The following is a 72,089-nucleotide window of genomic DNA, read 5'->3' as shown; positions in this document are numbered from 1 at the left end:
GCAAATGAGAAAGAAAAAAATCTGGATTTATTTCTATTTATCTGATCATTCATTTGGTCTAGTACATTTCCCAGCCCTGGTGAGTTAAGAAAAAACCTGCCCTTTTGTAGATTTTCTACAGTATTAGACTTATACCTCTAATAGGGGAATTTAAAACTACTTTGTAATTATTAAGCACAAATCTTAAATTCTTATTTTAAAATAAAGTTAATGTCATGCACAAAGCCTTGGAGAAATTTAGAAGTAGTGTTTAAAATAGAAATTTAGACTACTGACTTGAAATCCCATTCTCTGACCACCAGACCACAATCCTGACCAAGGATACTTATATTTTTTACTGAATTATTCTTCTTTGTAATTAGATGCAGTGATTAGAGTGTCTATTGCATTACTCTGCATTTTTCTTTTAAGTCAGGGTTGTAAGCCACATAGGGCACTGTCCCTTACAAAACTAAACAAGGGATTTTCAGTCTTGCAATACAATCCTTGATATTTGTTTATAGGTTTCACACATCAAAAAAACAATGAAATCTGTAATTTTTCAAATTACAATCTTCTCATTCTCTAAGTTATATGCCTATGAGAATTTGAAAATCTTTTGAAGAGAATGTAATCTTTATGCTTACAAAATGTAGGCTTTCATATTTGGGTACAATTACAAATCAAGGCCCTTTTCCACATAATAATCAGTGTGTCAGAGTTGTGGGTTTTCCTCATTTGAAAATAAATTAATGGGGATTTAAAAATATAATTCATCCAGTTATTAAATCTTTCAATCTTTAAAATTAGAAACCATTTCTATTTGCTGTCCCCAAAGAAGCAATGACAGAAAGTGCCTTGTAACATGTTATAGTTCAATTATTTTGATTGGAAAAATAAAATTAAACAGCTAAAACCAGTTTAATTTAAAGCTACAGACAGAGAAATATTTTATCTAATTGCTTATTATTTTGCTTTGTCGTCAAGTAAATATCATGTGTTAAAAACATGAGGTTAATTTTTTTCAAGTCCCTGGAAAGAGAAAGTGAATTTTGGAACAGCAAAATCTAATATTTCAGATGGCCTTCTGAAGGATTTTAAATTAGACAGTATTTACTGTTTCAAAGAGTTCAGATATTTATATAACTCTAGTCATCACTTTTTAAAATTAGAGATTGATTTATAAGGGAACTGATCTTGCATTGCCATTGAAGAAAAAAAACCATCATTACTAAATTATAGAGTACTTTTAGCAAGAGACATAGCTTCTGAATAATACCACACAATTATTTATAAATTATATTCTCATAACTATTAGATTTGGACATAGTTTTTTTCCCCATTAACACCTTATTTTACATGAAAATTTGGTTATTCCTATTTTTAGAGACCTTCTTGCAGTGATCTTCAGCACAGGAAGTGGAAGTTGGAGATGGATAGTAGCAATAAACACATAAAACTTGTTCACTTTATATAAGAGTCATAAGTTTTGTGAGGGTGTAAAGAGTATATGAGAGAGAAAATAGGGTGTAATCAGGAACATTAATGTCCATATAAAGAAGCGGTCTTTCAAGTAGTAGTAGTTTTTAACAAAATCTGAAGAGATAAGCCCTGAGAGCAGCTTCTCTGACTAATTTGCTTAATATGTATTTGTTAAATTAATGAATGAATGAAAGGACAAATAGTGAGTAGATACACTGATTGTCATGAATAATAGCACTGCTCAGTGAGTAGTGCGAAAAGCACACACATTGAACAGGTTTAAGAGAACAATACTGCATTCAGGGATTCTAGAGGGCAAATAGCTCTTTAACAATGATTACTTGAGTAACCTGAATGCTTCTAAAGCAAGTATAAGTCATAGAAAGGCTGATATGCAGATAGGAAACTTGCTTTTAAGTTTATGAAAGTACTATGATAGCTGTTCTATCACGTTTCCTTTAAAGTTATCCTTTGAGGATTACATGGAAAGAAGAGAAGAAAAAAGGAGTATAAAGAAAATAAAATTTTTTGCTTGTTGATCATTGTTAAAGCTAGATGCATGAATACTCTTCTTTATTTTTGTATTTGAAATTTTCTATGGAAAGGAGTCAAAATATATACAATCAACATCATTATAATAAACATTGATGATGCTTTAATGTAAGTAATCTAATTTTAGAAAGTCCTTATAACCTGTAAATTAAGGGAAAAGCTTTTTAAAGATTTATTTTTGTGATCCCAAATTACCTTAATCTCTAGATATAGCATATATATATGTGTGTGTGTAAATATATATGTATATATATGGCCGTCACCAATGTCCCCTTCCCTCCACCAGTGTCCCCAGATGTCAATGATATAACATCAATTTTCATTACAATGTGGTATATTGTAGGGCATCATAAATGCCGCATATTGTAATGGAAATTGTTGCTATACACTGATATCAGGTTCTTAATATCCAGGGGAACATTAAGGAAGTATGTATACATTATTTACAAAGTAATCCTCAGCACATTTTTATAGTCATCAGGACAAGGACTAAAGAATAAGAATATTAGAAAGGAAGACAAATAGCCAAGGTAACTATGATAACCTACCTACTGCTACAGAAAAGATTTGGGTGTGGCCCTCCTATTGAGTCTTGAGGTTTATTAATTTAGAGTTTTAATGTGATTCTTACTACTTGATTATGAGTCATATTTATTTACCAAATAAAATTAATCTTAGATTCTGCCTTAACAACCTGCCACAGTTGATTTTAGCCATATTAAGAAAATACCATAGATCTGGTGGCCTACAAATAACACAATTGTATTTCTCATGCTTCTGGAGCCTGCATGTTGAGATCAAGGTGCTAGAATTATTGGGTTCTGGTGAAGACCCTCTTTTGAGGTGAAACAACAGACTTCTCCCTGCATTCTTTATTTTTTATTTATTTATTTATTTTTAAATAAGGGGACCTGGAGTTTCCTTTATAAACAAACTAATCTTATTCATGAGGGCTCAATTCTCATGATCTAATAACCTCTTTAAGTCCCCATCTTACCAAACTATCATGTGGGAGTTGGGACAGTAGTCCAGAGGGAGGTTGCTTGCCTTGCACGTGAGTGTCCTGGGTTGAATTTGGAGATCCCATATTGCCTCCTGTGTGCTGCCAGGAGTAATTCCTGAGTGCAGAGCCAGGAGTAACTTCGAGCACTCCCAAGTATGGCACAAAAGGAAAGAAAATAAAATCAGCATCTTGAACATTTAATTTTGAATATTTGAATTTTGGGAGAATGAAGGCATTTTGGTAATAATCCTTATAATACTTTTCTATTTCTCTTAAAGTAATTTCTTAACAAGTTCACATATATTTTCTTGATTCTTTAGAAAACTTTTCTGGATCTTTTTTTAGCTTAATGATTTGTGACTTCATAAATAGAATACATATATGTATATATATGCACATCTATATAGTAAGGTAAAATAAATTTTAATTTATCTTTAGGCACCATCATAAATTATGTGATACGTTCAAATAAGAGTTAGTGGGAGGGAACAAGGTCATGTTTCTAGCTCAACTCCTGTATTTTCCCACTAAAAAGATAGTTTCGGTAAAAGTGATTTGTGATATTTGGCAGGAAATCTTAAAAAAAAGAAAATAAAATTTCGTACCATGGGGTTTTAGTGGATAGGAATTATCTTTTCACAAGTACTCTATTTGTTTTCTTAATTCTTAGTTCTGTTGCCTAGCAGACCCCAACACTTTTTCTTTGCAACTACTACCAACACTATCATCACATAACCTGATATGAAAACTAAATTATTCCGGCCTGTAATAGTGTTAATCTAAAAATTTAAAAGCCAAATGGTGTTACTGAATTAACAAAACATATAATAGCATCAGTATTAAGACTAAAAAAATATTTACTGTAACAAACCCAGGTCATAATTCAGCGAGTTCATTTCAAATAATTTTTTATCAGTAGTATTCATACAGTATACTGTAGTTTCCAGCTGACCCCCAAATTTACTTAAAAAAGAGACATTTATAATTTGAGTATCATAGGAAGAGGAAATCTAATTTTGACCTTCAGTCAAATTGATGCCAAAGAGAGTTTATGGTTTGCTTTACTTTATAAGCTGTAATTGCAAATATAGTTTCCTTCTTCTAAAATACTATTCCACCCTGAAATTTTCAAACAAAAATAGTTTGCAGAAACATTGGCAAAAGGCATCTTCAAAGGAAACTAGCTAGTTTGAATTAGAAGGAGAGAAGAGAAATGGATATTTTTAAAGAGATTATGTTTTCAATATTTTGGGCTCATGAAGTCTAATTTCTATTTTTTTAAAAAGCATTTCTCATTTAAAATTTTAAAGTGGAGTATATTGGTAATTTAAATATGCTTAATTGCAAATAAGATAAAAATAATATGATGTATATAAGATAACTTTAAGATAAAAATAGTAACATAAAAAGCTTCAAATATTAAATATAAACAGGAAAAGCTATCAGTTAAGGCCACAAAATGCTAATATATACAAGATACATAAATTTAGGCATAAAATTTATTTGCAAAACACATTGTGATTATTTTTATCAGAATATTTGATAATATAATTTTTGTTTAATTACAGTAAATTATGCTGATTGCTTCAATGTTTTTATTATGATATTTTTAGATTTAAAATCATACCTAATTTAAAGAATAATGAACTTACCACCTTTATTACAACTGTTACCTAATGTTTTACATAAGACACATCAGGATTCTGATTTTACATACTTAGTACACTCTTTCAGTAAGTGAGTGGTTAGTATATAGCAGGAGGTTAGTAAACTCAGTAAGTGAGTGGTTAGTATATAGCAGGAGGTTAGAAATAGAAATCCACAGGAATAAAGGTGTTTGCCTTACTTGTGGCAGACATAAACTAATGTTTAAAGGATTAAACTAAATCCTCGGCACTGCATATGGTCCTCTGCGCACCTCTAGGAGTGATCCCTGAGCACTGCAGAGTGTGGCCAAACCTCCTGTCCAAAATAAATGGGTATATCTCCTCTTATTGGACCAGGTTCCTAGTTCTTACACTGATCTTAGTTCTTTGAATATAATTTAATACTCGAACTATGAGCAAAGTGGACAAAGGAACCCACCAAATCAGTCTCAAGTATTTTTTATGTATTTATTTTTTGTATTCTTAAAATCTGAATTGAATCCAACAAATGCTAAAATGAAAGTTACAGGAATGTAAATTAGAGAAGTCTGAATTATCAAGTGTAGTCAGTAGTGGACTAGAGCGATAGCACAGTGGGTAGAGTGTTTGCCTTGCACGAGGCCAACCTGTGTTCGATTCCTCCGTCCCTCTCGGGGAGCCCGGCAAGCTACCGAGAGTATCCTGCTTGCACGGCAGAGCCTGGCAAGCTAACCATGGCATATTCAATATGCCAAAAACAGTAACAACAAATCTCACAATGGAGACGTTTCTGGTGCCCGCTCCAGCAAATCGATGAACAATGGGACAGCAGTGCTACAGTGCTACAGTTAAGTAGTACACTAAGTTCATTTAACTGTCAAGTGGCCATCCTCGAGTTAAAGAACATTCAGGACTGAAGAGATAGTACAGTAGGTAAGGCAACTCCCTGTTCCTGCCCCGCCCCCCAAAAAAAGAACACAAAACGTTAAAGAAAGTTTGAAACTCTTATTTGTGTCTGTAAATAAATAATTAACTAGAAAAACTAAATAACAACAAACTAAAGAAGCTGGGGATCTAGATACATCACATCTTCCCAGGAATGGTTTGTGTCAAGAGTGGTAGAAATGGTAAGTATATCTAGAAAGATAAAGCCATTTCTCAGAGTAATAGCCAAAACAAACAGAATTCTGTCAAAAATAAACAAATTAACCAAGCCAAAACTAATTCAGAAAAATAAAGATGGATTTCATGATCACTAAAATGATACTGATTATTGTAAGAAAACATTGCAAGAATGCAATGTGGTAAGACCCAGGCTTTTTTTGAGTTTGGAGAACACCACAAGGAATAACTATTCCTCAGATTTTCTGTAGATAAAGACTAGATTGCTTTATTTTGTTTGGAAGTTTTGAGGGCCACGTCCAGCAATGTTCAGGGGCTACTCCTGGCTCTACACTTACTGATCACTCCTGACAGTGTTTGGGGCATGCTTTGTGGTGCCAGGGACCAGTTTCACATAAGGCAATTGTTTTAGCCGCTGTACTATTTCTCGGCTCCAATAGGAAAAGAATGTTTAAAAGATATTTTATAGCATTCTATAAAATATGACACTTATTGTTACTGTTTTTGGCGTATCAAATATGCCACGGGTAGCTTGCCAGGCTCTGCTGTGTGGGCAGGATACTCTCGGTAGCTTGCCGGGTTCTGAGAAGGACGAACGAAGGAATCAAACCCAGGTCGGCCAGCGTGCACGGCAAACGCCCTACCCGCTGTGCTATTGCTCCAGCCTAACTAACAAGTCTCACAATGGAGATATTACTGGTGCCTGCTCAAGCAAATCGATGAACAACAGGATGACAGTGCTAAGTGCTATAAAATATGAAAGGTCAGAGAATTGGAACCTAAAATTTTAAATAGTAGAATTAGGAACTCTCCTATGAAAGTTGGAGGACTATTCTTTTTTTTTTTTGCTTTTTGGGTCACACCTGGCAATGCACAGGGGTTACTCCTGGCTCATACACTCAGGAATTACTCCTGGCAGTGCTCGGGGGACCATATGGGATGCTGGGAATCGAACCCGGGTCGGCCACGTGCAAGGCAAACGCCCTACCCGCTGTGCTATTGCTCCAGCCCCTGGAGGACTATTTGGAAGTAGAGTAAAATATTTCTGGAGAGCTGTGAAATATATAGAAGACAAATTTTATCAACAGAAGTAAAAAAAAATTAAAATAAAGACAGTACTACATTAATACCAGATGGAAAAATTAGAGATGGTTTTGTTAGATTTGCAAACTGGCAGGATAACTCTGTTCAAACCATCCCTGTACCACTCCGCCTCCCCCCCCAAAAAAAAAAAAACCATTTTAAAAAAAGAACATGAAAGTTTGGCAATGTCCCTACCTCATTATGACAATAAAATCTTAATCTGTTAATCTGTAAAGAAGTTAATGGAATACTGCATCTAATTTTCTCATTTTACCAATATGGGAACTAAGATGCAGAAAGCCTGAATCATTTCTTCAATGCCATACATTTGTTTACAGACTAGAGGACAAGTAGAACTTTTTTATTTCTGGTTCAAAGTTTTTCCCACCATGCACTACTGACTAATCAGAGGCATCTCTATATTCACTCAAAGCCAAAATGTGTTATTCATGGCATTGATTACCTTCTTACAGAGGTAAAGTGAGTTTAATAGAGCTAAATGCCATTACAATTATTGTCATGGTTGTTAGGTCTCCCTGCCCTGATCCACCTGCTGGGGCTCTATTTTAAGTCACATAAACAGGTAAAGTAATCCACTGTTCTGTAACAAATAGTTATTTGGGGGTCAAAACAATTTTATGGAAGTTCCTGTAGGAAAAGTTCTTCTCTTTTTAACACTCCTGTCTTCTCCCTTTTCTCAAATAATATGTTATCTTAGGTCAGAAAAGAGTTTGAATATCCAATTGCCCCAGTCTGAACCCAGTGGCAATTCTTGGTGTTTCCATTTGAAGATGAACAAAAGAAATGATCAAGAAATAAAATATTTCAGTATATGGATATGCTAGATATATCACATAGGAAAGGAAAGGCAATTATGTGTTGGGATGAAAAACCAAATAAGAATAATTAAATTTTTTTTTGAGGCTCTTTGTGTTCCTGGAGTGAGCAGATACCATTGGGCTACACTAGCATGTGACAGGGACGAACTGAGACATTACTGGTGCCCGCTCGAGCAAACTGAAGATCAACGGGATGACAAGTGATACAAGTGAAATGTTTTGTTTATAAAATTAGATTTAATTGCATCTGTTGGTAGAACTGCTTTTCCATATGAATAATCCATGAGAGCTTCCTTTTCTGCTTTTAGCATTTGATATTCCTAATAGTTGTGATAAATATTTTTTACAGTCAGAAAAGAAAACTTACATTTCTAAAAGAGGAAGAAACTTCAAAGCTAATATGTTTTACATAATCTGCTTTATATTTTACTATCCTTTTATATTTAGAAATGTATAAATACATATTTATGCTAAATGCCAAATGGCTTAGTATTATATCAATAAATTTCAGAGACTGAAGCTAGACACCATCATAGAATGAGTTTCTTCTATATACAAATGTAAAATTATACTCAGGACCATAAAAGCTCAGTAATAAAAATTTCAAATTGTGACAATTTGGTAAAAAATATTTATATTATTGTCATTTATCTGTTTCCCAATTTAATAACATAAAATTTCTCTCCATTTTTTAACCCAATATTACTAGCCTTCACAATGTGAACTGATTTTACAGCACTTTGCTCTTCAAATACTTCCAACACATAAAGAAATATTATTCATTTTATTTATTTGTTTATCTTTGCTTTTTTTGGGTCACACCTGGCGATGCACAAAGGTTACTTCTGGCTCATACACTCAGGAATTACTCTTGGCAGTGCTCAAGGGACCATATGGGATGCTGGAAATCAAACCCGGGTTGGCCTCATGCAAGGCAAACAACCTACCCACTGTGCTAATGCTCTAGCCCCATAAAGAAACTTTAACTGCAAAATATTTGCATATTCAAAGTGAATATTCATATATTAACCATTACATTAGAATAGCCTTCTCTGTTTGCATGATGCCCTTTATTTGCTGACTGTCCATTCGGTAGACATAATAAGGATGAGAGAGGTGGATGGCTATTTAACATTTTAGGACTAATAAGGAAGCAGAGTGAAGACAAGTAAATATATAGGCCAAATACCAAAGTCAATAGCAGAGTGTCTAATTATTAAGTTTCTAATCCATAGCTTGATAAAACATCTCAATAAGCATGGAATGTTCTGTTTATGTTTTTTTTTTAATTTTTAATCTTTTACTCTTTTATTTTCCTTGCTGGAGAAAGAAGTAACTATAGACATTTAAAAATTGAAGTCAATGAATTCTTCGAAGATCCACAAGATGGTGCTATGAAGTGGCATTTGGGAAAAAAATTTTAAAGCCTTCTAAGAGTAGTAATTTTTAGGCAGAACCAAATTAGTGTCACAGTACTGACATAGAGATAAAAGCTATTTTCATTTATTTTATTTGTCTTTCGTGGGGGCCTCCCAAGTGGTGCTTAGGGATCCTACATTCACTCCAGGCTGTTCTTGCACTAATCTCACAGGTCAGTGTGTGAACCCACAGCTGTGATACTGCGTTGGCCCAGGGACCACCTAGGTCACTCCTATGGTGCTCAGGGACCATCAAGACTATATTCAGCAGTGCTTGGGGAGTCACGTAGTGTCAGGGGATGTCAGGGATCGCACTAACCCTAGCCCTTTAAGCTGTATCCCTGACCTACAAAAGCTATTTTTAAAAAAGCAATATAAACCAGATTAGATAATAGAAGAAAGGCATGCCTTTCTTTATTCATAGTACTGGTTTTTTTTGTTTATTTGTTTGTTTTTGTTTTAAATACTTTATCCCATCACTTACACTTTGGTTAACCGTTACTCAACTGATATTTTAAGAAAACAAATGAGAAGGTGAATAATTGAACTTGGCTCTCAACAAGTCCAAGTCATAATAGAGAAAGTATTTGAACTAAAACAGAAAGTTCTTCTCTTGGCCTCCACCTAAATTAAGGATGTGTTCAGTCATTCTTTCATCTTCTCTAGACCTTCTCAACTGAGGGCATTCACCCACTGGGGAATAGAGGTGTCAGGTACATTTGTGATCATCACAACTCGGGATGGAGGGATAGGGTGCTACTAGCATCTGTGTACAAATGTCAGGGAAGCTGCTTATCATCCAACCCTGCACAGCAGAGCATCCACAACAAAAAATTACTCTGCCCCTGATATCAAGAGTGTCAGGCTGACAAATTTCACCTATTTTTTTGCCCCTTTGCTGGTTTACCTGTTCACTCATCAATAAGCTTATACTTTCATTCACTTATGTATGTACTTACCCATACATCGTTCCATTAATTCATCCCTTTAACAAATTTCTACAGAGCACCTAGTATAATTTGTGAGTAGATTAACTTCTCAGCACAAAAAGGCAAGCATCATCCTATTACTATTCAAGCTAATAAGTAATAGAAGTACTCATAAAATAACATAGAAATAAAATGATGTAATTTGTGCTCCAGGAGTAACTATGATGTATTTTCAGGACACAGAAAAGAGTATGATTAATTCTGGAGAAGAGGATAGAATTTAAACAAGCTAGGGCTAAGTGGGTAGGATGCTTGCCTTACATGGAACCAACCTGGATTTGATCCCTGACACCCCATATGGTCCCCTGAGCCCAACCAGGAGTGATTCTTCAGTTTGAAGAATCAGGAGTAAGCTCTGAGGAGCACCGAGTGTACCCCCACCTCCAAATAATAATAGTTCATCTTTAAAATATAAGTAGCTCAAACCACTGTTTTAAATAAGCTCTATTGTCATTTAAGTTCACACGTCAAACAGCATAATAAAAAACAAAAAGAAAAAATGCATCGGGAGTTACAGAAAAGAAAATTGAATCTCATCTAAATAAAACACAGAAATTCTGAAAATCTCCTATAAGAAATACTGCCATATTTTAACCTCAAGTAGGGAAATGAAAATACCTCTGTGGAAATAGACAGAGGCACTGGGTAAGGCAGGGTTGTGTTACAATCCTCTGAGCCTCTTGGTGATTCAAAGCTAAGCTGCTATTGTCTTTGCCTGTGGTCTGACCGCAACTGTCAACTATATTTGATTGTAGCTTTTTTGAGTGCTTTTATTTTTCTTCTCAAAAATATTTATTCTTTTGGTTTCTGCATCACATTTCCTCAATGTTAATGCCAACCTTTGATGGACTATTTCAGATATTTGAATATCCATTTATACCTATTTTCCTTCATAGGAATTATTATAAAAACCCAGTTGCTAGAGACATAGAACAGCAGGTGAGACACTTGCTTGCATACTGTTAGCCCAGATTCAATCCCTGGTATCACATCTGGTCCCCGGAGTGATCCTTGAGCACAGAAGCAGGAGAAAGGCCTGAACATTGTCAGGCTTATTATTAGATAGTGTTAGTTTTCAGAAGAGGAAAACTGTGTGTATGATACTTTAAAAGTGAATAAGTAGATGGTTTTCAATGGCCCTTTGGGGCTCATGGATAGGCCATGGACAAAACAGTAGAGTGGCCTAACATGTAGGATTAGAAGGACACTCACGCTGCCCACTCCTTGCCATAATTTATTACTAGCCCTATTCTTATTGCTACTGTTTCAGATCAGATATTGTCTAAATAAAAGATTACGAGGAGGTGCCAGATGATCTCTAAGGCCTCTTCTCACATGAGCTTTTATGAATTTTGTTTCTCAATATTTTCCAAAAACATGGAGCTTCAAACTAAAAAGGTGGCATAATAACGGAAAGATTCAAGGCAGGATAAAAAAATATATTAAGATTCACCTTCCCCACGTGTTTCTAAGAAGTTAGGCATTTTCTATTTAAATAAATGAAAGATACACTTAAAACAAGTTAAATTCCTAAGCTCTAAGAGATTTATGGTCAAAGACAAGTAGATCAGCAGGAAAACCTGCGTTTGAATCTTCAGTTTGAAGACACACAGCTTGGAGATCTGCCCAAGAGCAGAACTGGATCCTTCTCAAGACAAGGGGTATCTCTGAATACACATCTGAGGTATGACATGCAGACACTTTGTGGATGCTTCTATTCAGGGTCTAATCTACGTGCACACTGAATCGTTCCCCTTTTGGTTTCAGAAGAATAGAGATGCACTTGACTGTGACATCAAAGAATAACAACAATACAGAAGTGCCAACAAGTACACCCAGCCTGACTGGCTACTCATGGAATGTTACCAGAAGTGATACAGAAATGAAAGTTGGCAATCATTACTTATTGGTAAAAATTTTATTTTTTTAAATTTTTGTTTGTTTGGGGAACTGTACCAGCATTACTCAGAAGCTATTCTCAGCTCAGTGCTTGGGGGTTGCTCCTGGTGGAACCTGGGGGTCTATATTCAGTGCAATAGATGGAATCTACAGTCTTTGCATGCCTGCTTGCAAAGCTTGTACTCGAGCACATTTTGCTATCTCTCCAGAAATAGACTAATTCTAGCAGACATTTATTGATAGAACCTCAAATCACAACAAGGAATTCATGTTATTTAGAGGTTAATGTTTCTAAAATTCTCAGCACTTCTCCATGTATGATAAGATGTATTTTGTATACTCTACTAATTTTATAAATCTTCTTAATTTAATACCATAGATCACAACAAATTTGCAGTAAAACTACAAAAGCAATTTCAGGACTTGATTTTTTTTCTTTTTGGGTCACACCCTTCGATGCACAGGGGTTACTCCTGGCTCTGCACTCAGAAATTACTCCTGGTGGTGCTCAGGGAACCATATGGGATGCTGGGAATTGAACCCGAGTTCGCTTCGTGCAAGGCAAACACCCTACCCATTGTGCTATCGCTCCAGCCCCAGGAATTGATTTTCATCGGAAATGTAACTAATAATTATGAGAAAAAAGATAAAAACAAAACCAGCTTCACAGAGAGGTTCCAGGAGATAGACACTTCATTCTATTCAGTGAAGCTGATACATCCTTAATGAAGGGATGCACAACTGAATGACCACATGGGAGGAACAAGAAGGTAAGGGATGAATTAAGGGGTAGATGAATCAGATTTTGACTTTTGGCTAGTTACACGAGATATTCTGGTTATGAAGGAGTAGAAAGCATAACAAGTGATTCCAATTTAAGTTAATTACTATGCTTACTCTAGTCCTAGCTTTTTTAGAACTCTGGGTCATGACTGCTGATGGAGTCACGTCACTGAAAGTGGGGTCATGAAAAAATTGGCAATAGTAGTAAAAGACTTCTGAGTGTGCAATTAACAAAAATTAATTCAAAATCAAACATACATGTAATGAAGCCAAATATTTCTGGTACCACTTGCCTTTGGGGTATTTATTGGATGAAAAGTGGTTGAGAGTAGAAAAAGTTAAAAAGCCCAGTTATAGCTTACGGGTCTTTTATGATAAAGAAAGCAGCAGAATGAATAGGAAGAATCCAACCGGTATCATGTAAAGGAGAACCATTTCCCAAATGTTAAGATTTGGGAGGTTGTTTTGGTCTTAAGGCCACATCCTATGATGTTTAAGGGCTATTACTGGCTCTATCTTGGTATGTATGTGAGGGTCATTCCCAATGGTGCTTGGGGAATCATGCCAAGTTGGAGATAAAAACCAGGCCTGATGAATGCATAGTATGCAGGTAGCCCTATGAGTTCTCTCTCCAGTCTGCCCAAATTTTAAGGTAAAACTACTTTATTCTGGAAAATTTGTGGGGTTTTCTCTCCTTTATTAAGAAAAAAATGACAAATCATTTTCTGCTTAATGAAGAGATATATGGACAATTGAGGTATTTTTGTTGTTGTATTTTTTTTCTGGACATCAAAAGCTTTTTCTTCATTTAAAATACATAAATTGCTTAGCTTCCCACACTCCAAATTAGAAATTGCTTAGAAAAAAGTTTGCTATTTTAGAAAATGACTATTAGAACCCATATTTCATATTACATTATTCAAATAAATAACTAAAACCACTTCTCTATTTAACATTTCCAAGAATGGTAACTAGTCATTGAATTTTTTTTATCAGACTATGTTTATATGAAAGAATTGGAACTGGGGAACTGGCCCAAAGGGTTGGAGCCTTTTCATGCAGGTGACCCAGTTCAACACCTGGTACCACATGGTTCCCTGGAATAGAACTGGGAGTCCTCCCTAGAACATTTTTGGGTGTGCCTTCCTCTTCAAAAAAGAATAAAGAAAATGCTTTCATGTTTCATAAAAAAGGAAGAGGCATAATGAAATCTGATACAGTGCAAAAGTATGGTGAAGATGAAATCTCCAAAGAAAAAGAATGCATTAGGAATTATACCTCTGTCTTTCTCAGGAAAACTCTTTACTCACATTTTCCTAAACATAGGTAGATGCCAGAATATAAAAATAATCACAGTATTAATTAAAGTGTTCTTTAGAATATTATTGAAAAATTTCATAGCACGATAGGAAGCTTTCTATTGACCAGATTTTATAGTGTATTAGTACAGTCAATTCTTTTGCTTGTTCTAATCCATGTTTGTCCTCTTTTGAGATAAATTGGGCAAGCATCCTATATGTGGAAGTTTAGGAAACTCCTGAATAGACTATAAATTATATGTATCTACTGGTCTGGAAACTTCTACCCTTGTCATTTCTGGTTTTGTTGCCCGTCTTGGGGGCCAGAAGAGAGGATGCAGTTAGGATAGAGTGGTGCAGTTTCCTCTCAACCCTACAATCAGAAACAGACTGGCAGGGAGAAGTCAACCACAGGGCAGGGATCAGGGTGAGGCGAGAGACTGAGTTTGGGCAACTGCAGTGGAGGATCCTGTCTTTACTTAAAATGTTGATATTTTATTCACCACAGATTGCTTATTCTGCATTAATTTTAACTTTTTGAAATACTACATTACTGAGTTTTTCTACTCCAAACCATTCCTCTTCAAGCAGTACCTGGGTGTTGGGTTCAAGCAGATCTGGGAAGTGACATTAGCACACAACCTTGACCTTGACTCACCTCAGCTCAAAGGGCCAGGAGAAACTCTTCAAAAACTCAGTTGACCCTGCTTGAAAAAATGCAAACGAGGGGTCAGGGGCCTCAGTCTCACTGAGGATCAGTGGGGATATTGGAAAATAGCAGTTGTCAGTGATAGAACTGACATGGAACTTATAACTGTTTTCTCTCCCAGTGTGAATTTGTTTCTGAACAGGAATTCTAACAGGCAAAAGAAATAAAGTCCTTGAAAATGAACTAAACAGGAGAAATGAGGAGTCAAAACAATACATTTCTCCTCAAATTATGAAAAATCGCCCCCCCCACCTAAATACACTAAAGACTCAAGATTGTCAATGTGCCACAAAACTGTTAAATCCGGAAATAAGCAGGATTACATATGGTAGAACTAAACTAACTCCAAAGGTATCTTTTCATTCTTGATGAGAACTCTCTTGTTGCTGAAGAGGTCCCCAGACTTGCTGGTATTTATCTCCTGTCTGGCCCTAAAAGACCCACTTACTGTCCTCTGTCCAGACCCACTTGTCTGGGTCCACAGGCCTGGGTATAACCTGGTCCCCCTTCCCATCCACTTCAGGAAGATCACTGGTGTCCTATTTGCTCTTTTTCTCTGCCGAACCTAGAGCCTAGATTTGGGAAGTGAATTAAGTGAGTTACTGAGTAACTCTGTGTTGATGTTTTAAGAAGTGTTAACTTGACACCCCAGAAGCCCTACAAACAAGATTTTCAAGGAGACCTGGAGACTAGGTGTTCTGCTGAGTACTCCCGGCCCTCACCATCCACCACTGTATCTGTTGGGATACGGTAAGACCAGCTATTAATGACTATTCTTGCATTTTAGCAAATCATAGCAAGTAGTCTTATCATGGTTGTTTGGAAAGTTGAAATACAGGGACTCCAGTTCCATTGACCTCTATGGAAGGAAACTTGGGACATCATAGTATACCTTTTGAAATTGGAAGCTATAGCTGTGGGCAGTAAACTCTCTTCAAAAAAATTGATGAGAAAGATTGATGAGAAAGACATCAATCTAATGCTGAAAAACTCTCAGATCTGATGCTATTAGGCACGTATTGATCGTTAGACATTAATGTGGTTATATATTTTATGCATTTTAATGTAGACTGAGCAGGGAAAACTAACCAAATATATATTTAATTTCATAGGATCCCAAAGCACTCTGAGGATTTAAACTGATAAGCCAACCTCAAAGGGACTGATTCTTGCAACTAAAACACAGACACCTCTGGGGTGAAATGTGGCAACAGTTTGACAGGCATAGCAGTAGCTTAGGCCAGAAAGGATTTATCCAATTAAAATTATGGGATGAATTTTGGCTGGCAGAATGTAATTACCAGCCTTGGAAAGGATCCAGGATCCTGAGGTTAACACCCCTCCTCTTGCCAACAACCCTCCTACCTGCCAACACTCTGAGATGGAGAAGGCTGGATCTGACACAATCGCACATAATACTGTTGTGACATCTAAGCACAATGATGATGATGTGAGAAGCATCGTGAACCTGATTTTTTTTAACACTCATTATGTTACTTATTTTTATGCCACATTAGGCTAGAAACCAAATGTCCACATAAATGTTAATTTCCTCAAATCTGTGTTTAAAAAGTATAATTAGAAAATAAAAAATAGATTTAAAAATTAATTTAATTCCATCGAAGTAGTTATTTAGTGATTATTTCGCTTCAGAAATGAAATTGGATCAAAATGGTGACATTTAATCCTTGTTACATTAAAAAAAAAATCAGGTCCTGATTTTTTGGAAGAGAAATGCGTTCTCAAGGTTCACTGGCCTAGAAAAAAGGGAAATACTTAAAGCCTGGTTCATGTTGGTTGTAGCTTAGGTTAATAGGCATGTGCAAACCCTGTTCTTGTCTTGGGGTGAGTCCAGTTCATATTCACCAGCGCTCTTGGGCAGTGTTTCTCAGTAGGGAATTTACCACGCGGGGGAAGGGGCCGTGTTCTTTAGCAAGGACAAGAGCCCCCTGCTGGTGTCTAATCAATGGGTTTTAACCTCATTAATAGACGGTACTATCTTTTTTTTTTTTTTTTTTAAAGCCCAAAACTCTTTCACTCTCAAAAGTCGATGTCAGAGTTCCAAGATCGAGCCGAGAAGGGGATTCTAAAAGGAACTCAGTGGGGCTTTCTGGGCCGCCTGCGGGCCAGGTTCGGGGGTCAGCGAGCGCAGCGCGCGGCGGCCGGTGGCGGCTGGCGGCCGAGCCGGAGAGTGTTGGGGCGCGCGGGAGGCGGGGCCCGCTGTAGGGCTCCGGTTTAACCCGGCCAACGGCAAACGCGGCCCGGGGGGCAGAGCCTGGGGACGTGCCCGCAGGACTCGGGTTACCCTGGGGCCCACGTGGCCCAGCGACTCTCCACCCCGGAACCGGGGCGGGCGCACCGCGCGCTGGAGGCCGGGCACGCGCGCACCCCTGCGGCCGAGCCTCTGCGCGGGTCTAGACGTGCTACTCGGGGTACGTGCGCGGGAGGCGAGTGCTCCGAGGGCGGCGGGCGAGCCGCTGCACCCCGCGCAGCCCCCGCTGGGAGCAGGAGGCCGCTCTGCAGGGCCTGTGGCAGGGCCGGCCTCGTCCGCCCCCAGAACATAAGGTGGTGGGAGGTGCTGGTTCTGGATCCCTTTCTTGGACGAGGAGGGTGCGGAAACCTTTGCCCTTTAGGCTAACGGGCTTGTCTGCTCTCCCCCCACCCGCCCAAAGCCGGGTGCTGCCGTTGACTTCAGCTTTTGCTGTGAAGGTAGATTTTTCTAACACCATCTTTGTGTGATTTAGCTGTCCACAGGGAATCAAAATGTGGAATGAGGGGATGAAACTAATCCTTTCTTTTGCACTGTTAGGGGTTGCCATAAACACCATTTGTTAAAAAGCATAATTATGTTGGGAAAGTGCCTGATGAGACAATTAAGCTACATAAACACACTGAAAACAAATGAAAGCCAGAAGACGCCCACACCCCTTGTGTAAAGTAATTTTTTGTTTACATAAAAATGAGAGAGGTCGGAACTGCTTTATTACAACAACGTTATTAATGTCTTGAAAAACCTAATGAATGTGCTTTTGTGAATTTTTCAGTTGTGCGATGATGGTCATAATAGAAAAATGTACGTATGGACCTGCACTAGCCGCGAACTCTTTCTCTTTTAGGTTAGGAGGATAAGGCCGAGGAACAATAGCTGGGAGCTGAAGGCTGAAGACATGAATTAATGCAGCGAGAGCGCTATTATTGCCTCCCAGCCCGCCCCAGCACAGTTTAACTTGAATCTCAGAATTGGACACTTTTCACTGCCGTATCCCCCCCAAAATTGATTCTTTACCAATACTCATTGAGTGATTTCATGAAGGCCATGTTCATTTTGAGTTAGGCCTTTTAAAAGAGCCTCCAAATACAGTGGTTTAATCTCAGAAAGAGAAGATTATTTTTTTTTTATTATTTGAGCTATTTGAATTTCTTTAGTTCGTAGTATCATTGAAGGCTGGCAAGACGAAAAGTCCCATTCCAGAAAACAAAACAGAATGCAATCAATACCCAAAACTTGTGTATTTCATCCGTTTTTGACAAGAATTGATCTTTTTTTTTTTTTTGGCAATTTCCAGTTAACATATTAAAGTAGATGTTCACTTTTAGTTCAAGGTACAGAGTCCTGTGATTTGAAATTGATTTGGAAACTTAGATCAAGGTACAAGAGGAACTTAGCAGAACAGTTGCCATTTAAAGTGTCCAGATGATGAGAGGAAAGCTGACAACCCCCCCCCCAAGAAAAAAAAGAATCCCTGGTGGGTTTTTTTTTTTTTTTCTCATTTGGGCCACTGTACAGCACTTGGAGATAGCTTTTATTTATTTATCTTGCTACAAGTGTTTATAAAACTAGCATATTAAATCTCCCTGGTTTCTATTTTCTGTGTCTTCCTAGTAAGTCTCACTTAACAGAAAGATTATGCTTACTTGCACAGACCTTGTAAATAGGCAGGCGCTAAAGTAGAGGATGCTTAAAAGGGAAGAATATTCCTTAATGAATACATTTCACTTTAATGACAATTCAGGCTAAGTAACTTATAGAAATTGTCTGGTGTGACTTTGTTCATATGACATATGTGCATGGCCACAAAACCTTGGTTTCCTGCTTGAGACAAGTTCAAGATTCTATAGATGTATTCTAGGAATGAAAGAGTGAAGTGTTTATATTGTGACTTGTTTCCAAAGAGCTGGTTTTCTTTTTATGATTAATGAACATGAAAAAAAATGAATTTACTGTAGAAACCAAAATTAAAAGTCATTTTCCTTATTCTAGAAAAATGTCTTCCTCCAGACTGGGACTTCGTTTGGCTGCCTGTTTACTAAACATTTCAGAAGCCAGAAGAAAGCATATTGTTGAGAACATAGCAAAGGCAGCTCTACATGGGAAAAAGGGTAAGAACAGGCAATTGAAGGGGACAGGCAGTGTTTTGATAAGATAATGATTTTTGTGTTCTGCAGCCAGTGTCTCTAGAACACTTGTCTTCCTTGCTTCCCCTCTGGTTTGGGGGTTGTGATAGCTTCTGCAGGGCTCCAGAATACTGAGCTCTGTCAGCTTCTCAGGTGTGCACTTATGCTCCTTTGCAAGCCTTGCACCCCCTTCACAGGAACAGTCAGAGATCAATCATTTGAGATTTCAGGATATTGACAGGCACCAGAGAAGGAAGCTTTACATGTAGGTTCAGTGTGTCCTTCCTGAACCACTTATATGTTCATTAATAGAGTGCCTGTACTTGTACAGTATTCTTTTTATTCATTCGGTTAAATAAAAAAATTAACTTGCCAAATTCCTACTACTTTTCCAAGCCCTTCTGCCAGCGTAGCGAATGCTATCATTACAGCATTATTATTTCTATTCCATTTTCTCTGTAAAAGGACACTTAAGCAATTGCATTTGAGTTATGTGCATATGATCACACAGCAATTCAGACTAGAATACAAGTCTTCTTACACCCAGGGCCAGTACTTACCATGAAAGATACTACTGTGTTTATTTTATTTTATTTGAAATCTTTGGTAAAATATTAATTGAGGTCACAGAGTTCTAGATGTCATTTATTTTTAGTTACATGCATGCACACACATGCGCGCACACACATACCTCCCCCCCACTGAGTCATTTAAATAGAAATGTTTTATTAAATCAACTTTTTTTTGGAAACTATTGAGCATAGTGAAGCACTGAAGAACAGTATCATTTAATTTCTGATGTTGGTTTTGATTAGGCTACCACATCTCATGAGAAAGGTTTTCCTCCATTTCTAACAACAGGCACATTTAAGTTTCTGTCTTTCAACTTTGCAGGAACCATAAATGTCTGTGATGATTCTTGATAATTACTGATAAGAAAACTCCAGAGTCAGTGTGCATCTGTGCTTTTTACCTTCTCTTTGTCAGAAGAGGCAGCTTGGGCCCCTCATTGTCAGATAGTACCTCTAATGGATTGGGTTACCTGTCTCTGTGATTTAAGTGAATATGCAGGGACATTTGTGGAAGCCACACACTGATAGATGCCTGGGTCTCAACTCATAGGTTTTATCAGTGTATTAGTGGCAGCAGCTCAAATGGAATTACAGCTATTATGCTCCATTACAAATACCAAACAATTTACTTCTGCTGAGATTCCTACCGACAGCTACTCCTGCCAACAGTAATTTTTTTTTTCTGTATGCATGCTTAAGAAATTGCAGGAGAGTATTTTATTCTTTCAGCATTGGATTCTATTGAATCATATGAAACTGAGAATAAAGGCTTTCCACAAGATTTGGGGAAAAAAAATAAAATCATTTCTTTTCTTCAGGGTCTGGAGTATGTTGAGAAGTACATAAAATAGTTTGTATGATCTTGTTATTTTTCATCTTTCATAGTTTTAAAAATGAAAGGAAGGTGGCAGTAGTTAAGAAAATGACCCATTGTTTTACAAATATTTTAAAGGCATTTATTTTATGTGGGTGGAATAAAACTGTATCACCTATGCTTTTTTCTAATTAGGCAATGCAAAAACACTTAAATGGCCTAAAAGTTCTTACCTCGGTAAAGAAACCTGAGTTATAAATTTTAGACCTACACCAGGCAGGACTCTTTAGATGCCAATTTGGCTATAAGTGAGTGACATATTTTTATCTTTGACATTATTAAAATTAATAGTGTATAGGGCTGCTATAAACTCTGTAATTTGTGCTTGTAACTTATTTTTCCTTTCCCCTGAAAGATTAGTTGTAAATCTGCCAGGGGACAGGGCTAGAAGGTATAATAGCATAGCTAAAGGTTTAATTAAGGCCTGAAAACTTTTGTCCTTCACTTTGAATTTGCTTTTGTAGGCTTGAGGGAGACTTTTAAGGAGCTTGAACTAGGCTTGTAAACTTCAAAAATAACTTTGGGATTATGTGCGGTTGCCATACAGTGGTATGGCAGCTTTCTCCTCCAGGTTACACATTCATGTTACTGAATACTGGAAGTTGTTAACATCTGAATGCTGATGATAGCCTTTGGAATGGAGTGAAGTTCAAACAGTTTTGAACAGACAGGTGCATGCATCCCAGAAAACTCTGCTGTTGGCCCTTTTTGACATATCTCAGCTTCAGCAAGTATCAAATTTTGGTACACATCATTTGATTTCTGGGTTTTGGAAGGAAAAGTTCAGTGGTCTTACACGTGATTGATTAAGAAGCAGAATTTACAGTGATAGGATTTGGTCACTGAAAGGAGAAGCCACCTTCAAAGAGAACTTAGACAGTAACAAGACTAATAATAGGTCTCTCATGAACACCACAGGTCAATGCCTGAACTGAAGATCTGCTTAGAGAAATGCTCTGAAGAGAGCCCATTACGCCCTTGAATTTTATGAGTGGCCAGTGCTACTTTAAAGATCACATCCCCCTGATTTTTGATTAAATCAATTGTATCAAAACAATAAATTAAGATTTAATCATCGAAAAAATTATTGCATAATGTTTTCTTTTTTTTTGTGGGTGTGTGTGTGGAGGGGGTGGGTTTGGGGCAACACCTGGCAGTTCTCAAGGCTTATTCCGGTTCAAAAATCACTTCTGGCATGTCTTTGGGGACCATATGTGGCACAGGAATAGAATGGAGTTGGCTGCATTCAAGGCACTTGCCTTAACCCCTGAATTATCTTTCTGGATTCTATATGTTGTTTTCTTTACAGGTCAGAGAAATCCTGAAGTGTCAGTGCTCAATGTATTTTCTGATCAAGACTACAATAGATCAGTGATTACAATAGCTGCATCTATTGATGAATTAGGTATGATTTGTTTCTTTTCTTACACATTTGTGCATTTTTAAAAGGTAGACCTGAATTGCTCTCTAATCATTTGTTTCCTTGTATAAAATCTGAATGCCCCATATCCCTATTGCGCAGTTTACCTCGAAACTGAATTTAATTCTTTTTTTTTTTCTTTTTTGGGTCACATCCAGAGATGGTCAGGGATTATTCCTGGATCTGCACTCTGGTGGTGCTGGGGGGGGCCATAAGGGATGCTGGGGATTGAACTGAGGTCAGCCATGTGCAAGGCAAATGACTTACCCACTGTACTATCGCTCCAGCCTCTGAATTTCATACTTTTGGCACATTCATGCATTTCCAGTTTCTTCTTTGTGAAAATGAATCTTGAAGTCTAAGATTTAATGTCTTGCAGGTGATCACATGTTCTTTATTTTTAAATAAGCATCTACAAGTTTAATATGTGAAGCAATAGTGTTGAAGCCAGCCTTAATTTCACTGATAAATTGTTATGAACTAGAACTTGCTATGTGGTGGTGTTTTGAATTGGGAGTCTGAAATATTGAGTTGATTCATGAGTTGGAAATATGTGGGCTCCTTGTTTCATTAGATTGTTATAAGATTCAGTGGAACAGCGTGAATTTGAGGTATTAATAATTGTTTCAAAAATTGTATTGGAGCAATAGTACAATGGGTAGAGCTTGCATATGTCTAACTGGGTTTGATCCTGGGCATCACATACAGTCCTCCAAACCTACCAGGAGTGATTCCTGAGTGTAGAACCAGGAATAAGGCCTGAGCACAGCTGGGTATAGCCCAAAATACAAAATAAAAGAAAAAAAATCCTATTAACATAGCTTATAAGGGGTTAAAATATTTTGAAATAGACTTCATTTTAACTTAACATACTATCTTCTTTGGAAAGCTAAGTAGAACAAATTATTGACTCATAGCTCCAATCAAAAATAGAATTGATTCTCTTAACTATTAGTCACCAGATATAAAACTTGCTTCTGTGTTGTTTATTGCTGAAGTGGTTATATTGCATGGTTAGTGAAAGTTCAGGATAATCACATAAAACTCTTAAATGTCTATGACATAAAAATATTTAAACATATTAATAATGTTAATGGACTGGAGCTATAGCACAGTGGGTAGGCCGGTTGCCTTGCACACAGCCGACCAGGATTTGATTCCTCCATCCCTCTTGGAGAGCCTGGCAAGCTACCGAGAGTATTCCACCTGCACATCAGAGCCTGGAAAGCTAACCGCGGCATATTCGATATGCCAAAAACAATAACAACAAGTCTCACAATGGAGACGATACTGGTGCCCGCTTGAGCAAATCAATGAACAACATGAGAACAACAGTGCTAACAGTGCTAATAAAGTCAATAAATTATTCAATGAGAAGTCTAATGGACAAGAACAATGCCAAAATGTATTTTATCTGTGGCTATATAATCATTAATAAAACATTCTGATAATAAGAATTTTATGGATTAATTTGATAGCATTAGAAAAAAATGGAAGTAATCAACTGTAAAAAAATTGCAGTTACTTATCATTGATAAATAACCATTGCTGAGTTTCACTTTGAGGAATGAAGTACTAAAGAAATACAAGAGTTAAAGAAACATGACAGAACAGTTGGAAGGTGAGTCAGTAGTGGATCTTTTATTTTTATGTTTGGATGGAAAAACTTTTCCATAGAGATTCCAAAAGGAAGCAACAATAAAGCAACTTAATTTATAGCTGCCTTTCTAGGTAAGATTGAAAGTTTGATTTTTTTTTTTAAAACAATTTGAAGGTAATTCTGTTCTGGCTGCCTGCTTGGAGGCCTTCCAGTCTGTGGATATGGAGGTTCAAGAGGGGATCCACCCTTGCCTGGGCGCAGTGGACCTGATTCCCATTTACCCACTCTCTGGTGTAGGAGTGGAAGAGTGTGGAGCTGTGGCCAGAAGTAAGAGAAATTTGGTGTAGTAAGTTATTCCTTAATGGAAACCGTTCTTACAAATCCAAACAATTTGTGACGATCCAATCTCTCCTCAACTCTCTGGGAAAAGTCAACCTTGAAGAATTGTGTCAATAGAAAGCTTTCATGGCTTCAATGGCACACTGTGTCTTTATGACTCATCCTTCCACCTCTCACCCCATGACCCTATGCAGCACTAAATACTGTGGGATGCAGCCAATTGATCACTTTTCTCCCTTACAAATTCACGATAGAGCATTGAGGAAACAACAGTAGTTTCTAATGAGTTCCTTAGACTCTCCGGGCAGAACGATGGTGTGTTTTGCCCATCTGTGTTCCATTTTCTTGAGCAGGGGTAATGATGAAGTTGAAAAACCACTTAAATGTTAAATCCTACCCCTTTTGCCTCTGATTATTTTTTTCTTTTTTCCCCGTGTGTAACTCTCTTTAAGAATTTCTTTAGAACTGAACTGTCACATGCTTGATTTGAGCCCCAGGGGTAAGTTTAATTTGGAAAATTCAGCTATGTCACTTGAGGTGTTCTTGAATTAGGCAAATTGGGAGAAAAGGACCTTTTGCTTAGACTGTCCAGCTTTACCGGGGTTAATTATGAGATGTAGTGGCTCATAACCTTTGGGGAAAATTTGGCCTTACGATAATTGTGTTTTTCTCTGTATGACCTCAGAAATCCCTCTATGATCTTGCTTTGTTTTTAGTTCATAGTGAATTGTCTAATTCAGTGGAGTAGATCTGGACTCCAACAGGTCGGCTACATTCATCAGTAGGAATAGGGAGTGAGCCTTGTTTTTAAAGGAGCACTTTATGCTTTGAGTTGCATTTCCATGTGACTCAGGAGACTGTGTTTTCTTTTACAAGGAAGCCTTCGCCCCCAAATTGCTCTAGTTTTCATCTAAGAAAGAGTTAAAAAAAAATTCAGCATGAGAGAGAATCTGTTTCACAGAAAAATGAAGAGTTCAGAATTGTTCAGACCAGAATAATGATTTTAATTGTCTTCAAAACAATTATGTTCAATTACATTAAATCTCAAATTAGCTAGTACATGAAGTTCTCCATTACATCAGAACTAGTCCTCCCCAGATGTTCATCCTGCGTAGGAGACAGTTGACAATCGGAGGGTCTGGACACAGTATTCTCTCTTCCCTTGCCCTTTTGCTTCATTGGCAGCTACTGTACCTCATGATTTAAACATGGACATTTCTAATTAAATGAGAGCTCAGCTGCATTCTTGAACTAATTTATAACGTTTGATTTGAAATGTAATAGCTTCAATCTTCATCTGATTAAAAACAGTCATATACTGTACATGGTTACTATTTTGATGCTCCAACATGCAGTTTTTATTTTTATATTCCCCCTTCTACACAGCTGTTCATCTAATATCATCCAAATTTTAAAAAATTTTCTCTCTCTCTCTCTCTCTCTCTCTCTGGTAAAGCCTGCTTAAGCATTCTTATGAGGCATTAGTATTTGAATTTTGGGATCTCACTGATCAGAGAATAGTGAAGGGATGTTTTGTTACCAGCACAACACTTTTTTAGGGAAACCATTTTAAGATAGTAATCTATCTAATTTTCTTTGGAACAAAGGTAATGGAGGACATTCTTATGATATAGAAAATTTATATGTGTGTGTATAGTGTATGTTTTATATTTGAATTTTTTTTTTTTTTTTTGCTTTTTGGGTCACACCCTGCGATGAACAGGGGTTACTCCTGGCTCAGGAATTACCCCTGGCAGTGCTCAGGGGACCATATGGGATGTTGGGAATCGAACTCGGGTTGGCCTTACCCACTGTGCTATCACTCCAGCCCCTATATTTAAAATTTTTAATATATTTTAGAACTCTTTTTTTCTGGTAATGCTCAGGGACCATATGGGATGCCAGGGATTGAACCAGGGTCAGCCACATGCAAAGCAAATGCCTTGACCATTATATACTATCTCTCTAGCCAATCTCTATCATTTTTATCACGCTTATGTTTCTGAAAACTTCCTCTTCTTCCTTTTCCCTCTTTCCCTCCCTTCCAACTTCCCTCTTTCCTCCTTCTTAGCATCCTTTCTTCTCTCCGATCTCTTTTCTTTCCTTTTCTCTTTTTATGCTGTTTAGTTTTTGCTGAAGTGATCCATGCATGTGGCTTTTTAGGAAAAAAATTCTAGGTTTTTCTCATTAATTCTAAGCATATAGTTCTTCCTCCCCCCCCCCCCCCAAATACACATCTATTGCCTTTTCCTTTACTTTAGAGTCAAGTGCACCAACTCCTATAATTCAAGTTCAACTCCAGGTGTCTAGATATTATGTTTCTGTTGGTATTTCTCTCTCTATCTCTTTTTTTTTTTGCTTTTTGGGTCACACCCGGCAATGCACAGGGGTTACTCCTGGTTCTGCACTCAGGAATTACTCCTGGCGGTGCTCAGGGGACCATATGGGATGCTGGGAATCGAACCCGGGTCAGCTTCGTGCAAGGTAAACGCCCTACCCACTGTGCTATCGCTCCAACCCACTATTGGTACTTCTTATAGGCATTGTCTACTTTTTAAGAAGGGATCACTTCACATGTAACACTATTAATTTATTAATTTCAGGTGTATGACATAATATTTAATTTTATACCTATTGAGAAATGATCACACAGTGAATCAAGTGATAGTTGTCCCCAAACATGGAAAATTTTTTTCCTTGTGATGAAGGGCTTTTAATATCAACTCTCTTACAACTTTCTAATATGCAATACAGTATTATTGATTATCAGCATTTTGCTATGCATAATTGTCTATTGACATCTCACTGCATGCAGAAGATGAGAATTTAGCTTACTTTTACTCCTAGCACACATCCCTGACACTCTCATACATAATTCTTCCTCCAAGTATACTTATATAAAAATTTTGCTTAGTATTTAATGGATACATTATTATAACTATGTAAACATTACAATGAAATACAATATTTTTTTCTAAGAATTATTTGACCTTCTCTGCATCTTTTTACTGGAATTATTATGTTTTTGATTATTTGTTTAGTTAAACTTTTTTATGTTTATCACTGGTTTAAACTCAGACTGTCAGTAACAACGTTGCTCCACGTATTCTGATAGAACACTCCATGCAATGGTCTATCAAGTTTTTTCTTAAAGACATAGCTGTCAGAACTCTCCGACCTGTTGCAGTCAGAAGCACTACTCTCAGCTTGTTGAGGATGCTTGATACTATGGGGTTGCTATTATTTTTGGTGTTGTTGTTTTATTATCTTTCTCATTGTTCTCTTTATTTCTTTTCTCCTGCTGGGTCTCTTGTTCCAGAATCTTACATCTTCTCAATTCCTCGATAGCTTATGATTTTGTTTTGGTGCAACACATCCTTTGGTAGCTTTTGGGAAAAATGTGTAGTACCTTTTTGAGACCTTACATGTCTGAAAATACTGATATTCTACTTTTATACGTGATTACTAGTATTCTTAGGTGTAGAATTCTATGTAAGTGCTAATTTTCATTTATCTTGAAGATGCTATGTGCTTGCTCGAATTATTATTTTCATGTTGCTATTGAGACTTCTGATGCATTCTGTTTACTAATCATTATACATGAACTATTATTTCTTTCTGGAAGTTTGTAAGTTCTTACTAGTGTTCTATAAATTTTTGTGATCTTCCTTTGTTCCTAGTGTTCTATCAATGTCACTGATATGCCTATGAATAGGACTGTTGTCTTTATTCATTATGATGAGTAGTTGGTAGGCACTTTGAATCCTTTCATTCACTGATACTTTTATTCTCTCAGTTATTTCTAAAAGTTTTATTATTTGGACATTGGAAGCCATATTAGTTTTCTATATTTATTTCTACATTTTTGTAACTTGACATTTTTATAATGCCTTCTGATATATTTACTATATTTTATATTTTATTTTATTTTTTAAATTTATTTATTTTTAATTAGTGAATCACCATGAGGGTACAGTTACAGATTTATACCTTTTTGTATTCATGTTTCCCTTATACAAAGTTTGAGAACCCATCCCTTCACCAGTGACCATTCTCCACCACCAGTAAACCCAGCATCCCTCCTACCCTCCCCAATCCCATCTCCCCCCACCCCACCCTGCCACTGTGGCAGCATATTCCCTTTTGTTCTCTCTCTCTCTAATTAGGTGTTGTGGTTTGCAATAAAGGTGTTGAGTGACCATTGTGTTCAGTCTCTAGTCTACATTCAGCATGCATCACCCTTCCCCCTCAAGGCCTCCAACCACATTTTACTTGGTGTTCCCTTCTCTATCTGAGCTGCCCTTTCCCCAGAATGTGAGGCCAGCTTCCAAGCCATGGAGTCAACCTTCTGGTACTTATTTCTACTATTCTTGGGTATTAGTCTCCTACTCTGTTATTCTATATTCCACAGATGAGTGCAATCTTTCTATGTCTGTCCCTTTCTGACTCATTTCACTTAGCATGATACTTTCCATGCTGATCCACTTATATGCAAAGTTCATGACCTCATTTTTTCTAACAGCTGCATAGTATTCCATTGTATAGATGTACCAAAGTTTCTTCAACCAGTCATCTGTTCTAGGGCACTCAGGTTTTTTCCAGATCCTGGCTATTGTAAATAGTGCTGCGATGAACATAAAAGTGCAGATGTCATTTTGACTATACTTTTTTGCTTCTCTGGGATATATTCCCAGCAGTGATATTGCTGGGCCAAATGGGAGCTCAATTTCTAATTTTTTGAGAATCGTGCATATTGTTTTCCAAAAGGGCCGAACCAGTTGGCATTCCCACCAGCAGTGTAGAAGGATCCCTTTCTCCCCACATCCTCTCCAACAGTGGTTGCTTTTGTTCTTTTGGATGTTTGCTAGTCTCTGTGGTGTGAGGTGGTATCTCATGCTTGTTTTGATCTGCATCTCTCTGATGATTAGTGATGTAGAGCACTTTTTCATATGCCTTTTGGCCATTTGTATCTCTTCCTTGGGAAAGTTTCTGTTCATTTCTTCGCCCCATTTTCTGATGGGGCTGGATGTTTTCTTCTTGTAGAGTTCAACCAGTGCTTTATATACCATTGATATCAACCCCTTATCTGATGGGTATTGTGTAAATATCTTTTCCCATTCTGTAGATAGTCTTTGTATTCTGGTCACTGTATTTTTGCAGTGCAGAAGCTTTTTAGTTTAATGTAGTCCCATTTGTTGATCTCTGTTTCCACTTGGTTGGCCAGTTGCATGTCATCTTTGAAGATACCTTTATCTTCAGTATCATGGAGGGTTTTGCCAACCTTTCAATGTACCTTATGGTTTGTGGTCTGATGTTGAGGTCTTTAATCCATTTTGATCTGACTTTTGTGCATGGTGTCAGGTTGAGGTCTAAGCCCATTCTTTTGCATGTGGTTGTCCAGTTGTGCCAGCACCATTTGTTAAAGAGGCTTTCCTTGCTCCACTTCACATCTCTTGCTCCCTTATCAAAGATTAGATGATCATATGTTTGGGGTTGTGTGTAGGGATATTCCACCCTGTTCCATTGGTCTGCGGCCCTGCCTTTGTTCCAGTACCATGCTGTTTTAATTGTTACTGCTTTGTAATAAAGTTTGAGGTTGGGGAGGGTGATGCCTCCCATCATCTTTTTCCCAATAATTGTTTTAGCTCTCCGTGGGCGTTTGTTGTTCCATATGAATTTTAGGATTGCTTGAACCGTTTCTTTGAAGAATGTCAATGGTATCCTTATAGGGATCGTGTTGAATCAGTATAATGCTTTGGGGAGTATTGCCATTTTGACAATATTGATTCTCCCTGTTCACGAGCAGGGTATATGTTTCCATTTCTTCATGTCCTCTTTGATTTCATGGAGTAGTGTTTTACAGTTTTCTTTGTAGAGGTCTTTTACTTCCTTGGTTAAGCTGATTCTGAGGTACTTGATTTTCTGGGGCACGATTGTGAATGGGATTGCTTTTTTCATGTCCCTTTCCTCTGCCTCACTGTTTGTGTATAGGAAGGCCATGGATTTTTGGGTATTGATTTTGTAGCCTGAAACTTTACTGTATAAGTCTATTGTTTCTAAGAGTTTCTTAGTAGAGGCTTTAGGCTTCTCTAGATATAGTATCATATCGTCTGCAAATAGTGAGAGTTTGATTTCTTCCTTTCCTATCTGGATGCCCTTAATCTCTTTTTCTTGTCTAATAGTTATCACAAGTACTTCCAGTACTATATTGAAGAGAAGTGGTGAGAGTGGGCATCCTTGTCTTGTGCCTGATCTTAGAGGAAAAGCCCTTAGTTTTTCCCCGTTGAGGATAATGCTTGCCATTGGCTTGTGGTAGATGGCTTCGACTATATTTTATATTTTAAACCTTAAAAAGGTTTTTAAAAACTTTTTCCTGCATTTTTTCTAGTGCATTTATTTACTCTATGAATGTTCTTTTAAAAATAGTTGTTTATTGCTGGGTCAAATGGAAGCTCAATTTCTAATTTTTTGAGAATCGTCCATATTGTTTTCCAAAAGGGCTGAACCAGTCGGCATTCCCACCAGCAGTGAAGAAGAGTCCCTTTCTCCCCACATCCACGCCAACACCGGTTGCTTTACCACTCCTGCGAATATATCCCGGAGAGGCAAAACGGTATAGTAGAGATGGCATATGTATTTCTGTGTTCATTGCAGCACTGTTTACAATAGCCAGAATCTGGAAAAAACCAGAGTGCCCCAAAACAGATGACTGGTTAAAGAAACTCTGGTACATCTACACAATGGAATACTATGTAGCTGTCAGAAAACACGAAGTCATGAAATTTGCATATAAATGGATCAACATGGAAAGTATCATGTTGCGTGAAATGAGTCAGAAAGAAAGAGACAGACATAGAAAGATTGCACTCATATGTGGAATATAATGTAACTGAGAAGTACAAGTTGGCAACAATGCAACTTTTGGCAGATATCTCTCTGGACTTAGTTACTAAAATACTAAATTACAGAAATCCAAAACTGAGAGGCTGCTAAGTGTGGTCACTCCACCTCATACCTCTTCATCCTCAGCAATGGAAAACAAATTATCTAATGCTTCCTTTTCAGCAGGTCTGACTTTAGGGGAGAGACTCTCCAAACAATAATAGTGAGTTTTGTTGAAATATTGTATGCAATCAAAGTGAAAGTAAAGTGAAATTTATTAGTTACACAGGCGGGGGGGGCTAAGGGTGGGGGGGCTAGGGGTGTGGGGGGGTTAGGGGTGTGGGGGTCGGGGTGGAGCTATACTGGGATTCTTGGTGGTGGAATATGAGCACTGGTGAAGGGATGGATATTCGAGCATTGTATAACTGAGATTTAAACCTGAAAACTTTGTAACTTTCCACATGGTGACTCAATAAAAAATTTAAAAAAAAATAGTTGTTTAGGGGGGCTGGAGCGAGAGCACAGCAGGTAGGGCATTTACCTTGCACATGGCCTACCCGAGTTCGATTCCCACCATCCCATGTGGTTCCCTGAGAACTACCAGGAGTGATTTCTGAGTGCAGAGCCAGGAGTAACCCCTGTGCATCCAGGTCTGACCCAAAAATGCAGAAAACCAAAAAGTTGTTTAGGGAGCATCCTAATTTTGTTTTAGGAATACAGTGGAAATGGATAATTTTTGACATTTTCTTCTTCTTTTGTATGGGTCTCTTTCTTCATAGCTACACACGTACTTATCTCCAGATTGCTTTTTTTTCTGTTTTTGTTTGTCTTTCTTTTCTGCATGGGGGGGCCTCTCGAACTTTTCAGAAGCTGTGAGGCTTCCTAAGAAGTGCTAAAAAGGCTGGAGTCTTTCTGGGTGATTCTTAGCCAACTGGCTGGCAGTATGAGGGTTCAAGGATGCCATGTGATGCTTGGGCCTAGGTATGCCAGAGATGACCAAAGTATAATTGTACCCATTGAGTCTTTTAAAGATTATTTATTTATTTATTTATAATTGAATTAGTGAGATACACAGTTACAAAATAATTCATGATTGGATTTCAGTCATACAGTGTTTCAACACCTGTTTCTTCACCAGTGTACATTTCCCAATTTCCCACCACCAATGTTCCCAGTTTCCTTCTTGCCCCCTTCCTCTATGGCATACACTTTTCTTCTGTTTCTCTCTTACCTCTCTCTCTCTTTCTCTCTTCCTCTTTTCTCTCTCCCTCTCTCTTTCCTTTTGAGCATTATGACTTGGAATAATGAAAGGTTATCATGTATATCCCTTTACCTACTTTCAAGTCTCAATTCTTGCCCAGAGTAATGATTCCCAACTATTATCATTATATTGGTTCTTTCTCTATCCTACTGCCCTTGCTCCCCCGACCCCACCCTCAGCCCCCACCCCAATACACTGTGACAAGCTTACAACCATTGACCAGTCCTCCTGGTCCCTGGCCTTGGATATTGGTCTTATACTATTTTTTTTCATATCTCAGGAATGAATGCAGTCATTCTACATAATGCAGTCATTCTATATTTATCCCTCTCCTTCTGACTCACTTCACTCAGCAATCTACTCTCCATGTCCATCCATTATAAGCAAATTTTATGACTTCATTTTTTCCCTAACAACTGTGTGGTATTCCATTGGGTAGAAGAACCATAGTTACTTTACCTAGTTCTCAGGCATTTAGGTTTTTCCAGATTCTGGCTATTGTGAATAGAAAATAGACATAGAAGTGCAGATGGCATTTCTGCTGTTTTGGGGGCTCAAGTTTTTTTTTTGTATGTTCTGTTTTTGTACATGCTGTTTTTGTACATTCCCAGAAGTGGTATTGCTGTACATCCATTGATTCTTGAGGGACCATGTAGTTCCTGAAATTGAATGGGGCTCATCTGTATGAAAGATCTGAACTTTAACTCCTGAACACTATTTCTGACCCCTTTTTATTTATTTTAAAGGCTTCTCTAGATCGTTGGTTGACTCCTTGCTCTAAAAAAATGGGCAGTAAATATTAGACACGTATTTTGAGTATGTAGGTGGAATGTGTGTTGTTAGCTGTAGAGTGAAGTGGATGTGTCTTTTTATTAGAAAAAGCCCCTTCTTTTTTGTTTTCCTTTTCATTTGGTTTCCTCTTGGACTCTTCTGTTTCCCTGGAGAAGGATCTTCTAGTCTTCAAGCTGGAGTTTAAACATACCTACCTACAGTTAAGAAATTCAGTTGCAGAAAAGAGCTGTAAGGGTCTTAGCATTGAATTCTGAAATGTTTCCTTAATGTTTGTGATCCGTATTTCAGCTATACCATATCCCTTACCCCTGACCCAGAGTCCTGTGTTTTACCTTAGATCTTTTGCCAAGGTGGGAGCAGAGCAAAAGCCTACATGAAAGGGGGTAGAATATAACTTCTGTGTACCAGACTTCTCACCATTCTGTTTCAGCTTTGCTTGCTTCTTCCCTCCCAAAGGCAGTCTGCCAGTTCTGATCATTTTCAGGTACCTGTGTATAAGTTAGGTTACTGGTCGAAAGAACCTTCTTGCTGTCCTTACCTTCTTGCTGTCCTAGGTCTGCTGTATCTCCTGTTATTCTTATTTCTGCTCTCCTGATTCCAGTACTATTGTTTCCTTTGCTATTTTCGTATGTTTGGTTAGGTGAGTCAATGGTTTAAAACTGATCTCCTTACTTTTTTTTTTTTAAAGGTCAGTGGGGTAGGGAATTGGGAGAAATTAAAATGAGTGTATGGATCACACTCCAAGAGAGTTAGAAGTCTTTACTTTTCTAATTATCTTGGATTCTCCAAGAACAATGAATTTACTTCATTTTAAACCAGTGTTAAATTAACAAGAATACTATTCTTTTCCCCCACTGTCTTCTAACTCAGTACTAAAGATTTTTCCACCTCAATTTCTGGACTTTAGTATTTTTTTTCTGTAGCCAAAGATCAAACTCAAACTCTCACTTAAGCAAGGGAAGTGTTCTTGCCATTTACTTAACGCACACATGAGCATGCGAGTGTTGATAAGGAACGTGCGGAAGAAGGAAGAAATGTATTATGTGGAGGACCAAGGTTCTCTCTGACTCTTGACAAAGGTAGAGAGCCCTGTAGTCTCCTTTTATTGATCATGGTACCTCTAAAGGGCGGGATACAGTGACATCATCAAAGGCATCAAAAGAAGTTACAGAAAGAACATTGAGGCATCAAAACATGCATTGTTTCCTTGCATCTGCAGGCCAGTAATTTTGGCCTCCGGAAAGAAGATAGAAAACCAAAACATTTCTTGGGCATTTGGATTTACATCCCAAAGACAAGGCTGGGCTGCCACCTGAAATCTACACTTCAAATACAAACTGGGCCCACTTGAAATCTACATCCCAAAGACTAGACTGGGCCAGAGCCTACAATTTACAATATCAAAGGTCAGGCCTGGCTAACACCTGAGATCTGCATGTCAAAGACCAGCCAGGCTTCTGTGAGAAAAGGAAAACTGCTCTTTTCAATATACTGAAATTATTTTTCTGAAGGCAGCTTGAAGGGAAAAAATGTTCAGCTTCATCCAAACCAGTCAGGACACACGAGAAATCTCGCCCATTTTCATGGGTCCCTATGTTCCTGTCCACAGTACGGTACAGTATACATGGGCTCGCCCTGATAGCTCAGTCCAGCCCCAACACGTGTGTATGTGCACACTTCCTAGAATTAGATCTTGGATCCCATATGCAATGCATGTACTCTACCACTGAGATGGCCCTTCAGCAAAATTTCCTAGATAATTTCTCTGAAAGACTGGTGTGGGCCATAGAATTTCTTGGGTATTGTTCACTTCTTATTACTCTGTATTTTAATATGTAGGAGCCTTCGTTTCTGAAATATGATTCTGTTTCTCATTTATACATGAAACTTCATGAAATAGATTGAATGAAGAGGGAAGGGAAGGATCAGTGGAGAAGGTGCTTGGATATATGCTGTTGTTGATTTGCAGCAAAAGCAAAAATAAACCTAGTATATAGGCACATAATATTTAGTTATCGAAGTCTGGGCCTTACCTTTGACACTTTAACTTTATTGTTTATTTATTTTATTTGAAGCATTGCAATTCATAATGATGTCGGTGGGCCCCATGGGTGACTTGCGTGAAGCGGGAAGGAAAAGGACGGTCACTTTCTCTCCAATCGCCTCAAACACCCTGGACCCAGGGTTACTGGGTTCTTGTCTCGCTCGAGGAAAAGAATTTCAGGAGTAGACAAGCAGTGAAGTAGCAGATTTTATTTAGAAGGTCTTAGGGAAGGAGGAAGGGATAAGTGGAAAAGAAAAACCAGTAGGAGTAACACGCTCAAGAGAGAACGCGGGCTTCTCCAAGGATGGAGGAAGCCCTACACACATTCTAGCACTGGACACGAAAGCATGAAAGTACACATCTCAAGGGGGGAGATGCGGGCTACACATGTGCTCGGGCACCACATGTGCTCGGCCACGTGGGCACAAGCAGCACATGGCTCAGGCAGCATATGCGCGATCTTCCTTTGTTCAAGGTGGCCTTTATAGGGTTTCTTCAACCTGCCCCCACGTGGGGGCTTCTTCCCAGGTAAAAGTCCGTTGCTAAGGAGGTTACCAGGGAGGTTGGGGATGGTGATGGTCTTCTTTAGGCTGGATCACATTTTAATCAGATTAAGGGAGAGGTCGATAGAATTCCAGGAACTTCATGGGGAGGGGTCCAACCTCCTCAGGGTCAGCTGAAGGTCTTATCAGGTCTGTTTTCTGTATCCACAAGGTGGGTCAGTCTCAGGATTCTCCTTCCCAGAGACTTTGTTAATCTGTTTCATTGCCAAGGGCCTTTCTCTATCTACCTGCCTACATCAATAATACTGTAGTGATAGGGTTTTATGCATACAATGTTTCAGTACCACACTCTCCACCAGAGTCTTTGCTTCCCTCTACCATTGCCTCAGGGTCTCCTCTAGCCACTCCCCACCCTTGGTAAATAATTATGAATTTTTCAAAGGATATGAAAATGTGATTTTTGTTTTGTGTCATCAGTTCAATGAGTTTATATTGTACGTGATCTATTATAAATAAGTATGAAACAATAAGATGCTGGCAAATAAGTTATATGAGTAAAGAGATAGCACTTATATAAAGATTTTAATTTTTTAATCTCACAATCTATGAAGCATTAATGAATTTGATTAGAATTATCAGCCTCATAGATTTTTGGGGGGTATTTTTATGACTTAGAGGACATGTGCCATGACAAATTCACACGATGTCAACACTTATGTGATAGTCTTGAGACCCTTTGATTACCTTATTACAGATTGTCAAAACATGGGTTGATCTGGCAAATCAGGAGCAACTTTTCACTTCAAGAATTTTCTACTCCGATTCTCTAGTTGCTATGGAGATTGTCTCATAAAGCAGCCCTGTATTTGGTTGAGATTAGTCTACTTAGATTCTGGGTTCTGATATAGTTCTCTCCACCATTAGTATTACCTTCATTGAATCAAACAAATGTTAATGTAGCTTTAGGACATAGAATTTAGTTTGAGAGTTATAGAATACTGCCACCATATAAAAATCTAAAAATGATACAGAAAATTGTACATTTCCAATATAGCTTATGTATTAAGACTGACTTCCAGTGACTTAGAGCATTTTATTTATGAAGTAGACTTACCAGGTTCACAAATGCACATTGGTAGAGGCTAAATAAATATACCAAATTTATAGCTGCTTCTGTGAAACATAAGTAATAATGAGGAAGAAAAAGAACATTGGGAAAGCTGGGGTACTTAACCTTTCTTCAGTGATTGCAGTTATGGACGAATCCAAACATATTTGAAAAACTGCATTCTTTCTCACTTGGGTTATGCAGAAACCTGAAGTTCAAGGAAGTTAACATCTGATGGGGCACTCCCTGAAAGGTGTGAGGTCCTAAGCTGGTAGATTAATGCTTTCCTCTTTGTTGCTGAGATGGATGATTCTTAGGTGTAGGTCAGAAAGATCAAGACCCAATGGCCCAAGTGATGGTCAGTGATAACCCATTCCCTTTTTTCATATTTTCCTCCTGATATGTACTGAATAGTAGTTATTGAGAATATTGACAATGATAAATATACTAAAAGAATATTTAATATTGGGATGAAAAAGTGGAGAACATGAAATATTTCTGCCTAACTGTAAACTTCTTGTAATTCATTCCTAGCAGGGAAGTTAAAACAAAAAGGCAATCTGAAAGTTTAAGACTCCAAAATTCTGATGTTTAGTGGAATTTACTTTCCTCAGAAGTTTCTGATGGTGTCTTAGAAGGGGAGTTTATCAGGTGACTGATACCATATTAACTTTCCAAGCCTGAGAATTCCTTTTCCTTTTTTTTGAGGAGGGGGTTTGGGGGCCACATTTGGCAGTGTTCAGGAATTATTCTTGGCTTTGTGCTCAGGAATCACTCCTAACAGTACTCGGGGGACCATATGGGATGCTGGGGATAGAACCCAAGTTGGCTGTGTGCAAGGCAAGTGCCCTACCTGCTCTATCTCTCTGTCCCCATAATTCCTTTTCCTTTTTCTTTCTTGCAGCATTTACAGAGTTTTTGTTGTCAAAGCTATATTAGAAGATTCTAAATGAAGATTCTTACATGCTGGTGGTATCAAAAGACCTCTAAGCTCAAAGTGCATCAACTTAAGGCCCTCATGACCTCATGTACACAGCAACCTGTCTGTCTGTCCTCTAAGGGCTGAGAACAGGCATGCTTCTCAAGGATTCCACACGATGATGATATAACAGCAATATACATTGGTGCTGTTATAATAATTTGAACCTCATTATTAATCAAATTACCATTTCTTGTGTGTCTATGAAAATCACATTTATTAAATGAAACTGATTTAATTAAGCCACAATATAATATAAGATAATATGTTGAGGTAAGTAGTGGGTATTTCCTTTTCATCTGTGTCTCTCGTAGGCACTCTGAGCTACCTGCCATCTTGAGGAGGTGTCAAATTGTTTTGTGAGAAAGTTGCAGTGTTTGTGCTGGAATTGTTGACAGCCCCAAAGAGAAGCATTTGAAAAGTAGTGCACATGGTTTACTCCAGAGAAATCAAATTAGGAATTTGGGCACTCCCTGATCCAAGAAATAGGAGGCCAGAGAGGGGCTGAAGAGGAGGCTATTGTAAATAGAACACTTCCTTTCCTGATTGGAATTGATTGGACAGTAGCATGAAGCTGATGAGAAATGGAAATGCTAACTTAATTACTGATAAAGTAATGTTGTTGCTGGCTATCTTTATCCACCTGAAGAGTTAGCAGCGTCATTTAGCCAGTCACTTGGTAGAGCTGAAAGCACAGACCTACTGGAGAAGGTCAGTGGAGAAGGTCTTTCTCAAACTCCTTATTAGGGAGTTGCCACTGGAAAGGATCAAAACCAATGTATCTATTTCTTAGCCCTAAATTAATAAAAAAAAATGCAGTAGAGATAACTCAATGGACTGAGTACATGCTTTACGTGCAAAAAGCCTGGGTTCTATCCCTAACCTGGCAGTGACCCCTGAGCATTGCCAGGTGGGGCACCCAAACCGAACAGAGACAAGACAAACAAAAATGTCCCAGATGAGGTAGTTCAATTAATTAATTTTTCTTGGTTTGTTTGGGGGGCCATAACTGGTGATGCTCAAGAGTTATTCCTGACATTGCATTCAAGAATCACTCATGGTGGTACTCGGCGACCATATGGGATGCTGGGGATCAAATCCAGGTCTACCATGTGTAGGCAGACATTCTTCTGCTGTGCTCATCTGTGTCCTGCAGCCCCAGGTGAGGTTGTTTAAGCAACAGTAATGCATTCTTTTACTGTTCTGGAGACTAAAAGTTTGGAATCAGGTTATCAGAACGGTTGACTTTTTCTGAGGCCTGTGAAGAAAGTAACTGTTCTCTTTTGAGTTGTAAATGGCCCTTTTTCTGTTCACATGACTTAGTCCTAGTATTGTCTGCATCCAGATTTCCCGCTTTGCATAAGGACAACAGTACTGAATTTGGCCCCCTGTTCTCCAGTAGATGATCTCTTCAAAACTAGTTGTATCAGTAGTGATCCTTTTCCCAAAAAGGTCACATTCTGAAGTCAGCAACATTGGCAGGACCCACATGGAAGGAAATGTCAGTGATGAAAAAGAAACACTTTTATCCAAAAGGAGATTTTAAAAGGTGGGAGTGGGTAGAAATGGGCCTTCCGGAAAGGTGAAAAAAGAAAGTAGTAGTGTGGGAAGGGGAATAAGAATACTGGACCTGTTTTTTTTGGGGGGGAATGGAATTAGAGTGAGATTTGAGACCCCTGAGAAGTATTTGAGTATTTTCAGTGGCCAATGGGCAGGAAGATGTATGGGAGCAGCTTCCATAAGGAAGTCGAACTAATTTATGCAAACCATTTGTTTTCCATTGTGGAAAACACTAGTGGGATAGAAGAGCCAAGTTAATCCTCACTGCTATGGGGAATAGGCTTTATAGTGAAGACTGTTTATGCGTTACTGATGCATTGCTCACTGGAAAGATTCCTAATCAACCCTAAGAATTTACCATATCCTATCTGAACTTCCTTCTGTGGCAGCCAATTTCTCATTAGCCCTTATGAAAGAAAGGGAGAGGTCTTTAACAAATGGGCAAAACTGTTTTGAAGCCTTTGGCCCAATTCCAAGCCCATCTACCCATTACATATACCTGTGTATAGGACCAGGAGTCTTTTGATCAACATGAGATTATTTTGGCTAGACAGGGAAGACATTACTAAGAATTGGGAATAGTAAAAAATTTTAAATGATTTACTTGAGTTCAAATCCCAGATCTATTTATTTGTCAACTGATCTTAAGAAACATATAGTTGTTTTCATTTGTGTAACTATAAAATGGGGAATAATAACATTCTGTAAGAATGTTAATGAGAAATGATACCCATTTGAAAAGGCTTTCATTTTCTGCATCCCACCAGTGAGTAGTTGTCATTAATATTAATGACACTGTCTCAACAAATAGAACAGGACACAGTTGGGGCCCATGCTAGTCCCTTTGACCATAGGAGCATAGATCTCTCTCTTGTCAGGTTTATAAGTATTTCAAATAAGGTAACTTCTGAGTGAAGTGTCATATGACAAGATGTTGGAAGACCTCTTTGGAGTGGATGATACCTTTGTAGTGCTTTCAGTTCCAAAAGTCCATATTCTGTGACAGTTTCTCCTTTATCATTAATTTTTCATTTGCAAAGTGATATTCAATCCCTACACCAGAGAAATATTAGATAAATAAAGAGGTTCAGATGACTATACAAATAGTATTGTAACACCTCTTGACAATTTTCTTTCTTTTTTTATTTTTAAAAAATTTTTATTGAATCACTGTAAGATAGTTACAAGCTTTCATGTTTGGCCATGTTAAACACCACTGTGAATGTCAGAGACAAAGAATAGAGTAACATCTCCCAAGAAACCTGGCGCCATGAGCTCTGTATCTGAACAATTAAAGAGTGCTATTGGACCGACTAACGCAACTTACTGAATATACATAAATTAAATAGGTTAGGTCACTGAGTTTATTGGAATTTGTCACTGAGTCCACTGGAATTCTTTAAGTGAATTGTGTTATATCTGCACAAAGTGGTAATTATATTACTTGCATATTCCCTACAAAAAACTAAAAAATCTCTGCAGGTATGACAATGAAGTATATGCAAGGGAATAAGTTTTTTTTTTTTTATCATTAGTGAATCACCATGAGATACAGTTGTAGACTTACAAACTTCTGTGCTTGCGTTTCAGTCATATAATGATCGAGTGCCCATCCCTCCACCAGTGCCCATTTTCCACCACCAGTGATCCCAGTATCCCTCCAACCACCCCATTCCATTCCCCCCTCCTCATCCCATCTCTGTGGCAGGGCATTCCCTTTTGTTCTCTCTCTCCTTTTGGGTGCTGTGGTTTGCAATAGAGGTATTGAGTGGCCATTGAGTTCGGTCTATAGTCTACATTTGGCATGCATTTCCAACCTGAGCAGGTCCTCCAAACACCCTTTACTTAGTGTTCCCTTCTCTATCTGAGCTGCCTTTCCCCCCAACATTTGAGGCTAGCTTCCAAGCTGTGAAGTAAACCTCCTGGTCCTTACCTCTACTATTCTTGGGTGTTAGTCTCCCATTCTGTTATTTTATAGGGAATAAGACTTTTTGCTGCAAAGTTACACATGTAAAGCATTCTCCAAACTCTTAGTATGCCACATATTTTCATGGATGATTTATCTCCTTGAAAATAAAAAGCATATTCATAATTTGGGGTTATAAATTCATAGATTTATAGTGGACAGAAGGTATTGGTGAAATTTTCATTCTATAGCTGTAAAATACACCTAGGAACATAAGAAATATATTTAGATTCTCCCATGTGAATAATAACAGAACAATGAATCTTCACAACTGTTTATTAGATCTGACCTACAACTTTTCATTTTTTTTCAAAATTTCAAACAATTCAGGTGAATTGAAGATCATTTTTGGTCAACATCCCTGAACTTGATTCCTTGACCCATATCTGCCAAATTATGGTCTGAGTATGGTCTATCCATACTCAATCCAGAATTTTTTCATGCTTTTATTTATATATGTGTATACTCCAATAAGTCCAATATAGGACTTCTTAGATATACTTGTAATATAAATGCTGTCATTCTGTAACTTTGTCATTCATCACATTATCTTAGAAATCTGCTGTGGTATTATACCATTCAACACATTTTTTTAAACTACTCTATGATTATGGTGTTATATACAAATCTATCATATTTTACCTATTCCCTTATTTATTGACATTTAAATTCACATGTCCCCATTACAAATAATGCTGAATGAACATTTTGAATAGCATTTTATTTATAAATTCAAGAATTTTTCTAGAGCACAAACACTGCAAATGCTAAAATAGATATTTTACAGATTACCCCCATCAAAAAAAAAAAAAAAGAAAGAAAATCAATCAAGTTCTTACCCTGGCCTCATTTTCCATTCAAGAACATGTCACAGTTTTTCCCTTACATTTTAGTTTTCATTTCCATGCCAATGATAATTGACAACTGAGACACAACAAAAATGACTCTTTCTTAACAAGTCTTGTCCTTTAGAGTTTTAGATGCTATTGTTAGCATATCACTTTTTGTAAGCTATTGTCCTTTAGGAATTAAATGTGACAGAATAAACAGTAGCATTCAGTGACATGTAGTAGAGTTCTGTTTCCCCCCTTAAATTGTTTTCTGCTACCTCAAGAAAGAGCAGGCAACAGAGTGTGTCAGTAGAAATGCAATTTAACAATTGCACTTCATCTCATTTTTCAGCCTAATGTTTTGTTCTTTCATCATAAAGATCAGCTGCATTTTATTCCCCCCCCTTCCTTTAGTATAACAGGCAGTTCTAGTCAGCATGTTTAATGTACTTCTCAATGATGTTCTAGCACAATAAATTTTCGTATCTCGTGCATGTGTACATATGGTAAAAATTTCTCCAAGTTCTAGCCATGTGGGGGAGGAATATTGTGGTTGCTTTGTTAATGCAGTGTTTGTGTTGGAGCGGTTACGGCCCTGCGCTTTAACTCTCAGTGCTGGGCGTAATGAGATGGCTTTGATGGTGGTGTAAGAGTCTAGTGGGATGGTCACAGCTTCACACTTCAAAGTCGAGCATATGGGGCGAATACTGGGTAGCTTTGTGCTCTTTGGGAATGGTTGGGAGACAATTCCTAACAGCTCCTTTTAATGAAGACATTGGAAAAGAAATGCTCTATCTTTAAAATAATTTTGAATTGCAAAGAGAAATTTCCATCACCCCTTCCATAAACGAAACTAAGAATAATTTTTCCTAGTCTGCACTTAATTAGAGGCAGTGCAACATCACACTGCTACTTCACTGTATTTGCAAATGACATTCTTTTTCAAAGCACTGAGCAAGATCAATCGGCAAGTTTTATTTTAGGTATGTGTGTAAATTTAGGCAAAAAACTAAGAGGGCTATCTGTTTTACCATCTGAGTTTCTTAATGGCTTCTGGTAGAGATTTTTCCCCCCTGCTCATTTAAAAATACATAAATAAAAAAATTAACTAAACAAAAACTTGGCTATATTGAGAAAGCTTTACTAAAACTAGAAGATGCTTACATGATTGCAAGTCTAGCACCCTGTTTAATTTTTAGATTTCGTATGTTTTCTCCTCACTTGTTGAGTTTGAGGCCATACAGGTCAAATATGACTCTTTTTGACTAATATAGAAAGAATTTTATCTTATGACATTTTGGGGGTATTTTTAAAATAAACATAGCTAGCTATTTAAAAATGCTAATAATAAGCCACATCTTCATACCCTGGCCAGAGGGAAGCAAATTTATGTATTTCTAGAGGAAAGGAGAAGGCAGACTTGGGAATTTTTTCTCATTGTGCATTATGGCTGCTATCAAAAATGTAACAAAAGCAAACTTATCAGTTATGTTCCTGAAGTAGCTAAAGTGAAAATCCATTTATTGTTGAATTTTAGCTGCATTTTACCAGTCATCTTAAATTGCTTCTGAAAAAAACAAAGCAGAGGGGAAAGGGCTATACTGGATATAACTGTAGTCATAAGGCGGTTATATATATTTAATTAAATTGATTTAAAATGGTGTCTTAAATATTTGCTCATCAAAAAAAATACTACATTTCAGTCACTGTAGTGTTTCTTAGGGGCTCAGAAATAAAAGCAGTGGTGGTAAGAATATAAAGCCTCAGGGCTAGAGTTATAGTGTATGGGGTAAGGTGCTTGCCTTGCATGGGGCTGACACGGGGTTCAACCCCAGTATTCTGTATGGTCCCCCAAGCATTGCCAGAAGTGATCCCTAAGCACAGAGTCAGGAGTAAGTTCTGAGCACAGCTATAACGTCCCAAAAGACACCCCCCCGCCACACACACAAAAAAAAATCATGTGAAGCTTAGACCGGAGTGATAATACAATGACTGGGGTACTTGCCTCACCTTGCATGCAGCTGACATGGGTTTGATCCGGGTTTGATTCTCAGACTCCTGTATGGCTCACTGAGCACTGCCATGAGTGATCTCCAAGTCCAGAGTCAGGAGTAACCCCTGAGCACTGCTAGCTGTGGCCCCAAACCAAAACAAAAGAACAACAACAACAAGTGAATCTTAAACTTTTCTTTGTACCAAGAAGTATTGCATTTCTTTTTTTAAATTTATTTTTAATTTTTTTCTTAAGACTGTATAATTCTTTCTTTTTTTTTTTTAATTTGTGAATCACCATGAGGGTACAGAGAAGTATTGCATTTCTTTGGTCCTCCTTTTACAAAAATGTAACAACCAAATTCACAGCTGTCTCTAAAATTGACAATGAGAAAATATGCCTGTGTGAAATGACTGACAGCAGTTTTGAGTGAAAAGTTCAGCCAGTCCAAGAGATGGTGCAGTGGGTAGGGATCTTGCCATGCACAAGTTCTCTGTCTTATCCCTATTTGATCCCTAGCATCCCATATAGTCCCATGTCCACTAGAAATGATCTCTGAGTGTACAACCAAGAGTAAGTAATCCCTGAGCACCACTGTATGTGCCCCCCCAAGAAAAGAAGCATTATCCCGTCATAAAAGTTAATTACATATTTTACAATATTGAAAATGCTAGAGAGCAGGGCTAGAGCACATGCGTCACATGTAGAAGCCCCAGGTTTGATACCCAGCACTGCATATTCTCCCTCCTCTGGCACTGCTGGCTCGTCATCCTCAAACTCCAAGCCAGAAGTAGCACCTAACTCTACCAACAGTGGGCCCAAACAAAACCCAGCCAAACAAAAATATTGCCAATTTTTTCCCCCCAGAATATAAGTGAAAGACTGGAGCGATAGCACAGAGGTTAGGGCATTTGCCTTGCACAAGGCCGACCCGGGTTCGATTCCTCTGTCCCTCTCGGAGAGCCCAGCAAGCTACTGAGAGTTTCCCACCCACACGACAGAGCCTGGCAAGCTACCCGTGGCATATTCGATATGCCAAAAGCAGTAACAGCAAGTCTCACAGTGGAGGCGTTACTAGTGCCCGCTCCAGCAAATGGGTGAACAATGGGACGACAGTGCTATGACAGTGCTACATGACAAGTGAAAATGGAAAAGTAAGAGTTGCTACTAATAATGATGGGGAAAACTAAAAAATAGAAGAAAAATTGAAAAATGTCTGGTCTTTTAATGAAAGCAGTTTAGGAAGTTGCAGACTTTTGTTTTGCTAAATTCAAGACAACCTGTTGGCACAGTCTTATTCTGACACAGGTGATTTTGACGGTGCCCTTGCACTAGTTGTTCTAGGGATAGTTGTTCTGGGGATAATTGGTTAATGTGAGATAGTGGTTGAAATTATTCTATGCTTTCTTGCTGGGATTGCATTGTGCACTTGGCTGGTGTTAACTCTAATTCTTTTCCAGCACTAGGATTATTTTGCTATCCTTAGTTGTTGATTTGGAGTGGACAGCTATTCCTGATTGGCAAAGTTCAGCATTTGCAAAGGTTTTAAGAACCAAACTCAGCTCATTCAGATGAACAAACATGGATTGTTCAAGGAGTTTGAAAGCTAGATGGAGAAGTAAAAGTTCACAGTGAACTGTAATAATACAAGGAAGTCAGATGTGAGCTTTTTACTGAATACAGGCTGAAAAAGACTACGTGACAACAAGGAAGGGGGAAATAGGTTTCAGTAGGAGAGCGCAGTACTTGGGCAAAGATTCTTTTGCTTCTCTGGTTCCTTGGATTCCAGTACAAGTCCTCAGAGTCCCTGCCCTGGAAATGTTGGACTGTGGTGGTATTGGCTTTGCAGGAAAGGCACACAGAACTCTTGCTTTACCTAATAATTATAATGCTCTTGAGACTTAGTCTTCCCCAGGCTTGGATTTGAAGTTTTCAGAAATTTTTTCTTTCTTTTCTACAATTATGTTAACACTTGAAATTATTTGGGGTGGTAGTTACATAGATTCACTGTATCACTGTACAGCTGTCATCCCGTTGCTCATTGATTTGCTCGAGCGGGCACCAGTAACGTCTCCGTTGTGAGGCTTGTTGTTACTGTTTTTGACATATCGAATACGCCACAGGTAGCTTGCCAGGTTCTGCCGTGCAGGCGAGATACTCTCGGTAGCTTGCCGGGCTCTTCGAGAGGGGCAGAGGAATCAAACCCGGGTCAGCTGTGTGTAAGGTGAACGTCCTACCCGCTGTGCTATCGCTCCAGCCCAGTTACACAGATTAATGGAAGAAATGATTCAATTGAAAACGATCTTCTTCTGATTGAATTTGAGAGAAATCTTTAAAATACATCTAAATTTACTTCTCAGCAAAATTCCAAATGTCCACCTGATCTGCCATGGGCCTTTGGGTTACAAAGAGCTAGAAATATCATTGTTATTTCTCTGACAATGAAGAATGTAGTCTGAAGTTTGTTACTAGGTATACTTTGGCTTTGAAAATAAGGACATGGTTTAATTTTCTTGCCTTATTTGGGAACACAAAGTAAATTGGATTAATTCTACCATGGATTTGTGTAGAAGAGCTCATGGAAGAGGAGCTGTTAAATACTGTGAAGAAACACAGAAACTTTTAATAAGTAGGAGCATACTTGTCCAGGCAGGCGTGGCCCAGCTTTTAGAATTCAGAGCAATGGGAGAGACTTGAAAAGGGGAAAGGAATCTCGGTTTTCTGTGTGGTAGGCATGGTCAAAATGCTTTTCTTAGTTGATCTAATCTTAATCTCTTCTTCTAATCTATGGGGTAGTCCCCTCTCCCTTACTTCCTCTGCTTGCCTTTCTTTCTTCTCCCTTTATCTTCCTCTCCCTCCACCCCCACCCTCTTCCTTTCTCATGTTGTTGTTGGGATGAGTCACATCCCACACATCCGCATGTTGCTGTTTTGCTCTGTGTTTTTTCTAAATTATTTTAATGTAAATTCCAAAAATGTATTATTTCTCCATGTATTTTTAAATAATGTTGACATTTTCTTCCGTTACTACAATAACATTATCAAACTAATCATAATACCTCTTTAGTGCCCTCTGATACCCAGAGTTATAATCTGAGCAAATATCCATGAGTGATTTATTTGAATCTGGATCTATATGTGGTTCACATATTACATTGACTATTATACCTCTCTCTGTCTGTCTGTCTCTCTCTGTCTCTCTTTGGTATTTGGGCTATACCTGGTGATGCTCAGAGGCTACTCCTGGCTCTGCAATCAGGAGTTACTCCTGGCAGTACTAAGGGGACCATATGGGATGCTGGGGATTGAACCTGGTCAGTGCCATACCTGCTGTGCTGGTCCTCAGACACCTGCCTCTTTTGATCTAAACTGTACTCTCTTTGATGTAAGCTGAGCCCCTCCTCACCATCCCCTTTCCTCCTGTTCTTCACTGGTTACAGTATCTGTTAGATAGAATTCCTCATTTTACATCTATAGTTTTCCGTGGTTCCACATAATTTGTATTTTTAACCTTCACATTTTCTACAAACTTGAAATTCTTTCTAAAAAAAACTGATTATTTTGAAGTTAGTATTGGAGAATTGCTTGGGACAAATATTCTTCAGAGCTGGGCTGTGGGTTGAATGCTCTATTATATAAGGAGGCCATTGACTGGTTATCACACTAATAGTGATGCAAAGATAAATTGCTTTTCATGAGGATTTCATCCACTGAGGATATTTTCCTCAATGACTTACTTTGGGGCTAAAAATGATGATTTCTAATTATAGAATTATTTCCACATTTATTATTTGGATTTTTAAAGCCATATTCATGGACCCTACTTTTAAAATAATATTTTTCTTGGGGCTGAGGAGATATTACAGCAGGTAGGGTACTTCTCTTGCATTCAGCCAACCTGGGTTTGATATCTGGCACACCACATGTGATTTAACTTTAAGATAAAATGTGTTATGTTCAAGCTTTGATTTTAAAAATTTATGCAAATAATGGGCCTTGATGTTTGCTACACGATGATGTGTATATGTTAGTGTACACTTAGGAATGGTTAGAATGAGGGCTGAAGAAATAGACAGGATATAAGGCATTTGTCTTGCACAGGACCAACTGAGGTGTGATCCCTGGAACCCCATATGGTCCCTCAAGCCCTGTCAGGAATGATCCCTGAGCACAGAGCCAGAAATACCTGAGCACTGCCAGGAGTGGCCACAAAACAAACAAACAAGCAAATAAATAAATAAAATAGTAAATCTTTTGGAATCTGGGGTAAATATATGTTGTCACAATAGAGGATTGTGCCATTGGGTCTGATACTCATTTATTTCATTACCATTTCCCACTGTCCATAGGCCTGGCAGAGAGTCTAATCCTTCACGTCCCCGGATGCAGCGTGTTTCTCTTTGGTGAGGCTGACCTGCCAGAGAAGCGCAGTCTGGTCCAGAGAAGGAAGCAACTGGGTTGGTTCACAAGGAGAGATTTCAGTGCACTTGAACGTGACTTGGGAGCTACACCTGCACGAAGATGTGGCCTGACAGGTTTTCGTCTTACTTTGTTCTGCCTTTTTTCTTTTTCCATCTGCTGATAGGAACCTGAGTATCCTCCTACGTCATCGGGAACTCTTGGTGCTGGCTACTTCTGGCATTGGGGAGGATTTCCTCTCAGCTCATACTCACACCAGGCCTCTACACTGACTGGAGAGGCCAGAATGAAGGGTGTGGGTTCCCAAGACTCAGTAGGACCTAGAGCCTGGCTCTCAGTTTTGAGAATGGATGGAGCTCCTGACAGAGGCCTACTGTTGGCCACTGTGAGCCCTGGGTGTGGTCGGAACCTCAAGAGGGCTTCTTATTGAGTAGAGGTTACTTTCAACTAGCAGGAAAACCTTTTAGCACTTGAAAATCTATTATGGCCAAGTTGGTGATCACAGTAGAAATCCAATTGTAGAGACAGGCCAGGGAGAAGCTTATCTGGACAACGCAGCAGAGGAAACATATCATTCCTCAGGAGTGGTCCTTTCCCTGCCTTGGATCTCACTAACTCTCACCTCTGTCTCTTCAGCCCTCTCCCAGGCTAAGGGCATACCTGAAGAAAATGAGGCAGTGCCCAAGCCTGTACTCATCCTGGTGTCAAATGCAATCAAACACAACATGACACCAGGATGTCAAGTGCTTTATTTGAGATGATTCTTTGAGTATTGATTATCATGTTTGTGAGTGTGTAGGGGGATGGGGTAGCATTACACACAAGATAGAATACTACGAATATGTTCGGATCATCAGCTAGTACCTCAGCAGTTATTCAGCTATCGCTCGATGTCATTTAATCAGTGATAGCACAACAGACCATGCATTGGGTGGCGTTCTCAGTAGGCTGTGCTCTATTGCATAGGTGTTGAGGAAACTGTACTGACTGAGTCTGTGTAATCACAATGTCTGATGGGCACTCACTGGTGAAATGGTCTAACCACTTGTTTCTTAGAACATATCCCAGTCATTAAGCAACACATTATAATACTAGTTGTTCAAGGAGCAAGAGGAAGCAAGGCATTAAAAAAAAAAATCCACTTCTTGTAGCCCTAACTTTACCTGAGTTATACGTAGGTCTTTTATCACTACTCCTCATGCAGAATTCTGCTCTTAGATGTACAAAACCTCAAGTCAAGTAGGGCAGTGCAACAATGAAAAACCCATAGATATTGAAGCTGTTTTCGGATATTTGCCTTGATGTTACTGGCCTTATGACCTTGGAAGATTACTAATCTCATTATTCCTAAACACCCATAACTATAAGATGGAGATAATAATAGCACTTCTCTCATAAGATTCCAAGATCAAAATAACATTTATACAGTGTCACACGTAGCACTAAAGGGTTGATCTTTTTCTCCTCTGTAGAGAACAAGTTTATAAAAAAATGATTATAAATATGTTTCAGTATTTAGTTATGGAAGAAAGGCAGAAACTGATTACTCCCCTGCCAATTTGAACCTCACATATTTTCCCACAACTTGTCTCACAAATTGAGAGGTGTAAGTTTTGTGACTAAGGTTACAGAAATCTATTTCCTGATTTCAAATTTGAGCTCACTAAAGAAGGAAGATATCACACCACAAACCTAATCTAGGCCAGTGATAGGTGCCAAGGGTTAGAATTAGCTAGACTGGTATCATTGTCCCTGGACTGGATTTCAATCTGGGGGTGGGGAACTGCAAGTAATAGAGGACTGAAGAACTGTCTTCAATATTAGGTTAGGCCAGGCCTTAAAATAATTCTTGTTGTTGCAGTGCTGTGGTATTTAGGGAGAACCTAACTTGATACAAAAGCATATCTGAGTTGAGACAGTGAGATAAATCAAGTGGTAGAGCATATGCCTTGCATATTTGAAGTCCTTAGTTCATTTCACAGCAACATGTTGTGACCCCAAAAAGGGCACTGCCTTGTGTGACCCATATAGATATATCTGTATATATATATATGTATACATATATATATATATCACTGTATCACTGTAATCCTATTACTCATCGATTTGCTTGAGTGGGCACCAGTAGCTCTCCATTATGAGACTTGTTGTTACGGTTTTTGGCATATTGAGTATGCCACGGGTAGCTTTCCAGGCTCTGCCATGCGGGCGAGATAATCTCAGTAGCTTGCTGGGCTCTCTGAGAGGGCGGAGGAATTGAACCCAGGTCAGGCCACGTGCAAGGAAAGCACCCTATCCACTGTGCTTTGGCTCCAGCCCATATATATATATCCATATATATGTATATCCATATATATGTATATCCATATATATGTATATGTATATATGTATATTATATCTGAGATCAAATTTTTCATACTACTAAGCCCAGCAAGCTACTGAGAGTATCTTGCCCACACTGCAGAGCCTGGCAAGCTACCCGTGGCATATTTGATATGCCAAAAACAGTAACAAGTCTCACAGTGGAGAAGTTACTGGTCCTGCTCGAGCAAATCGATGAGCAACGGGATGATAGTGACAGTGACTAAATTATCACTAATATTTAGTTTCCTGAGAATAACATTGGTTTGTAATTGTTTAAAGACAGATGAGCATTGCTTCTCAGTTGCACCCAATGATGCAGTTAAGATAGTCCTTGTTTCTACGCACGGGGCTTTCGAATATCTTCTCTGTTTTCACTCCATGTGGAAATCTGTGATTGTGGTGGAGAATTTTCTCAGCATTCACAGTACAGAGTTAAAACTTTAAGAAGGAAAATTAGCACCAATTATTTAAAGAGGAGAAAGCCTGGTGAATATGTAGTTAGAGGAATTGAAACAGCAAGTGATGGTATGAATTAGTATAAACTTTTTTTTCTGCTCTTTTGGGTCACATCTGGCGATGCACAGGGGTTACTCCTGGCTTTGCACTCAGGAATTACTCCTGGAGGTGCTTGGGGGACCATATGGAATGCTGGGAATCAAACCTGGGTTGGCCACATGCTCTACCTGCTGTACTATTGCTCCAGCCCGGTATAAACTTTTTGAAAGTGAATTGGTGATGTATATTAAGAGCTTTGATATATATATATATGTATATATATATAATATAAAATGAGCATGAAGAAATTAAGTTCTAGTGATAAATTGTTTTTGTTGTTTGTTTTGGGGCCACTCCCAGCAGTGCTTACTCCTGGCTCTGCACTCAAGGATCACTCCTGGAGGGAATCAGGGGACTATAGAGTCTGCTGGAGATCAAACCCAGGTCAGCCATGTGCAAGTACAGAGAGTACTACTCTCCCTACTATCTCTCCGACCCCCTCTAGTGATAATGAAATAATAATGTACATATCTTTATATACCTGTATGCTTAGTGGGGCAACATTTTTAATAGCAGATATTGAAACAATGTAAATATTAACTATTAGAAATTATTACACCAACTCTGGCATGCTCAAGCAAAAGATGGTTATGCAAAGAATTAGGTATGAACATTTGCAAAAAGTTTTTTAGAGATAATATACTGTAGAGGGAATTTTTCATTGGTTAACTAATGCAACAAATATCTGTAAGTATCTAGTATGTGCCATGCACTATCATAGAATTTATATTTTTCAAAAAATTTGCAGTCCTGTGGGGAAGAGGTGAGGAAATTGATTTGAATATTAGGTTTGATAAAGAATAAATTAGATAGTTTGCTTGAAAATCATAAGTGCTACATTTCAAAACAATAACAACAACAACAAACCCTCTAAAAAATTAACAGGGCAAGGGGCACCATAAGTTCGGGGGTGGTGATAAATTGCAATTTTAATTGGGATATTCTAAATTATGAAGGCAGCATTGGACAAAAATTGAAGGCACAAGGCCTGCAGCATGTGGATATGTGGAGTCTTCAGGTGAGGGAGTAGCCAGTGCCAAGGCTCAAGAATACGAAGTTTTGTGAGCACTGTGGTCTTAACGTTGTGAAGTAGATAAATGTTAATTTTATTGATCTCATGTATAAGAAAAATGGGCCCAGAGCAATAGTACAGTGGATAGGGTGTTTGCCTTACACAAGGTAAACCTGGGTTTGACCGCTGACATCCCATATGGTCCTCCAAGCACCACCAGGAGTAATTCCTGAGTGTAGAGCCAGGAGTATAGCTAGTTGTGGCCCCCAAACAAACAGCCCCCCCTCAATAAAAATATTTTCAACTTGTTGAAGCTTCCAACTTATCTTCACAATTTCTCTAAAATAATCTTGGCAGTCTGGAGAGATAGTATAGTGGGTAAGATACTTGCCTTGCATCTGTTGACCCAGGTTTGCTCCCTGGCATCCCATAAGATCTGTCAGGAGTTGCCAGGAGTGATTTCTGAGCAAAGATCCAGGAGTAATTCCTGAACATCATCAGGTGTGGCCCCAAAACAAACAAAAATAAGATAAAACAATCTTGAGATTATTTCCTATTATTTCCTTTCATGGTGGATATTAAGATTGAGCGGAGTTAATTTCATAAGAGTTGCATTCCAATGCTCTCATTCAGATTCAAACTGATGGAAACCAGCCAAGGAACAATTCGAATTTTTTGTTGTTGTTGTTGCCTTCTGACAAGTGACAGAGATTGAGAAACTACAAGAGTTGTCAAGGATAGGCAGAGCACTATTAAAAGATAGGACATCATTTAATGGAGTCAAAGCAGGTGCTCAGATCACAAAAATAAAATATTTCCATAAAGAACCATGAACAAATGATTTGAACAATTACTTTTTAATATTTTATAAACTAGATTGCAGTTGCACTTTAAGATGTGATCGGCTAGATTTTTACATTATCTTACTTGCACAAATTCTTCCTTAAAGAAGCACATAGAAAGAATGAAAATACTTTCACTTTTTAAAAGCTACTGAAAGTCTACTGAAGTAGAACTTACAGAACCTCTGTGCCATTAGTGTAGAGATGTTATTCATTCCATTATTGAATGGATTTAGTTGCCAAGAGATTTAGTTGCCACCAGGGGCAATTTTTCCCTTATTTAAAAAAAATTAATAATATTGTATATATTTCTAACATTTTTTAGATGTATCAGTGCTTCTCATTTTATTTCCTACTCCTTCCATCCAAACAAAAAAGCTTCAACACAGTTGCTACATATATTTTCTTTCTTAAAAATATATAAATAATTGAACTATCAATTGGACTTTAGGGTTAACTTTACAATGACAAATTAATTTACACAGAACCTAAGAGGAAGTGGGATCTATGAGGGAACAGGTTTCTTTTTTGAAGTTTCCTACAATTTTTACAAATAAAAGAGAGAACAAGTGAGCTTAGAAATGATTAACACCCATAGTCAGTGCCAAACACATAAGCTCTTTTAAACCAAATTCCTTTTGAAACTTTGTAGTTGGCCAGCTATGGGGAACATAAATAAGGGCAAAGTAATAATAGTTGATACGTTTAGATCTATATATAAATACTTTATGCATATATATTTTAAAACCCTAAACATTTATGGGATAAATTAAACATTCCAACCAATATGTTGTATGAATGACTTGCTTATATGCATCATTGTTTAAAAATACAGGGACCATTCTTCAAATTGCACTTTCATATGCCTTGGGAATCTTAGATGGAGATAATTGGTGAATCTTGGAATCAGGGGCGTTTGGTTTTGTTATTCAAATGTGTTACTGAGAGCTACCCTGCTTATTTCTTTCTCTGTAAATAACTGCACTTATTTAGAGGCACTTCTCTTTGACATTGAATAACCCAGTTTACTCCACACCAAAAATGTTTACAGTTTAGGATGAGTCCTGTTTTGAGGGACTTATTTTCATCCTTTTTCTCTTTGCTTGTAATTTGAGTTGGTCTGATGGAAGAGAAAAGTCTCAATGCGTAAGTAAGTACATAACCTGTCATTGAAACCTAGAGACCCTGGACATTATTGCTACATGCACTGGGCAAGGGCTCCATTCCAGCCTGCAAACTCTGGGAGCAGACAGGTCTCTGGAGATTGGCCCTCACCTGGTCTGGCTTCTCTCCATGGCCATGTTAATGGGTACCCATTTCTGTATCTTCCTCTAAGAATGATTGCTGTTCTGAAAGATTTACAGTTGAGAAGTTGAGGTTCACAATTCCTTGCAGAGTGGGAAAAACATCATAGCCATTTTGCAGAAAGACAGCTGCCACTGGGGCAGTGACTAAAGAGGTGGAACTTGAATTCACATCCATGGGGAGCCATTCCAGAGCCCTGTGCTACATGGGTCTCTACTCTTTTATTTGTGGATTCAGCCACATGCCTTAGAGCCCTGAATTCTTCTCACCATGGGAGCATTGGATTTAGCAATTATGTTTGAGTTTATGACTTTAGTCATCCAATGTCCTGTTTCAGCTGTGGTTTCTCTTTAGTGCACATTATAAAAAAAATTGAGGTACCAATATATAATGATGACTACATTTTTTGTATGCTAACCATTTATATGTTTGAACCTGATTGCTGAATCTGTTGCCTTACTTTGTTACACTGAATCAAAGGTTACAGTTAGGCTAAGTTTTATCTTCATTTAACCTTCTTTATGTTTTTATTCCCAGAAGTCTACATGGGGTTCCTGGCATAGAGCAAGTTTTCAATCAAAACATATTTAATGAGAGAGGTGCACACTGGACTAAGAGAATCTATTTATTCCAACTAATGTTATCCACAAATTTGAAGTTCTGAAAATGTCAAATATTCCAAAACTCCACCTCAGCCTCCTCCTCAACTGTTCTCTTGTGCATATCTTAATACTGATCACCAAAGAGTAGTTTAGGATAAGAACCAGACTCTCTATAAAAACATCCCCAATTTCTAACCCTTTAAAGTGAAACTTTTTCTGTGGAGAAAAATATATAGGCTCTTTCACCTTTGACTAGAATGATAGTGCCTGAAACTTTTTCTGAAGAATAATTTTGATCTGAAGTGGGAAAAAATACATGTGTCTCTTCTGAGTGCCACTTTTCCATTTTTCTAATGGACTCTTCACTATTGTTTTGTCTAAATGCAGTTTTTTATTTGTGTTATTCCAGACGTGGTCCTACCACAAGCATCTTTAAACCAGACATTAATAGCATAGTTCACAGTCATTACTGCCAGTGCTCAAACACAAATATTGCATTTGTGTTTGCAAAAGCTACACATCAGATGTTAATTAAGTGCATTTGGTTTTTTCTGCTTAAACAATCTGGCATAAAGAGTTTACATCTATATCAGTTCACCATAAGGTCTCTACAATATCTGAATTACCAGCCGTACAGTATATGATAAATACAGTGTTTCCACACAAGAAAATAACAGAATTGTCAGGAAAACATCAGGCCTGTTATATTTCCCTGTGAAATAATAGCAACTGAATCTCAGTTTCTTTTTCCTTTTGATAAAAAAAAGCATTTAACTAGGAGTAAACACCAATATTTAGAATGATAAATTTTTCATTAAAGAACACATGGAAAGTGAAATCATACCAAAGATTTTTTTCCTTGTTTTTAGCTTGCTTCAGGGCGTTGTGACAGTTGCGTTGGAATAAAATTGGAATTTCAGCTTTACAGCGAAGAGATTCATTCTGCCACCAGAGCAGCCGAGTGCCAATCTGCAGGAGGCAGGAGCAGAGCGAAACCGCAAACTGAGAAACAAACTTTCACATCAGTTTGCTAATTTTAGCGCGAAAAATGGAATTTCTTTAATTATATGACATTTAACTAGAAATACAATTTTCTGGGATTAATTAGCTCTCTTATTTAAGAAACCTTACTAAGTTTAAATTAGCATCAGAAATCCAGCATTTGAATAAAGGTCAACAGGACAGCTCAATTTACACAGGACTTTGACTCCTTGCAATTGGACCACCTTAGGAGGATTACATGGAAGAAACGTGAAAATTGTTTTCTCCTGTCTCTGTGTCTTCTGTCTGTCTGTCTGTCTGTCTGACATACACACCTGCAATCCCACTCACCCTCTCTCCTTTTTTCAAGGAGAAATGGGTCAAGTTCTTATAACCCCTCCGGGAGGAAGATACTGTGCTGATTAGTTTGGAAACTTCTCTCAGGAATGGTCCCTGTTTCGTGATGATTTGAATCAGGATGGCAATAAAGCAGAATAAAATTACTGTGTAACTAAAGTTTAAAGGAATTCACAATACATATAACCAAAGCACATCTGAAAACTTACTATCCTGTTAAGAGAAATTTTATTTTATTTAAGAGAATATAAGTATTACTTTGTTGTTTTATTTTTGTTTTTCTAAAAAATAACTCAGGTATACTTTGTTCTTTTATTTATTTACTTATCTATTCCTTTTTTTGTTTGTTTTTTTTTTTGTAGTGCCAAGCTCAGGGCCTCTTACCTGAAAGTCCATTGCTCCACCACTAGGCTACAAATCTGGCCCAATTAAGAGTTACTTTGAAGGAATCTTGAAGATAGGGTTTCATTTTAATTAAGTAAATCAATGTTGAGACAAAAATATTCTTCATGAAATCTTGTGCTCTGGAAGTTAATATCTAAATTTTAAAAGGTATTGAATAATTTGTCTCAGGCAGTAAAATCACTTACTAGCAAGAATGATCAAGTTCGGAAATACTTCTAACAAGGGAACATCTGATGGTAAAAGGTGACTTGGAAGTCTCACGACGATGGAGTTAGAACAGTCCTTGCTATGGTTCTGTGGGGAGAAAGTGCCTCAGGCTTATAGTAAGGAACTTTCATTATTTTTGTGACTTGCTTCCCCAAACTGATAAATTAAATGAGAATATTTGAATGTTAATTTGGCATATCAAAGTTCTGGAATAGTCAAGCACAATAGGCCCAATGTATGTTTTGAATAACCGTGCTGACTGTAACCCAATGTGTATATGCTCAAGTAAAATCTGAGTGTTGCCCAACTCTTTTTGGAAATGGTAAAGATGTTGCCACGGCTTGAGTAAAAAAAAAAAAAAAGGTATAAATATATTGGGTTTGAGGAAATAAGACTGTTTGTAACATACCCTTTTGAAGGGTGAAGGAAAGAGAAACTGTGTTTCGATGTTTTCTGTTAATGAATAACATTAGCATTGACAAAAGAAAATTCTTGTTGTACTCTGTGAAATGTTAAAACTGATATAATTCTCAAAGATATTTAGAGTAAGTGATTGGGGTATGAAATTATGAGAATGAGATGTATTGACTGTTAGGAAATTTAATTTTTCTTAAATCAGCATTATGGAGAAATACTGTAATCTGATTCATCCCTGTAGAATTCCCAGTAGGAAGAGGGCCAGCCTGGGGAATTGAAATATCTCATTATGTACATGTGTGGGGGAAAAAAGCAATGTGGTTTCCGTGTGCTGATTTTCTGTGAAGCATCTATTAGTATGAGAGGACCCAGGCTAGGCAACAAAGCTCCCAAACCACCATGCGGTCTCAGGGAACGTGAACACAGAAGGCTATCTCTGATGGATACTGACATCATGAGCAATAAGTTTGAAAGTAGTAAGAAAGAGCAATGACAGCACAATATGGTTGAAATAGAAACTAAGGAGTTGTCATACACTGAAGATGAGGTCAGCCTTCTATTCCCCATCAATCAGCTTTGCTTTTAGAAATGTAAGGTTGCCCCCAAATAAGGAAACTGCAAACCTAAGCTTTTTATACCAATGCTAATTTAACCAAGTTGTCCATCTTATAATGTAAACTATAATTAGAGTGGGAATATTTCTGTAACAGGAGCTGCATCATCCTCAAGGCAGGGAAAAGTGGTCCATTTGCCTCTGGGCTGTAGAGGACCCAGGCTCCAGGGTGGCAAGCCGGGAATTGAAGGAGGAGGTATCTCCCGCAGGTTACTCCAGGAAGACACACATAGGGCACCAGTCCCTGCCCAACTCCTGTTGTCAGGAGACTCAGGAATTCCTCTGCCCATCTGAACACCAAGGCTGCTTGTTATTGTTTAATGACCTGCTTCTTGAACCAAGATTTGTGGTTCAGTGGAGTTCGATGTTAATCTGACTCTTTGTTTCCCAAAGACCATCCTCTGGAGGATGCTAGAATATCCCAGACTGTAGGTGCAGAGGGGCAGTAGTAGCCCCTGAAGCAGTTTCTGTGTGGTCGCTTAAAGAAGGTAGATTTGCAGGGATAGCGGAATGTGCTGAGAGATTGTTTTCCTAAAGAGGGCGCTGTGGGAGGTTCCTTTTAACTAAAGAAGTTTGAGATCTCAGATCTAGCACAGTGATGACAGCCACTGGTTTGGGGAAAAAGGGATGGCCACAGAGTGTTATTCCTATTTATTTATTTATATATTTATTTATTTTGCTTTTGGGGGTCACAACCAGCGATGCTCAGGGGTTACTCCTGGTTCTACACTCAGGAAATACTCCTGGCAGTGCTTGGGATGCCAGGAATCAAACCCAGGTCAGCTGCAAGGCAAATGCCCTACCCGCCGTACTATAGCTCCAGCCACAGGATGTTCCTGATCTTGAATTCCAGATACCTCTGGAAATATACCTGGAAATGAATGAAAGTCTAAGAGGGTTTTTCTGTTACTAATATTTAATACTCAATTATGGTGCCTTTGCCCTCCTCTCTTGATACTTTTGTACAGTTTTGACCTTTCTTACTAGTCTTTCTAGGGTGGGAGGGATGGATAGTATGGTGTTAAGGCACTTCCCTTGCATCCTGCCAACTCCAGTTTGAATTCCCAGCATTACATAAGATCCCCCTGGCCACCGCCAGGGATCACTCCTGAGTTTGAAGGGTGTCCAAGGGCCAGGAATAACCCCTGAGCACTGCCGTGTGTGGTCCAAATCCCCCCCACAAACAAACGAGCAAGCATCCTTCAGCTACTTTTAGAATAGATTAAAGTGTCTGCTATAATCCATATAGCTTTGTTTCTCTTATGGAAATATGTATAATCTTTTAACCATGAATATATGTGTTACTATTACTATTATTATTATCATTATTGTTGTTGTTATTTGGGGGTGGGATAGGCCATACCCGGCAGTGTTCAGGGCTCACTCTTTATTAGGGGTCACTCCAGAGGTGCTGTGGATCAAACCAGGCATGTATGACAGAAGCCTTAAGTTCTGTGGTATGTCTCTGGCCCTTTTGTATTAAGACCAAGTCAAGGAAATTACTTTGATTAAAAGTGGATACTAAATTGAATCCTGAGATTGTAGTTTTACTTGGCTTGACTTGGTTTGGGGCCTAACCTGGTGGTGCTCAGGGCTTCCTTCTGGTGATCAGTGATCACTCCTGGCAGGGCTTGGGGGGATCATATGAAGTGAAGAGATGGAAAATGGTAGGTTTGTGTAAGGCAGGCACCCTACCTGCTGCACTATCTCTCCTGCCCTGACTAATGTTATTCTTTTTATTGGTTTAGGTGTTGGTGCCAGTCCCTATGTGATGAACTGCAATGTTACAATAGACTCCGAAGATTTGGCTTTGGGAAAGGAGATTGCTAGTGCCATTCGAGGCTCAAATGTTAATGGTTTGAAGGGTGTCCAAGCAATGGCTTTTCCCCATGAAGGGAAAATTGAGATAGCTTGCAATGTAGAGAGTTTTGAAGCTCACAGCACTGCAGAAACCTACAAAGACTCTCAGTACATGGCTTACACTGTCCTTGGGGATCGTTTTTCTTATGTGTCTCCCCACTATATAGAAACCAGAGTTAGAGAATTGGCAAGGGAGAAGGGACTGAGTACATTAGGGAAAGCATTAATTGGATTTACACCTGAGGAGTGCAAGAACTGTGCCGAATATGCTATAAAGGAAAATATTGGGGAATTCTGGAAGACACGAGAAGGTGTCTTCATGTAATGCAATCTAAGGCTTCAATTAAATCTTAAAGAAGAAATCAATTGTTAAAGTGATCTTCTGACCATTGAAGATAAAAAGATAGAGAACTTGATTGTTGCTGTGTATTAAAAAATTGGAAGGATTCCCTGTTTGTGTTTATTATTGATAATTCCCCTATGGTATTCCCATCATCTTTAAAACTTTTCAAGAACCCACTTTAAAAAATTTAGTCACTATGTCAGCATTAGATGATATTGTACTTTGAATATCTTTATTTACATAGGATAAAATATAGCAATGAAAAACCACAAATTGATTTTTTTCTGGTAATTCCATTTGCCATTTTGTTGGAGCAAACAATATGAAGTAAATTTGTTATTTGCCTGCTAAGAGGGGCGGGATTTGGGGTTGGGAGGGAAACTGAGGACATTGGTGGAGGGAAGGTAATCCCATGGTGGGAGTGGTGTTGGAATATTGTATGGCTCAAAAATCTGCAATATGAACAACCTTGTAAATCACAGTATTTTAATAAAAATAATTTTAAAAAATGTTTAGGCACTGTGTGCATTACCAGCTAAACCTGCTAGATAAAATGACCATGATTGCTGATTCATACTAAATTAATTGTGAACAAAACTAAATTTGTGCTTGATTTAAACAATTTATTTCAAACTTTTGTACTCATTTAGTTTTTGAGTGATTTTAATTTTCAGTTGTGAACTCTAACCTATCAATATTGATAAGTGACTACAATTTCTCTTTTAAAGTATGATGGTCCTTTTCTGCCTTCCCATTTTTCAGATGACTTTTTAAAATTTAGGAGATAATTCCAAAAGTCAGAATAATAATTTTTTAGTGTTTATGTAGGAAGGTGGAAGAGTGGACTTGGGCATGACTACAATACATTGTGTTTATCTTTTTTGGAATGTAAATGGAAAATAAAGAGGTTTAGTGAATATATTTCTTATGGACAAAAAATAAGATATTGATGAAATAACTTTTTATTTATCTATTTATTTTGCTTTTTGGGTCACACCCGGCAATGCTCAGGGGTGACTCCTCGCTCTGCACTCAGGATTTACCCCTGGCGATGCTTGGGGGACCATATGGGATGCTTGGAATCAAACCCGGGTTGGCCTCATGCAAGGCAAACGCCCTACCAGCTGTGCTATTGCTCCAGCCCCTGGAATAACTTTTTAAAAAATAAATTGTGTTTTTTGTGAACTATAAGAAGTTACTTATTGATTTTGGAAATTTTACATAAATCCTTAGTAGTTGGTATAAGCTACTTTATGAAGCACAAAGAAATGAATTTTTTGTTGTAGTTTTTATTTAGTAAGAAAGGCTGTGATATTTTCTTTTTTTAAAAAATCTTTTCTAATAAGAGTACATAGCATTGTAGCACTGTCATCTTATTGTTCATCTATTTGCTTGAGTGAGCACCAGTAACGTCTCTATTGTGAGACTTGTTACTGTTTTTGGCATATTGAATACGGCTACGGGTAGCTTGCCATTCTCTGCCATACGAGTGGGATACTCTCAGTAGCTTGCCGGGCTCTCCAAGAGGAACGGAAGAATTGAACATGGGTTGGCCACGTGCAAGGCAATGTGAATTTATTTAAAGGAATTAAAATCAAGATTGAACTCATTTTTTAGTGTGTAGTGAGCTGATCTATGTTGCTTTTTCACTGTCGAATCTATTTGAATTAATTTGGTTCCATAATCATGCTTCTATGTATGTTTTCCTTTTGTGGTCAATATAAATGCTTGAAAGATGGAGATTTGGTGGACTGGATATAGTTTTAGTCACAGGAACTTTTTAGTTGCTGTTGTAAAGAGAGCAAATGCTGTCTGCTTACACCTGGGGGTTTGTTTCTCTGTCTGTAAGAGTTAAGAAATTCTGTCACTTTGACTCAGGCCCAGATGATTTAGTAGGAGGAGCACTAGGCAGTGGTCAGAGAGCCTGGGTTTTTTAGCGTCTCTCTTACCTTCCATGTAGCTGTAGTCCAATTATTTATAAAATAGAGAAGACAGTTCCTTCCATGATGCACGACTATACCCACCCCTGCCCCCAACTTCCAGGGTTGAAGGACTTAACCAAAGTACCTTATGAGCTATGACACAAGAAACATGTCATCAGTATGCTTTTCAGCCTTCTTTTGGAGCTTTGCTTTAGTTTTGGACATCCACACTAAGCATGAAAGATAGGAGAGGATAAAAGCATGATGCTTGCGCTGAGCACAGCTCCAGCATCTTGGCTCCCTGGGACCTCCAAGGGCAATCAGTGGAGTGTGTGATCTCTGGAGCACTGCGGTGCGGTATGTGCAAGCATTGCAACTAAAAAGTGTATAATGCTTGGATTCTTGGGACCATGGAACTAATGGTGGTGTACAAGCACTGTGGGCAGGAATCTCGCACGCCCATGTAAACCACACAGTGTCTCACCCTCCCTACCCTGTGACCACTACACCAGAATATGTGTGAATATCACAACTAAAGTGTGCAACTCCAGTGAATATCCCAATGAGACCAAATGTGTGAGCACCAGAACCACACTGTGAGTGACAAATAGACAGACACCATCTTAACAACAGCAGTGGAGGAGAACAGGGAAGGGAAGAAATGGCACAAAAGATAAAGAGCAAGGAGGCCTCCAAGTTACTCTGGGTTGTAGGAGTTGATTCATTACTGTTACTTGTCTTAACCTTTCTAGGTTCATATTGTATTCCAGACTACTGGTAATAAGCAAGGCCTGTTTCCAAACAGAACATCTAATTTATGAGGACAGTAATTCTTGAAATGGATGATAGTTGTATAAAAATATGAACACATAAGGGCACTGTACTATAATCTTAAATAATGAAACATTTAGTATTATAGTTTATCAGTCAAATAATTACAAATACGTCTATAAAACTCCCCCAAAACAATCATCTGAATAAGGTAATTTTACTATTCCTATATGTTTTAAACAAGCTGCTGGGAAAATGTCAATATCTATTATTTGTTTGTTTGTTTTGTTTATTGCATATTTTCAGGGAGATGCAATTGCTGTGGAAGGCTACTTTCACTGTGTGCTCAGGGGACCAGGTGGTGCTGGGTTTTGAACCTGAGGTTCCCACATGTAAAGCATGTGCTCCAGTCTTTGAGCCATTTCCTCAGCCCCTGTTTTTCCACTTTTTAACCTATTATTATGGAACCTGGCAGTATGTAGGAGGTTTAATTAATGGCTTAAAATAAACACTCAATTTGGCATTTCATCCAACTATCTATTTTAAAGCAATGATTTTATCTTTTGCTTATAATTTCCAAAACTAGCACACCACACCTCTTACCTCTTATTCCCCTTCTCTTTCTGTTATCTTTTTTCTCAACCCCCTTCCCTTGTTGCTCCAGGGTTCTTTGGTGCTTTTTAGTCTTTTTACACCTGCAGCCCAGTACCAGTAAGCAGTTGAAAAACCACTGCTTTAGAGAATCTGCAATAGTTTTAGGATGCAGAATGCTTTGTGGTACAGAGAAAGATATGGACTTATCATTTTTTTTCTATGTATAGGCTGTTGAAAGTCTTGGACATATATCTGTAGCAACTAAGGTGCATTGAAAGAATCAGATGAAATGGACTCTCAAATACCCTAATTCTTATAAATGTTTTATCATCTTGACCTCTTTGAAACAGAACAGCTGTGAAAGTTTTCCTGCAGTATGTTCTCTCCTGGCACCACAAAGTGGACCTCGTAAGGAGCCTGGCTTCATAGTTGGTTTAACTCTATCTCCTGCCAGATGACATTGCCCATGATATGTGCCCGTTGTGAACAGAACAGAATTGATGTGGACAAATAAGGGTCTACATTCTATCAAGACCTGAGCCTCTGGGGTCTTGCCACCTTTGATTTTCTAATTTTAGTTTCTTAGATTAAGGACAAGAAAAGAAAAAAAAGCTTGATTCTAGGGTTGAGGAGAGCTTTTGTAGGGGGCTGGGCAGGCTGGTAGAAGAGTGAGTTATCATTTGTTTCCAACCGAAATTTGATCTTGACACAAAAATATATTAAAAATGACCTCACTATAAGGGATAGGGGTGGGCTAAATAAAACATAACTGTAAAATAAAACAAAGCTGGGGGGGCAATATTTTCATTCCCTTGACATAATGAAAAGCCTTGCTCTATAATTGGTTTGTACTGTCTTGGAAGTGGCGTCCGCCATCCACAAAGGACCACTCTGAGAGATCTGCAAGGAATTTATCATTCCCTCTGGCTGAGCCAAAGCAGGCATGATATACAGTTTTGTTTAGTATAAATATTCTCATGTTACTGTTTACTCTGTGGGGATATGAGGATCTCACTGACAGGGTACGTGCTTCATTGCCTTGCTTTTAAAAGACATTTATTTGACTCTGTTGTTTGTACTTGCCCAGAAACTTCAGAGAACGGCCCAGGAACTTGTTTGATAAGCATCCAGACCATGCTCCCGGAGTATGTTGTGCTCTGGGGGTTAGAAAAGCTTATTATTTTAAGCAGGCCTGCACATGGCTTCGAAGGAGTCCATTTTTCATAGGTAAGAGCAATTAGGACACTAATAGCAATCTCTGAAAATGCTTCTCGAAGGTGTGAGAAAAAAAGAGAAAAGTCCTGCACCTTTTTTTGTGTATGTGTGTGAACACAATTGCACTCTGATGGACTCTGCTGCTAGTTCTGACCCTATCTGAAGTATTTTGAAGCAAATTTGTTTTGAGAGTCATCCATGGATGGATTTCTGTTTCTATATATGTAGTGTATGTGTTGTCCTGCTCTTGTCTTTCAGTCCCACACCTCCTTTTCCACACACTGCTGGAACTCTGCAGATAGTATTTCTTTTTTTTGTTCTTTTTGAATATTTTTTAAAATTTTGTTTCACAACCAGCGTTACTCAGTGGTTACTCCTGTTTCTGCATGCAGGAATTACTCCTGGTGTTGCTTCTGGAACCATATGGGATGCCAGGGATTGAACCCAGATGCCCTACTCTTTGTACTATCAGGTGGCATTTCTTTTGCCAGCTAGTACCCGTTTCGGCTCTGCCATAATGGGGTGCTGGATGGGGAGGCTGTAGAACTGGAGGAAGTAAGGGTCATGCTGCTTTCTGTTTGCTTCTTGTTTCAGTAGCCCCTGCTTCAGAAGTGGAGCTCTTGTCGACTGACAGCTCTTGGTTCAAGGTTCCAGCATTTTTATTGAAGTATTCTGCAAGGGAGCTATGTTCATCACTATACCACCAGTGCTATCGGCATACACTTAACCAGGGACGCTGTGCCCTTTTGATGCACATGTGGTGGTGAACCTAACTTTGCAAACTTCTTTTTTAAGCTTCTAGATTATGAGAGTCTCCTCCCTTTGTTCCTTCAACCTTGGGGTGTGGTTCATCTTGCAGTTATATCTCTGGGGTACCATGTTTTCTCATTGCTCTTTTAGTTCTCCAAACTGTTGGCTAATTTCTTTTGATATTTCTTTTGAAATTTTTAATGCGGTTTCTATTTTCCTGCCTGGATTCTGTCAGAAATAAACCTATCAACAGACCCAATGGAAGGAAGCAAGAATGAGGCAGAACATATTCTGTGTGGATATAATCTTACCAGAAACAGCCCATTGATGATTGATTGTCTTTTCATTACCTCTTTATTCTCTTGCTCTTGCTGTTTTCTTATTGTCAAATTCTGGGTTCTCTTTTACAGTTTTCTATTTCTTCAGCTAATAGGAATTTATTTGGGGCAGTGGTTGGAAATATGGTAAACTATTGGGTGGACTTTTCCAATGAGTTTACTTAACTTTATAAGCTTATTTCATGATTTTGAATGTAAATGGACACTATAAAAAAGAATGACTCTCTTTTTCCCTAAAAAGCCCTTTTAATTTATTTTCTCCCCACTTCCTGTTGTTGTTGTGATAGTGACTTAGAATTGCACACTTGAATCTGTTGTTTGCACACTTAATTGCAATGCTGACTAAGGGTTACACACTTTGTGGTGCTTTCTCACACTTGGTTGTGGTGCATGAGAGATATCTCAGTCTGTATTGGTGCTGGGGATCCCAAGCATCAGTGCTAATGGGATCATATTCAGTCCATGTAGGGTGATAATGGGAATCAAGCATGTGGATGCATGCCTACAAGGCAGTTGCTCTCTTTTACCATTGACTGAATCCTATTCAGTTTTATAAAGTTACTGGTGTTTCTTTCTGCAGACACCTTCCTCTACTAGGTAAATGATGCTTTTTTGACATATGTTAAGCTCCAAGCCAATAAACATTCTCAACACTTCTGTGTATCATAGTTATTAACTCTTTCTTCAAAAGTCCCATCTGCATCCTATCACTGTTTCCAAACTTCTTAAGTGCCTATATCTCTATTAAGAATGACTGCTTTGGATCTTGGCGAACCAACAGCCCGGCCCAGAGACACAGCAGCAGCGAGTCCAAGAGAGCACCACAGCGCTGGAGATTTCTCTGGGCCCCATACCAAGCTGATTTCACTGGGGCACCCCAGATGGAGCAGGTGCAGTCTCCCTGTATACTCCAGATGGAATCCTGGCAACCATTAGCTTACACAAGCAAGGCCCAGGTATGTCGGCTCTAGAACTAAGTGTCCAAGCTGCATGGTGGCAGCAGAGCTGGGCAGTCCCTCCCTGGCTCCCCATCTGCTCCCGATGCCAGACGTCACACCCACAACCCGCCTCCAGGCGCCATCTTGGTACACCAACTGTCCAGGCCCAGAAACTCTTAATTGAATCCCAAAATGGATTGGTTCTCTACAGAGATGTGTCTGGAACACAACCCTCTACAACCTTAGAATTTCAGAAGTGTGCAGCCACATAAGCAGCTGTGCAAACTCTCATGATATGCAAAATGAGCAATGAAAAATACATCATTTAGCATCTGCCCCTGGAAGTCAGGCTTGAATGGTGGTGGGAAAATTCGAGCAAAGTATAATGCCCAAAAGTAGAGAGTATCTGAGAAATTGTCTGCCATAGAGGCAGGGTGAGGACTGGGATGGGCGGGGGTGGGGGGAATAGTGGGGACATTGGTGGTGGAAAGTTTGCACTGGTGGAGGGATGGCTGTTAAATCATTGTATAGCTGAATCTCAAACATGAAAGCTTTTTAACCATCTCACGGTGGTTCAAAAGAAAAAACTGCTTTGGAAAAAGTAATCATGTCTGTTCTATGATATAGTGTAGCTGCGACCTAATGTTATAAAATTATATTGTTTCTAGTAAGTGTAAAGAAATGTTGGTAATTGAGAAGTACTCTGGCTACCCAAGATGATGTTAGTAGTTCATCTTTTTTTTTTATGATACTCACTTGAGCACTTTAGAAGGATAAAAGGAAGATAAAAAGCATTATTCAGGAAAAGAAGTCATGGTGACTTCTTGGAGCATTGTGACACCCTTGTGGCATAATTAATTATAGTTCCCTTTTATTGAATTCCCACTGTGTCAGGCGCTGTTATGTGATTTTCACTAGAGTAAGTGACTTAACGCAATAAATTTCCCTTGTCTTCTTTGAGCTTCATGGATCAGTTAGGAATCTCCTCCCTCCACATCCCACATCCTTTAGATTTAAACTTAAACAGTGCTATGAGGCTTACACCTTCCAAACTCTAGATCTTTCTTCCCAGTTTTACTCAGCTTTATCTTCAGTTTCTTATGATCTGGTTAGAAATGGTACATTCAGCTGCTTGACCCTCCTCTTTGGTGGCAGTTCAATGGGATAGCCCACCTCAGAATCCTGAAACTTGTTTCCGATCTTAGAACTTACTCCCCACACTTCCGTAGTTTTTTCTCATTTGAAGTTTTTCCCAGATCTCTCTTTTTCTCAATAATCATAAATTTTGTTCTTACCCATTTACTATTTCCTGTTCCTGGAAGACTCATTAGTATCAGACTTTGTTGCTCCTTCCCTCGGTTGACCGGGCACCTCTCAGGGTTTGCACTCTGAGCTATTGGAGACAGCATTGCCTGGTTGAATGCATGAGTGCAGAATGCATCTTCATATCCCCAGATTGCTCCCGGCTGGATTTTCCTGGATTAAGGCACAAAACTTACTCTAACTAATTGAGGCGCTCCTGGAATCACTCCCATTGTTCAGAAAGGGCCAATTCAGTCAGAAGACTAGCGTGGTCACCATCATTTTCTAAGTCAGAGAGAAAAATTGCCACCAGATGGTGCCCAAACTGCAGCTACAACTAGGATGGATATGGATGGTGCAGCCAAAGACCCCAGAATGCCTGAGCTGACCATTTCAGAGTCACTTGGGTTCTTTCTTTTACTCTGAATTCACATCCCCACATTATATGCAATTATATTATTCTTTTCTTGACCCAATTGAGTTGTGGCAGGGTTTTATTGATGTCTTATTTTTCTTGCTGCCTAAACTGTAGAGTTCCTGAGGAGAATATTTCATCCTCACAACTTTGTTGAGTGCCACCTATATCTCTGTAGAGCAGATTAATCATGTTCAGATAAAGAAGTTCAAAGTACAGGTGCCCTGACTTACACAAAGTTCTTGGAAGGCCTGGGAAAGCCTGAAAATGAGCTCATAGGGTGGGATCATTGTGAAACTTGAGAGTAAAATATTTTGGTCACTATTTTTCAAACTGTTGTCTGTTCTGACTTAGGCATCATCATCATACTTGCCTTCATAGCAGATGATTTTGGAGTGGTCAGCATAGACCTCAAGGGTTTGCATCCTTTGTGGTAGTTCAGGGTCCTTTGTGTGGTTTTATGCTCAACCCCTCTGAAATTCTAAATAATTGTTAAGAAATGGAACCCTATTTTCATTTGTACTTGATCCCATTAATTATGTCACTGAGTCTAGGAGTGTTTATGAACATTTTGAGTTGGTGATAATTAAAATTCAGTGGGACATAATTTGGCGGTCACACTCATTTCCATGTGGTATTGTCCATAAGAGATTGCCTATTCAGCTGACATTGGCAAGGCATCCACAAATTCTCCTATCACTCAGGGCCATGGCACAGATGGCAGGATCAGAGGGTGACTATAGGTAAATACATACTCTGAGGTCCAGCACCAGAAATTTCTAAGTTGCAGACCAGAAACACATTTTTAAAAGTTACAGAGCCAGAAGTTAATCTATAGAAAATTCTTTCAGTTGTTAGTGACATAAAATAAGGAAGGGATGTGATTCTTAATTATATCCACTCGAAACAGAAATTCCATCTTACAGGAATATATATTTGATGAAGCATATGTAGTTTAAATATGCCAGGTTTTCCCTTTTTTGGAGATAATTATGTAAAATGCAATTGATCAAAATTCCTGTATAGGGGAAGCAGATCTCAGGTAAAACTACGAAGAGCTAGTCTGTGTGGAAATAACATGTTGCAAAGTTACATCTCAAATATTAATGATTATAAACAGATTTCTATCAACCATTATAGAATAGAGGTTGAATTGGCTTTGTATTCATTTTTTTTAATGGAATGACAAACTCATTCCCATTTGAAGTAGTGAACAAAAAGTGTGAAGATAAAAAAAATCATGAAACACATGTAGAAAAATATTGCAGAAACACAACTGTCGCATTAGTTTTTAGGGATTCCCCAAAGTGATAGTATTTTTTCACATATAAAACTCTGTATCCATAGCCTGAGAGGGAGAGTACAGTGCCTTGCATGTGACCAGCCCAGGGTCCATAGTTGGCACCTCATCATCCCCTGAGGACCTCCAGGAAAGACCCCTAAGCACAGACTTGGAAGTCAGCCCTGAGCACTGTGGAGTGTAGCCAAATATTACCCCCCAGGTAAATAAATATAACTGGGGTAGATGGGCTACATCAGTGGTGCAGGATTTGTGCCTGGCTCTATGTTCAGGGATCCCTCCTGTGGGAACTTAAACAGTGCTAGGGATTGAACTAGGGCCAATAGGGACTGGATGTGAGGCAAGTGCCTTAACCTCAGTAATACCTGCCCCCTAAAGCTGTGTATTCTGTGACTTGTTTTCTCATTCTAAATTCAATTGGGAACTGACTTTTGGACTTTTTTTCTTAAAGATGGTCTATGTTTGAAACCTCCTGGAACCTGGCTTCGTTCCTGAGCAGCTACAAGTCTGTGACTTACATATTATTTTATTTGAGCCTCACAAAATTTGAGACCAGTATTATTCCTACTATTTGGGTACAGAAACTGAATCTCAGGGGTTAAATAGCATCCTTGAGGTCATATATCTTGTAAGTTGCAATTCTCAGTTTAAGTCTTTTTCCTAAAGTTTCTGCTTTTCCTCATTGCTTCTAGTTTCTGGAGCAGATAGTCATTTCCTCAGGAAAGTCTTCTGAGACCATCAGACTAGAATATGTGCTCTATTTTACTGGTTCTTTTTTTCTCATAGCCCACAGAAAAATTTGGGGGCGTTGAGGTTTTCTGAGTGGTACTCAGGAGACCTGGGCTGTTCCTGGTGATTCTTATTCAACTTGGCCAGCATTTTAATGTGAGGGCCCAGCCCAAGGATGTCAAGCTGCTGAGATGTTGTAGTGCCAAGGGACATTGGAGCTACCAGAGGTGCTTAGGGTCCACTACTCCAGTGGTTCTCAGGAGCCTCCAGGCCTACATCTGGTGATGCTTGGGGGACCACAAAATTCTGGGGATTGAACTAAGGTTGAGGGCACACAAACCAAGGACTAACCCCTGTGCTCTCTCCCCACCCTTATATCACAATGATGGAATCACTAAAGTGATCATGTTTCAAGATTTGTCTATTTTTTGTTTTCTGTTTATTTTTCAGCATATAAAAATAAGTGAACTAATTCCTTTAGGTTTACTAATTTTGAGAGGCACCTTAGAACAGCATCTTGCTTCTAACTCTTTCTCATCTTTCTTCCTCTCTGGCAACCACAGAGGAGCAGTCTGCAAACCATAGAACAAGGGAGTCCAAACGAACGCCTTAAGAGTATCAGGGTTATGCATTTGTAAGTGGAGAGGTGTAATCATTTGCTCACCCACACTTTCCTATGGAAGTCTGATACTCTTTCTAGGTACCAGGTGCTTATTTTGTGGGACTTGGGTGTGGTAGCCACACATACCATGAATATATCGGTTTCCATCAGTTGGTGTTTTTGTAGATCGAGTCATCTGAAAATAGGGGGACACCTGTATTCAATTTTCCTTGGAATGTACAAGTAAGGTCTCTTATACTCTTCATTTCAGATGAGGTTTTTCTGGATGACACCATCTGGGTAATGTCACTTTGATTAAAGTAAATATGCTGCATAGTTAACACTGGGAGCCTATTTGAATTTTCCTAAGTAGCCACATCATACAGAAGCAGAAGGCAGCTGGCTCTCTGGATTGGGAGAAAGAGAGTGTTGCTTCCACGCTTTGGTGTCAGAATGGCAGTGTGTGGCCGGCTGAGCTCTGAAGGGTTTTGTGTATTTTTCTTTTCTTGCCATTGGGCTATTAAAAAAAAAGTTTTCAGTTTATTTTGACACTAAGAAGAAAATATATAAAAATAAAAAACTTAGCTTTGTGACTGCCAAGTTTTTCTTCCAAACTAAGAAAAGAAAGCAGTTGTTGAAAAATATGATGAATGATATCCTTTGTTTTATTTGCAGTTGCAGCACAAGAGGGCATTGCTACTGGAGTCAGGCCAAGCACTCCAGGCAGGCAGGAGCACTGGGTGGAAAGGCAGCCTATGGACTGGTGGCAGAAGCAGTTAGATTAGTTAGTTAGTTAGCAGTTAGTTAATGTGTCTACTTCTCAGCCAGCACATTTCCATCCCTTGCCCACATGCCCATTGCTCCTATCTTTCAGCCATTCTTGGTGTTTTCAGCACTTGCTACTGCTGAGGATGTCATCTATTTGTAAGGAAACACGATTGGTAGAGTGTGAGGCGTTCAGCCTTTAAGATGTGGTTTTCCCAACTTCCACAGCTACCAAGTTATTTGACTGTGGGCTTATGTATGGTTGAAGG

The 72,089-nt window shown here is 38.5% G+C and overlaps 1 protein-coding gene across 1 annotated transcript; it reads left to right on the top strand.

The window, feature by feature from the left end:
• The first annotated feature begins 17,129 nt into the window (after positions 1-17,129).
• Positions 17,130-60,507, top strand: FTCDNL1 (formiminotransferase cyclodeaminase N-terminal like). Its single transcript, XM_055122823.1, has 6 exons — positions 17,130-17,213; positions 19,043-19,161; positions 21,932-22,027; positions 23,817-23,969; positions 48,248-48,433; positions 59,726-60,507. Exons 2-6 carry the CDS (start codon positions 19,047-19,049, stop codon positions 60,160-60,162), a joined length of 987 nt encoding a protein of 328 aa, XP_054978798.1. The 5' UTR covers positions 17,130-17,213; positions 19,043-19,046; the 3' UTR covers positions 60,163-60,507.
• Positions 60,508-72,089: the final 11,582 nt, after the last annotated feature.

This window comes from Sorex araneus, chromosome X (genome assembly GCF_027595985.1).
Source record: "Sorex araneus isolate mSorAra2 chromosome X, mSorAra2.pri, whole genome shotgun sequence".
Classification (NCBI taxonomy): Eukaryota; Metazoa; Chordata; class Mammalia; order Eulipotyphla; family Soricidae; genus Sorex; species Sorex araneus.
Note: the sequence above shows the minus strand (reverse complement) of the source record. Positions and strands in the feature narration are given on the sequence as shown.

Excerpts from the sequence above, each read along its gene's own strand:
- FTCDNL1 (XM_055122823.1), top strand. The coding sequence starts at position 19,047 with ATGTCTTCCTCCAGACTGGGACTTCGTTTGGCTGCCTGTTTACTAAAC. Across the intron at positions 22,028-23,816 it reads TGCATCTATTGATGAATTAG|GTAATTCTGTTCTGGCTGCC; the intron begins GTATGATTTGTT and ends AACAATTTGAAG. Across the intron at positions 48,434-59,725 it reads ACGAAGATGTGGCCTGACAG|GTGTTGGTGCCAGTCCCTAT; the intron begins GTTTTCGTCTTA and ends TTATTGGTTTAG.